The sequence below is a fragment of the Scyliorhinus canicula genome, chromosome 7 (assembly GCF_902713615.1).
Source record: "Scyliorhinus canicula chromosome 7, sScyCan1.1, whole genome shotgun sequence".
Classification (NCBI taxonomy): domain Eukaryota; kingdom Metazoa; phylum Chordata; class Chondrichthyes; order Carcharhiniformes; family Scyliorhinidae; genus Scyliorhinus; species Scyliorhinus canicula.
Window position 1 is genome coordinate 127447098 of NC_052152.1, and position 72089 is coordinate 127519186.

The 72089-nt window shown below is 46.5% G+C and overlaps 1 protein-coding gene across 1 annotated transcript; it reads left to right on the forward strand.

Moving 5' to 3' along the window:
• Positions 1 to 12625: 12625 nt before the first annotated feature.
• On the forward strand, positions 12626 to 59360 carry tpx2 (TPX2 microtubule nucleation factor). The gene is made up of 16 exons (XM_038802903.1): positions 12626 to 13009; positions 16806 to 16949; positions 29063 to 29159; positions 29958 to 30071; positions 31219 to 31308; positions 33197 to 33333; positions 36381 to 36538; positions 38174 to 38333; positions 41150 to 41285; positions 41970 to 42189; positions 42529 to 42633; positions 45765 to 45941; positions 46375 to 46521; positions 46839 to 46950; positions 51766 to 51944; positions 59071 to 59360. Exons 1-16 carry the CDS (start codon positions 12910 to 12912, stop codon positions 59179 to 59181), a joined length of 2187 nt encoding a protein of 728 aa, XP_038658831.1. The 5' UTR covers positions 12626 to 12909; the 3' UTR covers positions 59182 to 59360.
• The last annotated feature ends 12729 nt before the right edge of the window (positions 59361 to 72089 follow it).

Below are 72089 nucleotides of genomic sequence, written 5' to 3' on the forward strand. Positions count from 1 at the left end.
TCATCCCCCTCCAGCTCTGCTTCCTCTAATACCACCCTATTTCGGGCCCATACAAGATGGCCCCCTCTTCGGCCATGACCATGCTTAATCTCCAACTCCGCCATTTCGCCCGCCCCCCCCCTTTCCCACCCTCCCCATTTGGCCCCCTCTCGGCCTCCTGACCCACCTGACCTTTGTTCATCAGCATTACCAGCCAGCCTGGCAGTTCCCGCTTGAAGGACACCCTGCACCCAACATCCCCCCGCACCCCGCCTGCAGTTGTCATACCGTCAATTCACTGTGAGACCGTGAGAACGAGTGAACATTAGGTTTTATTATCCATGAACTCGCCTGCCAGAGTCGGCTGTACAAATGAGTGCCACCCACAGGTGGCCGGTCTATATATGGCCACGGTGAGGGCGGAACCAGAGGCGGAGCCCACCGGGGTTCCAGTACAGTACCTGGAAGTAGCCCGTATCATCACTTCCAGGTCATAGGTTACATTGTTATACAGACAGCTCATGCATTAGGTGAATACATTCACCGCACAATTCTTAGACCTCCACTCCCCTCTATCGTCCATCACCATCCCCCTCCGGCTCTGCTTCCTCTAATACCACCCTATTTCGGGCCCATACAAGATGGCCCCCTCTTCGGCCATGACCATGCTTAATCTCCAACTCCGCCATATCGCCCCCCCCCCCCCCCCCCCCCCCCTTTCCCACCCTCCCCATTTGGCCACCTCTCTCGGCCTCCTGACCCACCTGACCTTTGTTCACCAGCATTACCAGCCAACCTGGCAGTTCCCGCTTGAAGGACACCCTGCACCCAACATCCCCCCACACCCCGCCTGCAGTGAAAAAAAACAACCAATGTCGCACTCCACCCCCTCCAAAAATGACACCACGGATGACAGAAGGGCGGCAACTACCCGCATACAAACTTATAAACTTGTAACTCTGAAAAGTACAATATACAGTAACAACAACCAACAAACAAGACAAAAAAAGCCCCCCCCCCCACCCTCCGGCAACATACATAAATTATATCCTCCAACCTTTACAGATGCAGATCCTCTACCTCCCACCAATTCTCAGTTCTCCCCCAGATTTTTTAAAATAAATTTAGAGTATCCAATTCATTTTTTCCAATTAAGGGGCAATTTAACGTGGCCAATCCACCTATCCTGCACATCTTTGGGTTGTGAGGGAGAATGTGCAAACTCCACACAGACAGTGACCCAGAGGCGGGATCGAACCTGGGACCTCGGCACCGTGAGACAGCAGTGCTAACCACTGTGTTGCTGTGCTGCCCGTTGTTCTCCCCCAGTTAATGTTCTCTTATAAAGTCATTTGCCTCTTCTGGCATTTTGAAATAATACTCCCGGCCTTCAAATGTGACACACAGTTTCACTGGTACAGTACTCCAAACAGAATTTTCCTTTGGTACAACACTGCCTTGTCCCTGTTGAATCCTGCATGCATCTTCGCCAACTCCACACCGTTATCACCCATTCGCAGTCTCGCTTCTCCCTGGCCCTTCGCAAGATATTTTCCTTTTCCAAGAATTTGTGCATCCGCACAATCACCGCCCGCAGCGGCTCCCCCGCTCTCGGCCCCTGCCATAAAGACCTATGGGCCCTGTCCATCTCTGGGGCCTTGCCCAGCACATCTTGCTCCACCAGCCCGGTTTACATCCGTGACACATATTTTGTGGCGCTCGTCCCTTCCACACTTCTGGCAGCCTCAGAATCCGCAGGTTATGCCAGTGGGACCTGTTTTCCTGGTCATCTTAGTGCCTTCTGAGTCGTCACCAACTTTGCCACCTGTGCTTTGAGCGAGGCAATCCGCTACCCCTGGTCTGTGGCTGCCTTTTTCATGTCCCGCACCATTGCTTCTTGGGTCTCCAGTCTCCGCTCTGTCCTTTGCCTCCTTTGTGGTGGGCAGTGCGACCTCTTCACTGCCTCTCTGTGCTTCTGGAGTTCTGTTGTGATGAACTCCATCAGCTTCTCCATCATCGACTGGGCCAACGTTGGCGATTCTGTTGCGTCCGTCATGCTCAATCCTAGGCTGCCACACGGGTCTCTTTGTTCTGGGATCTCTGCTTTTGCTGGTCTTCAGGCCGGATTGTTGGCTTGTCAGCATCCTAGTTGGTTAAGTAATAGTTGGGGGTTAAGTTGGTGCATGTTTGACGGGATTAAAAGGTCAAACCAGAAGGTTCAAGGAGAGAGCTACCTTTCGTGCGACTGCTTAGCTCATGGCCACCACCGAGGTCGTCCTGCATTTACTCTTGTATGTTCTCATTTCATGACTCGCTAGAAAAAGATCTTAGCTTTGGTCAGTGTTGACCTGCAAATACGCTCATTCTGTCCACTGAGGAACAACAGCGATGTGAGGCAAGGCTTGCACTTTCAAAGCTATCGAATGATGCAAACACTGCTGTCAATGGGATGCGGACCAGCCTCGGGCTCTCCTTCTAAAGCGCATGTCCTGGGTTCGTACACGAACACTGCGGAAACCCAGATGATACCAGAGTATCATTGCTTTTTTAAAATAAACTTAGAGTACCCAATTCATTTTTTCTAATTAAGGGGCAATTTAGCGTCATCAATCCACCTAGCCTGCACATGTTTGGGTTGTGGGGTCGAAACCCACGCAAACACGGGGAGAATGTGCAAACTCCACATGGACAGTGACCCAGAGCCGGGATCGAACCTGGGACCTCAGTGCCGTGAGGCAGCAGTGCTACTCACTGCGCCACCGTGCTGCCCACAGAGTATCATTGCGGATGCGCTGCCCTCAACTATTGAAGTCATTGAGAATAATAGTACAAAACTTTCCCATCATACACTTCGAATAAAGAATTAAACACGTTGTCCTGAAAACACACAAGTTCCAGAGATTATTGCACTGAAGTTGCCACTACATGAATATTCATCTCAGAAAGCGACACTGCCACATGAGTGGAAGGATGACTAAACCTCGAGATAAGAAGATTCCAAAGTATAGAATCATAACTCCTTCAGTTGACCACATAACCATCCAAAGAATTTCAACAAGTACAATTTCTTTACCGTGATAGCACACCCGTGAACCAGAATGACAAATGTTTAAACTTTCCTTCCATTTGGCCTTGGTGCAGCTCTGACATTTGCAGCAGAGGTGGAGGCAGCCTGCTGACTGCCTCATTCTGATGCCTGTGATGACTTTGGGAGACATCCTCTGGTGGTCCGTGCCCTGCAGGTCTCATGCTTTACTCCTGTAGGAGATGGGGCACCTGGAGGAAGGTCAAGGTGCATCGTCCCAATATTGCGTATATCCTGATGGTTCCCATCAGGGTGTGTGGCCATGGAGTGCAGGGCCGAGTGCAAATCTGGCAAGATCTACTGATCCAAGTTCTCCATGGCGGTCGCCGACCTTCTTAATTCGTATGTTTGTATGTTCCCATGGTGGCCTTGAGGCTCTCGCTTGCTGGATCCATGACATCAGACAGAACGTAGACGGACTCCTCCATCATATGTTCTAACCCGCTGAGTGACTCACAAACCTCTGCCTGATGTTCCACTGCCTCACTTTGCATCTCCACCAGTGAGTTGGCAGCCACTTCCAAAAGCTCATCATCTGACTGAATCTGGTCTCCAGCAGCCCTTCAAGTGCCAAGATACCTGGGCTGTCCGATTGTGGTGGGGATGTGCCTGTGAGGTGTTCTGCACAAAGTGATCCCAAATCAAATCTAGAGCTACGCTCCATCGAGATTTGTCTCTGTGCTGGTGGAGAGCCATTTGGCTGATGGCATAGAACCACCTTGCTCGAAGAGCAAACCAGCTCTGGGTCACCACTCCACAGTCTTTGCTGTACTCACAGCCTCTCGCTCCTATTGGAAGCAGAAGACAAAGGCTGTGGGTGGGGACGAGAGAAGGGGTGCTGGTGCCTGCTGTTCCAGGATCCAGCCATGGCCTTAGGATTGAGCTCCACCCAGTGATGCTTCGATCCCTCTCCAGATATTCATTCTTTCTCTGAATGTATCAGTTTCTGTCGTTGTGTTTGGCTTCAAAAGAGCACCCCACCCAAGCCCACAAGCCCACTCCATCCCCTAAGCCCCACCTGTACCCAACTTTACCCAACACATCTATGTCCATGTTGTAATATTTGATGCACTGTATTCTCACTCGCCATGATCAGGGCGGGACACTCCCAACATCTGATAGGCTGCGGACTCTCCACCCGATTGTCCTCTGATGAGAACATAGCAGCATTATACCCGAGCATGTGTTGGATTACAACTCTGCCCCCAGAAGTGAGAAAGGGAGAGACCTCGCTCCGCCAGGTGGCCAGGCTGTTTACCACAACCAAAAGCCCAGGGATGGGGAGAACAGAATATTAAATCGACTGCCTCAGCGAGCAGGTTGGAGGCTGAGCAGAACTTGGCAGCCTTTGAACTCTGAAGCACAGAAACGGTTTGCAGCAGGATTATTTCTCCAGCAAAATTCAATAAGTAAATAATAGCAACAAGTTAGATGCACAAAATCAAACCTAGTTATTTACAGAATTGTTCGACTCCAGGTGTGATCTTCCATTCTGACTAGATTATGCCGCCAGTTGCCACTGGAGTCTTTAATATTGTCTGTGAGGGTGTGTCTGTAGAGGTACAATAAAGGCATCTTCACTTGCTGGTTGGAAATCAAAGAAGAATTCTGATGGGCAAAAGTTCCTCGACGCACCGGGGAAGGATTCAGAGAAGAGATCCCAGAGAAGAGGGCAAGGGCACTGGGCAACAGAAGAGACATCATGGTAACTTGGATTGGACTTGGGGTCAATTTTGGACAACTCGAGAGAAGAGGTTAGGAGGAGAAGGGTCTTTGGGGTCGCGAAAGGTGAAGGGGAGTTGGGGAAGGTACAGTAAATGTAGATGCACTTACCTTGTGCTCAAACCAGGGAAAAAAGCGAGTCCAACAACACACAAACAGAAGTTACAAGGAGGTAGACAGCACGGTAGCACAGTGGTTAGCACAGTTGCTTCACAACGCCAGGGTCACAGGTTTAATTCCCGGCTTGGGTCACTGTCTTTGCAGAGTCTGCACGTTCGGCCCATGTCTGCATGGGTTTCCTCCAGGTGTTCCGGTTTCCTCCCACAGTCCAAAGATGTGCAGGTTAGGTGGATTGGTCATGCAAAATTGCCCTATGTGTCCAAAAAGGTTAGGTGGGGTTACTGGGTTACGGGGATAGGGTGGGGGTGTGGGGCTTAAGTGGGGTGCTCTTTCCAAGGGCTGATGCAGACTCGATAGGCCGAATGGCCTCCTTCTGCACTGTAAATTCTATGTTCTATGTAAAAGGAGAGATGGGGATTTTGGTGCTCCTTACTGGGTCAATGATTGCATCTGTGAAGAACCATAGCAATCATTGGCTGAGTATCAAAAGGACCATTGGTTGGTCCTTTTGATAGAATTTACAGAATTTACAGTGCAGAAGGAGGCCATTCGGCCCATCGAGTCTGCACCAGCTCTTGGAAAGAGCACCCTACCCAAGGTCAACACTTCCACCCTATCCCTATAACCCAGTAACCCCACCCAACACTAAGGGCAATTTTGGACACTAAGGGCAATTTATCATGGCCAATCCACCTAACCTGCACATCTTTGGACTGTAGGAGGAAACCGGAGCACCCGGAGGAAACCCACGCACACACGGGGAGGATGTGCAGACTCCACACAGACAGTGACCCAAGCCGGAATCGAACGTGGGACCCTGGAGCTGTGAAGCAATTGTGCTATCCACAATGCTACCGTGCTGCCCTTTACACTGCTTTGACACTGACCATCCAAAATGACAGGTCAAAAGGCATAGAAGAATGAGGGGGGATCTTATAGAAACATATAAAATTATGAAGGGAATCTATAGGATAGATGCGGGCAGGTTGTTTCCACTGGTGGGTAAAAGCAGAACTAGGGGACATAGACTCAAAATAAGGGGAAGTAGATTTAGGACTGAGTTTAGGAGGAACTTCTTCACCCAAAGGGTTGTGAATCTATGGAATTCCTTGCCCAGTGCAGCAGTTGAGGCTCCTTCATTAAATGTTTTTAAGATAAAGATAGATAGTTTTTTGAAGAATAAAGTAATGAAGGGTTATGGTGTTCGGGCCGGAAAGTGGAGCTGAGTCCACAACAGATCAGCCATGATCTCATTGAATGGCGGAGCAGGCTCGAGGGGCCAGTTGGCCTACTCCTGCTCCTAGTTCTTATGTTCTTATGTTCTGTACCAGAACCCTAAAGCACAGGCCATGGTGATTGACACCATCTGCACCCACCTTTCCCAGGCCCTTATGGACAGATGCATCTGTGACAGTTGGATTAGTGAGGGTGAGGTTTGTTCCAATGTAAACCCCCCACTTCCCCCATCTGTCACTTGTTTTCATAGCATTTACAGTGCAGAAGGAGGCCATTTGGCCCATCGAGTCTGCACCGGCTCTTGGAAAGAGCACCCTACCCAAGCTCAACACCTCCACCCTATCCCCATAACCCAGTCACCCCACCCAACACTAAGGGCAATTTTGGACACTGAGGGCAATTTATCATGGCCAATCCACCTAACTTGCACATCTTTGGACTGTGGGAGGAAACCGGAGCACCCGGAGGAAACCCACGCACACACGGGGAGGATGTGCAGACTCCACACAGACAGTGACCCAAGCCTGAATCGAACCTGGGACCCTGGAGCTGTGAAGCAATTGTGCTATCCACAGTGCTACCATGCTGCCCTGTTCTTTAGTTTTGCTTTCACTGAGCGCTGACCTTTGTTCTTCCATTAACACATTCCAACATCTTACCTTTATTCCACTACCAGCACCTTCTTTGCTACCATTAACACTCCCTTTGTCTTGTGTCCACGGCATCTCTGTCAATCTATCCTGCGCTCCAACCTATCCCTGATCTTCTAATATGCTCCACTTCCACCGCCGCCCTGCAAATATATAATCCATCACATTTTTACCCTTCTTTAGCTTTGAAGAATCATCATATGACACATTACAGATACTGCCAGACCTCCTGTGTTTATCCAACACTTTCTGTTTTTATTTCAGATTTCTAGCATCCACAGACCTGGTGACCATACTTTACCAATGACTATCAACATTTTTGCCTCAGAATTCTTCCACTTAGAGATCCGTCAAAGAACTGAAAGATCCTTGATCTGGACAGTCAATTATGTCAACTTTGCCTTTGATGTCACCAGTCCAAATGGCTGACTTCCCACAGGTGCAGGCTATCATTGACTGCACACATATGACAATTAAGGAACCCATAGTTCACCCAGAGGTGTTTATTAACCATGGGGCTTCCACTGTATCAATGTGTAACCACAAAAAGATCTTTATGCAGTGTACACAAGGCACCCATGCAGCTACCACCATGCTTTAATTCTGCAGTGGTCCACCCTTCCTTATATCTTTGCACCTCAGGCAGAGTTTCTGGCTGTTAGTCAAGACAAACAATACCCCAACGATAACGGAGAGGTCCGAGTGGGGACGGTCTGGGAGGCATTGAAGGCGGTGATTAGAGGGGAGTTGATTTCCATCCGAACCCATAAGGAGAGGGGAGTGCAGAGAGAGAGGGAGAGATTGGTGGGGGAGATGGTGAGGGTGGACAGGAGATATGCGGAGGCTCCGGAGGAGCGATTGCTGGGGGAGCGGCGTAGCCTTCAGACCAGGTTCGATCTACTGACCAACAGAAAGGCGGAAGCTCAGTGGAGGAAAGCACAGGGAGCGATGTATGAATACGGGGAGAAGGCAAGTAGGATGCTGGCACACCAGCTCCAAAAGCGAGACGCGGCCAGGGAGATTGAGGGAGTGAAGGATAGAGATGGGAAGGTGGTGCAGAGGGGGGTAGACGTTAATGGGGTCTTTAGGGACTTTTATGGGGAATTGTACCGGTCTGAACCCCCGGTGGAGGGGGGGAATGGAGCGCTTCTTGGACAAGCTGCGATTTCCGAAGGTGGAGGCGGGGCAGGTGGAGGGACTGGGGGCGCCGATTGAGCTGGAGGAGCTGGTCACTGGGATTGGCAGCACGCAGTCGGGGAAGGCGCCAGGGCCGGATGGGTTTCCGGCCGAATTTTATAAAATTTATGCGGACCTGTTGGGCCCCCTGTTGGTTCGGACCTTTAACGAGGCAAGGGAGGGGGGGGGGCTTTGCCCCCAACTATGTCACGGGCGCTGATTTCCTTGATCCTTAAGCGGGACAAGGACCACCTGCAGTGTGGGTCATATAGGCCGATCTCGCTGCTAAATGTAGACGCCAAGCTGTTGGCGAAGATCTTAGCTACAAGGATAGAGGATTGTGTGCCGGGGATCATTCACGAGGACCAGACGGGTTTGTAAAGGGAAGGCAGTTGAATACCAACATACAAAGGCTTCTGAATGTCATTATGGTGCCGGCTGTGGAAGGGGAGGCGGAGATAGTGGTGGCATTAGATGTGGAGAAGGCCTTTGATAGGGTTGAGTGGGGGTATCTGTGGGGGGTGTTGGAAAGGTTTGGGTTTGGGGAGGGGTTTGTCCGTTGGGTGAGGCTGCTCTATGAGGCACCGATGGCGAGTGTAGCCATGAATAGGAGGAGGTCGGAATACTTTCGGCTGCACCGGGGGACGAGACAGGGGTGTCCCCTGTCCCCCTTGCTCTTTGCGTTGGCAATTGAGCTCCTGGCCATGGTGCTGAGGGAGTCGGGGAACTGGAGGGGCCTGGTGCAGGGTGGGGAGGAGCACGAGTGTCGCTTTATGCGGACGACCTGTTGCTGTATGTGGCGGACCCAGTGGGGGGGAATGCCGGAGGTGATGAGGATTCTCAGCGAATTTGGGGGCTTTTCTGGGTATAAGCTCAACCTGGGTAAGAGCGAGCTGTTCGTTGTGCACCCGGGGGATCAGGAGGAGGGGATTGGTAGGCTCCCACTGAAGCAGGCAGGGAGGAGCTTTAGGTACCTGGGAGTCCAGGTGGCTAGGAGCTGGGGGGCCCTGCACAAGCTTAACCTCACAAGGCTGGTGGAGCAAATGGAGGAGGAGTTTAAAAGGTGGGATATGTTACCGCTGTCGCTGGCGGGTAGGGTGCAGTCCGTCAAGATGACGGTGCTCCCGAGGTTTTTGTTCCTGTTCCAGTGCCTCCCCATCCTTATCCCGAAGACCTTTTTTAGGAGGGTCAACAGGAGCATCACGGGGTTTGTATGGGCACACGGGACCCCGAGGGTGAGAAGGGTGTTTTTGGAGTGGGGCAGGGATAGGGGGGGCTGGCGCTGCCCAACCTGTGTGGGTATTACTGGACTGCCAACGCAGCAATGATGCGTAAGTGGGTAATGGACGGGGAGGGGGCAGCATGGAAGAGGATGGAGATGGCGTCCTGTGTGAATACGAGCCTGGAGGCGCTGGTAACGGCGCCGTTGCCGCTCCCTCCAACGAGGTATACCACGAGCCCGGTGGTGGCGGCTACCATCAAAATTTGGGGGCAATGGAGATGGCATAGGGTGGAGGTGGGTGGCTCGATGTGCTCGGTTTGTTCCAGGGAGCATCGATGGTGGGGTTCTTGGCTGGCATAGGGTAGGTATTAGGAGGTTGAGGGACCTGTTTGTGGATGGGAGGTTTGCGAGCCTGGGTGAGTTAGAGGGGAAGTTTGGGCTCCCCCCGGGGAACATGTTTAGGTACATGCAGGTTAGGGCATTTGCCAGGCGGCAGGTGGAAGGGTTCCCTCTGCTGCCCCCACGTGGGGTACGGGACAGGGTGCTCTCGGGGGTGTGGGTTGGAGGGGGGAGGATTTTGGACGTGTACCACGTCATGCAGGAGGTGGATGAGGCCTCGGTGGAGGAGCTGAAGGGTAAATGGGAAGAGGAGCTGGGTGAGGAGATTGAGGAGGGGATGTGGGCGGATGCCCTGGAAAGGGTGAACTCCTCCTCTTCTTGTGCGAGGCTTAGCCTCATACAGTTCAAAGTGCTGCATAGGGCTCATATGACTGGGACGAGGATGAGCAGGTTCTTTGGGGGCGAGGATAGGTGTACTAGGTGCTCGGGGAGCCCAGCGAACCATGCCCATGTGTTCTGGGCATGCCCAGCATTGGGGGACTTTTGGAAGGGGGGTAGCAAGCACGGTGTCAAGGGTGGTAGGGTCCAGGGTTGAGCCAGGCTGGGGACTCGCGATATTTGGGGTAGCAGCGGAGCCGGGAGTGCAGGAGGTGAAAGAGGCCTGTGTTCTGGCCTCTGCGTCCCTAGTAGCCCGGCGTAGGATTTTGCTTCAGTGGAAGGATGCGAGGCCCCCCAAGTGTGGAGGCCTGGATCAATGACATGGCGGGGTTCATCAAGTTGGAGAGGGTGAAATTCGCCCTGAGAGGGTCGGTGCAAGGATTCTTTAGGCGGTGGCAGCCCTTCCTGGACTTCCTGGCGGAACGGTAGGGAAATAGGCCGGCAGCAGCAGCAACCCAGGGGGAGGGGGGTTTGGTTCGGTGGGAGGGAGAATTGTGTTTGTTGGATGTGGCGGGTGTTATCTCTTTCCTTTTTGTTGTTTACTTTTTTTGTTTTTGTAGTTGCTGGGGGGGGGGGGGGGGGGGGTTGGTTTTTGTTCTTTGGTTTTTACTATGGTTGTTTTGTTAATATTGTTTTGTTATTTATATTTTGTGAAAATCTTAATAAATTTTTTTTTAAAAAGACAAACAATACCCACTTCAAACATGGCTGACAATACTTCCGAGAAACCCAAGGATTGAGGTCCAGGAGCGAAACAATGAATGAGTGATGACCAGATGTGTCACCGAGAAAGCCATTAGCATGCTGAAGATGCACTTCAGGTGCTTAAGCACATCAGGAAATCTCCTTCACATCTCTAGGGTCATCATCTGGGGTCTCTAGAAAGGCTGTCCTGTGCTGCACTCTGCACAATATTATACATCAGCAGGAGACCTGTGGGAGGAAAAAGCAAGCAGATGCACTTCAGACAATTCCAATGAGGGATGAAGAGAGAGAAGACTGATGGAAGGTGATGTGGCAACCAATTCTCCAACAATAGCACAAGTTACTGACAGGGTTCCCTCATTATTGCAAGGTTAATTTTGGTTCAGATTAATCTCTTCCCATTTGCCGCCATACAACCTGAAGAAACCACTTATCATTCAGCAACCAGAAGGGCAATTTGAAAAAAACAGTACAAAAGAATAGTATTTATGTGACTTAAACTATAAACAGAGATTAACATTCAAACAATAAGTAACCAAGCGTAACTAGAAATCTTTACTCTACTGGTGCAAGCCCTCTGGCTTCAGCAGAGGTAGGCTACTCAGATCCATGTTTTGACTGCTCAGTTGTGTGGTGATATGCATCACTGTAAATACACAATGGGTTAATGTAAATACACGTAGACTAGATAGACACTAGAGGGAGCACCAGAAACATGACACACAGACATTCAACCAATAGGCCAGTAAGATAGGCCACGACCAATGGGCATTCACGACACACACACAGAGGTGACACTACCACAGGGGGGCATTACACCAACCCATATATAAAAGGACACAACACACATGATCTTCCTCTTTCCAGTGGAGACACTTAGTGAGTAGACAGGGTTGATTTGAAACACATCACATCCACCACGTGGATTGTAGCAGACTGGTTCGTCAGTCTGAGTAGCAGGATTAACAGGAGAGTCGAATCCAAGTAGGAGAATTGTTAATAGTTTAATAAATGTGTTAAAGCTGTCTCCAAGTCTGAACCTTCCTTTGTCGGAGTGCACATCAAGGAAGTAGCAGTTGCTCTTGGCCAATCACTGTTGGATTTTGGAGCCAAAGGAGGATATTGCCAAAGACTGCTCCATCTGCACTGTGCCGGGGTTTACTTGGTTGTGGGGTTGTGGAGTGGATGGGAAGGTAGCATGGGCAGTGGGTGGGAAGTAGAAATGTTTTGAGCAGAGTTCCCACTTTCACCATCATATCATTCTTATAAGGGACATGCTGGAGAACACTTTGCTGAGCATCAGTGGGACAATGAACAATAAAGGCTAGGGTTTTATGAATCCTATTTGTTTAGCATGAGAATATGATCAGGGGCTACGTGCACTTGAAACTTTCGATGCAACATGCATGTGGCATTCTTCCCAATGAATGAAGAAATCGTGAAAAAGGCCACATCATGCTAGAGACAAATTCCTACAATTGTGCATAATGTGATTGGAATGCCGGTCAGTACATTGCCATTATCCGCTCCTACTGCAGGAACATCCTGTTCTCTGATGGTCTCTAAGATTCTGTATCCAGCTGAACAGAGCCTGGAGCCTATGAGTCCAATGTGGACTCTCCCCGCCTTCCCAATGCCCATTGATGGAATTAAACTTAAACTGGTCTCTCTCTGATTGGCCAACCGCCGATTACCCGACGCGCAAAGCGTTGTGGTTGCTGATTGGTGAATACAAGGCGGCTGTTGTTGTGAAGAATTGGACCGGCACATGCTCAGTCCGCACAGACTCAGCTCCCAACAGGCATCCCGCCCGCCCCAGCGCATGCTCAGTCCGAACAGAGTGAGCGCACCACAAACCTCCATCCCGCCCCGGCAAATGCTCAGTCCACACAGACTCGGCGAACTTCCCCCGGCCCCGCCCCAACCGCCCTGGCAGCCAGCACTCCAAGGGCCGGAACGTCACCTGGCGGCATCGCCAATCAGCTGCTGTCTCTCTGAGACGCGGGACGGGATTGGTCAGAGGACAAATTCAAAATCTTGAACGGTTGAACCGCTGGATTCAAACGGATAGAGGTCTGGAGGAGGTCTGGGAGAGACAGGGAAAATATATATAAGCAGAGGAGAGAATATATATATATATATATATATAATCGAGAGAACAGGAGACAAATATCTAATAGTGAGTCGGGGAGAGAGTTAAGGAGGAGAGGAGCTGTCTGAAGCAGAGACCCGGAGTCATGGCGGACTCGCACATCAACTGGACTTACGATGCTCCGACTCACCTCGATTTCAACAACCTGGAGGAACAGTACGACCTCGAGGCCGACTGCTGGTTTGGTAAGTGGTGGCGGGATAGCCATCGGGAGAGGGGGGCTGACAGGGGTACTCCCCCGTGGCGGTAAATGTGCATCTCGCCCCCCCCCCCCCCCCCCCCCCCCCATGATTCGCTCCCTCCTGCTGCAGATTTGTTCCTCGGGGTGTTTTTGGGCAGCAGACATTTCTGGTTGCAGGATCCAATGATGTGTATTTTCCCCTCGCACAACAGCCGTGTTTACCCCCGCCTCGTGCCTGTCCCATTGTTCGGCTCAGCGAAGTTTCCAGTGATCCAGGCGTTACACTTATTTCTTACTTTTTAATGTAGCCAGATGTTCCCGCCCCAAAGGGGTTTACTAGAGCATTAGAAAATAAAAATCTAACCTCGAGCCTCATAATATGGGGAACCTAAGCTTTCGGTTTCTCTTGGACCATGTCACTTGGCAAGGCCAGCTGTTTTGCCCATCCTTAATTGCCCTTCGAAGGTGGTGGAGAGCTGTCTCGTGGAACCAGAGCAATCTGCATTTGGTGAATGAGGGATTGTTTGGAGTTGGACGAAAACAGGGAGTTAGGTGAAACTGAAAAGGCTGAATGCGGAGCTCAGTCTGGGCAGGAGTGGAGCACTACTGAGTTTCATAAACACCAAGGTCGGATTCCTCTTCTCATTGACTTCGCAGTCAGTAGCAGTGAAACGACCGTTAAGTATAAAAGTGTTCTTTTTTTTCGTGGAGGGTATTAACAGCACAGGCAGTGCTGAGTCAGGATCGGTATAATATAATTAAACAAAGTAGATTAAGGGAGGCAAGTATTCTTTATATACCATAATATTTTGTTAAGAGGGAGTAAATTTTGTTTAAAGAGCAGCACTGTAGCGTAGTGGTCAGCACTAGGGTTTCTGAGCGCCAGGGCCCCGGGTTCGTTTCCTGCCTTGGGTCACTGTCTGTGGAGTCTGCACCTTCTCCCTGTGTCTGCCTGCGTTTCCTCAGGGTGCTCCAGTTTTCTCCCACAAGTTCCTAAAGACGTGCTATTTGGTGATTTGGACATTCTGAATTCTCCCTCTGTGTACCTGAAAGGTGTTGAAATGTGGCGAGTAGAGGCTTCTCACAGCAACTTCATTGCAGTATTAATGTAAGCCTAGTTGTGACAATAAAGATTATTATATAGATAAGGGACTTGATAGTAGTTGTGGCAGGAGAGCTTGCATCCATGGTATGCTCCTTCTGTACTATGTGGCAAGTCATGGAAGTTTTAGTTAGTTGTAGTTGTCTCTAGTGACCATGTATGTGGGAAGGGTCCAACTGCAGCTACTGGCTCACCATATTTCTGAGATGGAGCGAAGAGCAGATTTGATGTGGAGCATCTGTGATGCTGTGCAGGTTGTGGATAGCATGTTCAGTGAGGTGGTCACACCGCAGGTGAGGATTGAACAGGCAGAAAAGGAATGGGTGACCACTCAGCAGGGTAGAAGAAAGCAAGTGGTGCAGGAGTCCCCTATGGCCATACGCCTTTTTAACAGATATGCTGTTGGGGAGATGGCAGTGTAGGGGAAAGTGGTGGCAGCCAACTTCATGGTACCATGGGTGGGTCTACTGCACAGGAGTGGAGGAGGAGGAAGAATGTCAGGGCTACAGTGGTAGGGATTCAATTGTAAAGGGAGCAGACAAGTGTTTCTGTGGCCATAAAATCTCTGGATTATTTCTGGTGCCATGTGCTAGTGGGTTTGGAACAAGAGCCCCTACCCATATGGCAATGTGTTATGAGTTAGAACGATTCGCTTCCCTGTGTCTAAATGGACCAAAAGACTTGAAGTCCAAGACTCCCTTGCTTGGAAGACTTAAATGTTGTTCTTCCAGTGCCAATGCTGGTGTTTTCTCTGAGCAAGTTTAGTGGCACCCATTTCATCGCTAGGTTGGGTATCAATCCACCATAATGGTTCACCATTCCTAGGAAAGACGTTCTGGGTGGCATGGCTTCTTATATGGCTCATTATCTTCAAGTGGTTTGAGTAAAAAAACTGTCGAGTCATGCTACAGTTGTATAGAACTTTGGTAAGGATGTTCTAGGAATATTGCGCACAATTCTGGTCACCATACTACCAGAAGAATGTGGAGGCTTTGGAGAGCGTGCAGAGGAAGTTTTTAGCAGGATTTTGCCTGGTCTGGAGGGTGTTAGCTATGTGGAGAGACTGAATAGACTGACTGTTTTCTTTATAAAGACAGAGTTTGCGGGGTGACCTGATATAGGTCTACAAAACTATGAGAGGCATAGACAGACTGGATAGTCAGACTTTTTCCCAGGGTAGAGGGGACAATTACTCAGGGACATAGGTTTAAGGTGCGAGGGGCAAGTTTTTGAGATGTACGAGGCAAGTTTTTTTACACAGGGTAGTGGGTGCCTGGAACTTGGCGTTCAAAAGGCATCTTGACAGACACATGGGTCTTGAGGGATACGGCACAAGAAAGTGCTGAGGGTTTTGGCAAAGGTTGGTATCATGACCAGTACAGGCTTGGAGGTCCGAAGGGTATTGCTGTGCTGTATTATTTGACTTATCACTTAATGGCATGAGTTGTATTCATGAATCTTGTTGGGTGCAGGTCTGCGATGTCCACTCTGAACCCCAAATTACCTCTGGCCTAGAAGGTGCATTTTTTCACATTTTTAGATTAACTTCTAGGTTCCTAAGCCTCTTCACCTCTTCCAGTGTGCTGTTCCTGTTACTAGGACATTTTTCTAGATAAACTGTTATCTTTGGGATATCTTGAAGTAGGTTCTCCCAGGAATGCTGGAATATCGCACAGGCTGAGGAAATGCTGAAAAGTAGCCTAGTGTTTTGGACTAAGACGTTTTGATTGTTGATTGTGACAAACCTTCGGGATTCTCAATCCATTTCTAGTTGCAGACAGGCATGGCTGTGTCCAGTTTGGAGTATGTTTGAACCCCAGTCCTCGCGCATTGTAACCAAACAGTTTGGTTTCAGTACAGGCTGATGGAGGCTGTCCACTTGAAAATGGGAATGGTTTGATGTTCCCAGTTCTTCCAGGCATTTAAGTTCATATTCCACATTTGATGTGGGGTGTAAGGGACTGATCTCCCTGTAAAATGTCAGCATTTACTCTAGACCAGCATAAATCGTGGCCTTTGTTCTCTTTATTCGCCCCAATTTGTTCTGAACAATGTTGTTTCTACAGAGACGTCCTGGAAAACGTTGCTTGAAATTTTGAAGATCTCCAGCTAATTTAACTTGGTTTCCTGCAGTCAGTCCCTTCCTGTGATCTATACCCCGCTACATTGAGCGAAGGCAGCTCGGTTTCTTGTTCCTTGCAAGGCAACACCATTTTCAGGGCTTCCCTTCTATAGGTCAACAACTTGGGCCCCCTTGTTGCTCAAATTAAAGGATTGAACCCCATCTCAAATATCGTTGCAAATCTGCTCACCCACCACTGTGGCTGCCCACCGTTCGATTTTTCTATTCGCCTGCAGGACGATCTGTTGGGGCTGTTTTATGCACTTGGGAGGATGTTGTGATCCTCATCAGCCCTCTCCACTTAGTTCACCAGTGCCATGATCTGCTACTGCTGGGTTCTGAGCCCATCATGTGGTCCCTTTTCGATAAAGGGTTGCAGTATCACAGAGGGTATGATTGTGCTGAGTGACTTGTCTAACTGTAGTCAGGCTGAAATCCACTTGCCATGCACATCTAGATTGAAGGCCTTGGTCCAATGTAGGTAATGTAAAAAGTGATGTGCTTCCACAACAGAGTCTGTAGACTAATTGTTGCGCTTTGATTCGTATATGGTCTCTTTTTTTTTTTTAATGCTAGATCAACAAAATAAGCAAGCGGCAGCAATTGGTCCTAGCCATGTGGAAGCACCTGCCACCCCAACTGGGGCTTCGCATTGCTGTGAAACAACAGGAGAAGCAAACCCAGTATCAAGCCAGCTGAACAAAGATGTTGCACCTACAAGTAAGAATTTGATTTTCCTTCTATATTGCAGCATGATGAGTAATACAGGACTTGGTGAGACCACATCTGGAGTACTTTGGGTGGCACAGTGGTTGGCACTGCTGTCTCCATGGATTCAATTCTGACCTTGTGTGACTGTGGAATTTGCACGTTTTTTGCCATATCTGCCTGGGTTTCCTCTGCTCCAGTTTCCTCCCACAGCCCAAAGATGTGCAGGTTTGGTGGATTGGCCATGCTAAATTGCCCCTTAGTGTCCAATTGGTTGGGTCGGGTTGCTGGGTTATGGGGAAGGATGTGGACTCGATGTGTCGAATGACCTCCTTGATTCTCTGATTCTGTGAACTGTATTGGCCTTTTATTTGAACATAAGAACTAGGAGCAGGAGTAGGCCATCTGGCCCCTCGAGTCTGCTCCGCCGTTCAATGAGATCATGGCTGATCTTTTGTGGACTCAGCTCCACTTTCCGGCCCGAACACCATAACCCTTAATCCCTTTATTCTTCAAAAAACTATCTATCTTTACCTTAAAAACATGTAATGAAGGAGCCTCAACTGCTTCACTGGGCAAGGAATTCCATAGATTCATAGAACGATACAGCGCAGTACAGGCCCTTCGGCCCTCGATGTTGCACCGACATGGAAAAAAAAAAAAAAAAAAACTAAAGGCCATCTAACCTACACTATGCCCTTATCATCCATATGCTTATCCAATAAATTTTTAAATGCCCTCAATGTTGGCGAGTTCACTACTGTTGCAGGTAGGGCATTCCACGGCCTCACCACTCTTTGCGTAAAAAACCCACCTCTGACCTCTGTCCTATATCTATTACCCCTCAATTTAAGGCTATGTCCCCTCGTGCTAGCCACCTCCATCCGCGGGAGAAGGCTCTCGCTGTCCACCCTATCTAACCCTCTGATCATTTTGTATGCCTCTATTAGTCACCTCTTAACCTTCTTCTCTCTAACGAAAACAACCTCAAGTCCATCAGCCTTTCCTCATAAGATTTTCCCTCCATACCAGGCAACATCCTGGTAAATCTCCTCTGCACCCGTTCCAAAGCTTCCACGTCCTTCCTATAATGAGGCGACCAGAACTGTACGCAATACTCCAAATGCGGCCGTACCAGAGTTTGGTACAGCTGCATCATGACCTCATGGCTCCGGAACTCAATCCCTCTACCAATAAAGGCCAACACACCATAGGCCTTCTTCACAACCCTATCAACCTGGGTGGCAACTTTCAGGGATCTATGTACATGGACACCGAGATCCCTCTGCTCATCCACACTACCAAGAATTTTACCATTAGCCAAATATTCTGCATTCCTGTTATTCTTTCCAAAGTGAATCACCTCACACTTCTCCACATTAAACTCCATTTGCCACCTCTCAGCCCAGCTCTGCAGCTTATCTATGTCCCTCTGTAACCTGCAACATCCTTCCGCACTGTCTACAACTCCACCGACTTTAGTGTCGTCTGCAAATTTACTCACCCATCCTTCTGCGCCCTCCTCTAGGTCATTTATAAAAATGACAAACAGCAACGGCCCCAGAACAGATCCTTGTGGTACGCCACTCGTAACTGATATTCACAACCCTTTGGGTGAAGAAGTTCCTCCGAAACTCAGTCCTAAGTCTACTTCCCCTTATTTTGAGGCTATGCCCCCTAGTTCTGCTTTCACCCACCAGTGGAAACAACCTGCCCGCATCTATCCTATCTATTCCCTTCATAATTTTAAATGTTTCTATAAGATCTCCTCTCATCCTTCTAAATTCCAACGAGTACAGTCCCAGTCTACTCAACCTCTCCTCGTAATCCAACCCCTTCAGCTCTGGGATTAACCTAGTGAATCTCCTCTGCACACCCTCCAGTGCCAGTACGTCCTTTCTCAAGTAAGGAGACCAAAACTGAACACAATACTCCAGGTGTGGCCTCACTAACACCGTATACAATTGCAGCATTGCCTCCCTACTCTTAAACTCCATCCCTCTAGCAATGAAGGACAAAATTCCATTTGCCTTCTTAATCACCTGTAAACCAACTTTCTGTGACTCATGCACTAGCACACCCAGGTCTCTGCACAGCAGCATGCTTTAATATTTTATTGTTTAAATAATAATCCCGTTTGCTGTTATTCCTACCAAAATGGATAACCTCACATTTGTCAACATTGTATTCCATTTGCCAGACCCTAGCCCATTCACTTAACCTATCCAAATCCCTCTGCAGACTTCCAGTATCCTCTGCACTTTTCGCTTTACCACTCATCTTAGTGTCATCTGCAAACTTGGACACATTGCCCTTGGTCCCCAACTCCAAATCATCTATGTAGATTGTGAACAATTGTGGGCCCAACACGGATCCCTGAGGGACACCACTAGCTACTGATCGCCAACCAGAGAAGCACCCATTAATCCCCACTCTTTGCTTTCTATTAATTAACCAATCCTCTATCCATGCTACTATTTTACCCTTAATGCCATGCATCTTTATCTTATGCAGCAACCTTTTGTGTGGCACCTTGTCAAAAGCTTTCTGGAAATCCAGATATACCACATCCATTGGCTCCCCGTTATCTACTGCACTGGTAATGTCCTCAAAAACCTCCACTAAATTAGTTAGGCACGACCTGCCCCATATGAACCCATGCTGCGTCTGCCCAATAGAACAATTTCTATCCAGATGCCTCGCTATTTCTTCCTTGATGATAGATTCCAGCATCTTCCCTACTACCGACGTTAAGCTCACTGGCCTATAATTTCCTGCTCTCTGCCTACCTCCTTTTTTACACAGTGCTGTCACGTTTGCTAATTTCCAATCCACCGGGACCACCCCAGAGTCTAGTGAATTTTGGTAAATCATCACTAGTGTATCTGCAATTTCCCTAGCCATCTCTTTTAGCACTCTGGGATGCATTCCATCAGGGCCAGGAGACTTGTCTACCTTTAGCCCCATTAGCTTGCCCATCACTACCTCCTTCGTGATAACAATCCTCTCAAGGTCATCACCTGTCATAACCTCATTTCTATCAGTCGCTGGCATGTTATTTGTGTCTTCCACTGTGAAGACCGACCCAAAAAACCTGTTCAGTTCCTCAGCCATTTCCTCATCTCCATTATTAAAACTCCCTTCTCATCCTCTGAAGGATCAATATTTACCGTAGCCACTCTATTTTTGCTTTATATATTTGTGAAAACCTTTGAATGTTTTTATATTCTGAGCAAGTTTACTCTCATACTCTATCTTCCTCTTCTTTATAGCTTTTTTAGTAGCTTTCTGTTGCCCCTTAAATATTTCCCAGTCCTCTAGTCTCCCACCAATCTTTGCCACTTTGTATGCTCTTTCCTTCAATTTGATACTCTCCCTTATTTCCTTAGATATCCACGGTCGATTTTCCCTCTTTATACCGTCCTTCCTTTTTGTGGGTATAAACCTTTGCTGAGCACTGTGAAAAATCGCTTGGAAGGTTCTCCACTGTTCCTCAACTGTTCCACCATGAAGTCTTAGCTCCCAGTCTACCTTAGCTAGTTCTTCTCTCGTCCCCTTGTAATCGCCTTTGTTTAAACACAAAACACTAGTATTTGATTTTACCGTCTCGCCCTCCATCTGTATTTTAAATTCCACCATATTGTGATCATTCCTTCCGAGAGGATCCCTAACTATGAGATCATGAATCAATCCTGTTTCATTACACAGGACAAGATCTAGGACCGCTTGTTCCCTCGTAGATTCCATTACGTACTGTTCTAGGAAACTATTGCGGATACATTCTATAAACCCCTCCTCAAGGTTGCCTTGACCGACCTGGTTAAACCAATCGACATGTAGATTAAAATCCCCCATGATAACTGCTGTACCATTTCTACATGCATCAGTTATCTCTTTGTTTATTGCCTGCCCCACCATAACGTTACTATTTGGTGGCCAATAGACTACTCCTATCAGTGACTTTTTCGCCCAAATGGATTCAACCTTATCCTCCATAGCCCCGATATCATCCCTAACTATTGCCCGGATGTCATCCTTAAATAACAGAGCTACACCACCTCCCTTACCATCCACTCCGTCCTTCCGAATAGTTTGATACCCTCGGATATTTAACTCCCAGTCATGACCATCCTTTAACTGTGTTTCAGTAATGGCCACTAAATCATAGTCATTCACGATGATTTGCGCCATCAACTCATTTACTTTATTCCGAATACTACGAGCATTCAGGTAAAGTACACTTATGTTGGTTTTTTTTACCTCTGTTTTGAATCTTAACATCTCCAGTTTTACTCCTTTTAGTATTACTGGGCCTATTCACTGAGCTCCCCATAGTCACTGTACCTTGTACTGTCGCCCTTTTTGATTTTTGACTATGTCTTCTCTGTCTTGCACTTTCCCCCTTCCTTTTGCTTCTGTCCCTGTTTTACTACCTTCCAACTTCCTGCATCGGTTCCCATCCCCCTGCCACATTAGTTTAAACCCTCCCCAACAGCTTTAGCAACCCCCCCCCCCCCCCAAGGACATCGGTTCCAGTCCTGCCCAGGTGCAGACCGTCCGGTTTGTACTGGTCCCACCTCCCCCAGAACCGGTCCCAATGCCCCAGGAATTTGAATCCCTCCCTCTTGCACCATCTCCCGGGCCACGCATTCATCCTATCTATCCTGACAGTCCTACTCTGACTAGCTCGTGGCACTGGTAGCAATCCTGAGATTACTACCGTTTGAGGTCCTACTTTTTAGTTTAACTCCTAACTCCCTGAATTCAGCTTGTAGGACCTCATCCCGTTTTTTACCTATATCGTTGGTGCCTATGTGCACCACGACAGCTGGCTGTTCACCCCCCCCCCCCCCCCCCCCCCCCCCCCCCCCCCCCCCCCCCCCAGAATGTCCTGCAGCCGCTCCAAGACATCCTTGACCCTTGCACCAGGGAGGCAACATACCATCCTGGAGTCTCGATTGCGTCCACAGAACCGCCTGTCTATTCCCCTTACGATCGAGTCCCCTATCACTATAGCCCTGCCATTTTTCTTCCTGCCCTGCTGCGCAGCAGAGCCAGCCACGGTGCCATGAACCTGGCTGCTGCTGCCTTCCCCTGGTGAGCCATCTCCCTCAACAGTATCCAAAGCGGTATATCTGTTTTGCAGGGAGATGACCGCAGGGGACACCTGCACTGCCTTCCTACTCTTGCTCTTTCTTTTGGTCATCCATTTTCTATCTCCCTCATTAACTTTCACCTGCGGTGTGACCAACTCGCTAACGTGCTATCCACGACCTCCTCAGCATCGTGGATGCTCCAAAGTGAGTCCATCCGCAGCTCCAGAGCTGTCAAGCGGTCTAACAGGATCTGCAACTGAGCACACGTCTTGCACGTGAAAGAGCCAGGGACAGTGGACGTGTCCCTGAGCTCCCACATCGCACACGAGGAGCATGACACGGGTCTGGGATCTCCTGTAATGTCTTAAACCTTAGGTAAACTTATACAACTACGATTTCAAAATAATAAATAAATTAGACAATGAAAGAAAAATTACTTACCAGTCACTTACCTGGGTTAAAAACCACCCCCTCTCACTCTGCACCGAATTACCTCACTGCACCAAATTACCATGTTGCAATCCCCACTCTGGATGTGCTTACTCCGGCTGTGTCTCTTTGACCTACGCAAGCTTCTTACCTGATATTCCCTAGAGGACGTGGAAGGGCGGGGGACACTGCAAGTGTAGTGTCTCAGGTTTAGCAACCGCCCGACCTGTTGCAGGCACTCACCTTCCCGACAGGCCCCTGCTCCCGCCGAAAATCCGGAGGCCGCTCCCGCTGGAAGGTAAGCAAATTTAAAAGTACTCACTCACCTTCACGACAAGCCCCTGCTCCCGCTTCCCAACGACCGTGGTTGTTTTTTTTTTGGTTAGAGGAGGGGGTAGGGAGGGAAACACTGAGGAAGTGTTTCGGGTTTAACTGTCACTTGACAACAGCCCCTCCACAAACCACCTTCAAATTAGGCTGACCGCACTGCACGTATGCAAATCTCCCCGGAACAGCCAATCAGTAGCTCTGCTCTGCTGCCCTCTGCTGGATAAAGAAATATGTAAATGTAATGGAAGCTGTTCAGAGAAGGTTTAGAACACAGTGCCTTTCGCCCCATCGAGTCTGCACTGACCCACTTAAGCCCTCACCTTCTTCTACCCTAACCCTGTAACCCAATAACTCCTCCTAACCTTTTTTTTTGGCCACTAAGGGCAATTGTGCATGGCCAATCTACCTAACCTGCACGTCTTTGGACTGTGGGAGGAAACCGGAGCACCCGGAGGAAACCCACGCAGACACTGGGAGAACATGCATACTCTGCACAGACAGTGACCCAGTGGGGAATTGAACCTGGGACCCTGGCGCTGTGAAGCCACAGTGCTATCCACTTGTGCTACTGTGCTGCCCTTTACTGGACTAAAGTCTGCAGTCAGAGGATTGCCTTTTTGAGGAAAGGTTGGACTCATTAGGCTTGTATCTGCTGGAGTTTAGAGTAAGGAGGCTTGATTGAAACATGCAAGGTCTTGAGACTGTGACAAGTTGGAGAGGATATTGTCGTCTTGTGGGAGAATCTAATACCAAGGGCCACCGTCTAAATATTACGCATCACCAACTTTTAGGATTAGAATTTAGGTGAAACTATTTGAGGGTCTTGAGTCTTTGGAACCCTCCCCCTTTGGAAGCAGTGTCCTTGAATATTGTTAAAGGAGATAGAATCTTGATAAGCAAAGAGGATGAAAGGTTATTGGGGATGGATCAGCCATGACTTGGGTTTTGGTGTACACAAAATAATTTCAAAATTTGCACATGGCAAAAATGTAGAAGTCTTGTGAGGAGTATAATAGATTTCATGGCCATAGACTTGGCTGGTAAAACATTACATTTAGTCAAGTGCTGCATTTTAGTCTGAGGTGAGGAAATAATTTTTTAATAATAGTGGTCACGTGATGTGAACTCTGGAACGGCTACGTTTTCATGAGCTCAGGCTCCAATTCAGCTCATGCTGCTGGCCTTGCTCTGCACCATTTTATCCTAACGCGCATCCCAAAATGACTTATTTTAGGGGTATATGTCTTGTACTATGTCCCCAGAAGATCCTGGCTAGATTTTAGTGATGCGGAGCGAGTTACATTAAACCATCATCATGTGATAGAAGAGGTCTGAGGCAGCCTGACACATTTTTCAGTTGGTTGCCATGCTTTCAAAATCTTTTCAAATGTTTTTGAAGGCTGGGTGTTTCAGGTTTGATGGAGTGCGCATTGTGTCCTGGGGTCGGTTGGAGGTCCCTACCACTGGTTTTGTGTTGTCCCATCACTGATGTTCGTCGTGAGGGATTGGGGGTTGGAGGTGACTGGACATTACTGCAATACCCCTGCCTCAGTCATGGTAGAGGGAAAGGCGTTTTGTTTGATGGAACTTTGGAGCAATCCTGCCTTGGCTTTGGCCTTTTCAAGCACCATGAATGGTGTTTAGCTCCGGTGGCTAGACGGCTGGTCCATGGTGCAGAGCAAGGCCAGCAGCATGAGCTGAATTCCTGTATTGGCTGAGGTTATCCATGAAGGCCTGCCAACTCAACCTTGCCTGCCATGTGGTGATCCTCCGGTTAAATCACAACCAGTCTGCTCTTCCCCCTCCAAGGGGAAAGCAGCCTATGGTCATCTGCCGCAACAATTACTTTACCTTTCAATAATCCTGGATTTTATTCCTTGTGATTACGCTGATTAGACTGCGCAATATAGGAGCATGAAGGCATGGATTGTCTCTTATCCTGTTGGCAAAAAACAAAAACAAATGTGACCTGTGAGGGACTGCATTTTAGACATCGCTTACCTCATTTCTAAAGATGAGTAGAGCCATGGTAGAGAAGTGGGTGGTAGGTTTAGATAAGTCCTCACTTGGATTGAGGGAAGTGCCAGTCAATCAATTTTTTATTTTGCTTTTCCATTACTTTGAATCTTGAGAATCCATGCTTATCTCCTGTGAAGGTCTGGACATATGTATCTTAGAGGGGACTGGGACTTCTTAGTGATTAGTGTCACTGTAGTTGGAGTAGGGGAAAAGTTTGATGGCATGCACCTGGGTGTGGTCGGTTAATCCTTGCTCAATTTGATGGCTTGAGTCTGCTGTTGCAGCACTGAGTAGGCTTCCTGAGCGCCACCCTCATTGTAGGCCTTACGTGGGGGGTGCAATGTTTTTTGTCTCTGAGGCAGCGCTGCTCTGCCCCCAAGTAGCCATTATTTTTTGTAATGGCGTACATTGCTGGTCTGTGTCTGTCATTTTGATTTAATATGGCCATTCCTCCCCTTCTGGGGTTTCTTTGTTTCTTCTCCTATCTGGGTTGGCATGCTGTTGCAGGTCCTGAATTGGTCTGGGCGGTTGGTGGGGGGAGGAGGAGGAGGTAAGAGAATTGTCTCCATTTATTTGAAGGGAGAGAGAGAACACCCCTGCCCCCAGCCCCATCAAAATGCCCAGTTGATGGGTGTCTTGACTATTCTTCTCCTTGGTGGTGGAGTCTCCTCTGAGGATGGTGTCCATGGGACTGGTGGGCTGCCCTCGATGTATTTGGTGAGGTGTTGAGGCTGGCTGGGTCGTGAGTCTTGGGCATGGGCTAGGTATCCTGGGGGTATGGGATGGGTATCCTGGGGGTACTGAATCCTATCTGTGTAGTTTGTGCAGAACTGGGGGGGGGGGGGGGGGGGGGATACGGGCTCATATATGTGTAGTGTGTGCAGGACTGGACTTGGCCAGTATCATGTGCCTGTTCAGGACATTCCTTAGCCAGGCTGTTCTGCGAGGCGGAGTGAGGTTTGAACGAGCAGCCTTATCTTTTCTCTTATCCTGTGGTGAGGGGTGGATGCCAGAGGGTCATGCGTGTATGGCTGTGTCCTGGTCCTTTTATCTTGAGACCCTCTACTCCTGGTAGTTTTGCCTTTTATCCTGTCGCTGAGAGGTGCTGATCGCAATCACGGTATTTGGGCCTCACGGTAGCATGGTGGTTAGCATCAATGCTTCACAGCTCCAGGGTCCCAGGTTCGATTCCTGGCTGGGTCACTGTCTGTGTGGAGTCTGCACGTCCTCCCCGTGTGTGCGTGGGTTTCCTCCGGGTGCTCCGGTTTCCTCCCACAGTCCAAAGATGTGCGGGTTAGGTGGATTGGCCGTGCTAAAATTGCCCGTAGTGTAAGGTTAATGGGGGGGATTGTTGGGTTACGGGTATATGGGTTACGTGGGTTTAAGTAGGGTGATCATTGCTCGGCACAACATCGAGGGCCGAAGGGCCTGTTCTGTGCTGTACTGTTCTATTCTATTCTATTCAATGACAATATTCCAGATCTATTGTGTGCATTGTTTCTGATCCTCCATGTGAAATGATGATGATTATTCAGTACCATGCTGGAGATTGGGGGTTTTGTTGCCTCTATCCTTCTACAACTGCGATTCTCGCTACTTTTGCAGGGTTAAAGAATCTATGATTGACTCCTGCAAATGTACGTACAGTGTGTGCCCAAAGATGACGCAAAGATCTTCACCTGAATTCTTCTTGTGAGCAATTGCCATGTGGGAAAGTGTGCACCATTTCATCATATTTTCATGGCATTCTCTTTCTCTCCCTTATTCGCTGGCATTGTGGATGGCGGCACAAGGTTGTATCTAATGATTTTGTTGGGCCCCTAACTATATTCTTCTGTCCTCTTTATCTGTATGTTGCTACTGTACTATTCCTGTGGTTTTGTTGCAATGTTTGTTCTTCAAAAAAAACTTGGACTCGTGTGCACAAACCATTGAAGTTGCCAGGGCAGATTGATAAAGCACATGGGATTTCTGAATAGGGGGCATAGAGTGCAAAAGTTATCATGGACCTCTGTAAAATACTGTTCAGCTTCAACTAGAGTATCCTGTCCAATTCTGGGTGCCACACCGTTGGATGTGAAGGCATCTAATGTGGAGTACAGGAAAATTTGAGAGCGGTTCCAGGAATGCAAAGCTTCCATTTGCAGGATTGATTAGAGAAGATGGGACTGTGTCCTCTGATTTGATGGAAGGTGCTCAAAATCCTGAGCCTCGAGAGGGAGGATTGTTGAGTTGGTGAAAGTGTTGAGAACTGACCATTTGTTTAGAAACAACAGCGACATGAGGAACATCCTTACTATGCAGTGAGTGGCTGATCTGGAATGCACTGTGAGTATCATGGAAGAAGGCTCAATCGTGCCCTTCTTTAGGGAATTGGATAGTTATCTGAAAGAGGAATGGCAGGTAAGTCAGATGATCAAGAGTTGCTCTTGCCAAGAGTAGGTTTAGATAAAAAAGTACCCAGTTCATTTTTGTGTAAACTCCACATGGACTGGGATCAAACCCAAGTCCTCGGTGCCATGAGGCAGGCAGTTCTAATAACTGCTCCATTGTGCCGTGGAAGTTCCAATGATTTTTAGGAACATGGGAATAGAAGGACCTTTTAAAGGTGTTAATCTCATTTATTCCCAGTGTCACTCTAAAGGTAAGGTAAAGTCACCATAGTTGCAGCTGACCATGGGCTGCTTTTCCCTTTTTGAAGGGGAGAGCTGACTGGTGGTTTAACCTGAGGATCACCTCGGGTGACAGGTAAGGTTGCAAAGGTGGCGCATTCATGAATTACCTCAGCCGGTACAGGAATTGAACCTGTGATGCTGGCCTTGTTCTGTATAACAACCAGCTGTCTAGCCCACTGCTAAACTGACCCCTGAATAACTTGTAGCAAAGTCTTTTTGCAGAGAGCTATGATGGTTTCTATTGTGTTTTCTTCACGTTCACTGTGATGTGTTGGGTACTCTGGATCCGTGGAGACTGCGTTTACCTCAGCAGTAACACATACAGGCTACCAACACTTGAAATAGTACAACACTATTTTATTAAGCTAGAATAGTACAACACTATGTTAGATTATCTGACGACCTATGCCTATCCTAACCAGTCTATGCACTCAGCACATGGTGAAGATCTGTGCTGTGAGCTCTGTCCTTCTGAGAGGTGACATCCCGAATGAGCGGGAAAACTGATGCCCTCTGAGTGTGATCTAACTGGTGATTGGCTGCGGTGTTGATTGATTGATCGTGCTGTGTGTCAATCAGTGTATGTGTGTCTGCGTGTCTGCACCATGATACACTGGTGTATATTATGACACACTGGACATTTCCAGGTACTTTATGACTATCTTTAAACTGCTCTCGCCCTAATGCAGCAGCTAATTGTGCACAGCAAGCTTCCATAAATTGCATTGTGATGTTGTCCAGATTATATGCATTTTTGTGATGTTGATTGAGGGATAAATATTGTACAGGGCATGGAGGGTTGCTCCCTAGTTCTTATTATTTTGTGGGGTCTTTCACATCCAACCAAGAGGATAATCTTTCACATCCAACCAAGAGGATAAATGGTCCCTTGTTTGAATGTCTAATCTGACAATGCAGCACTCAGTCCTGCATTAAGTATGTGCTTAATTTTGGACAATGCGTGACCCGACAACTATCCGCTAGTGCTATCAGTGAGCCACAACTGAATATATCTTATTGATTCTATATCATATATTTGGATTGAAATCTAACAGTAAGTGTGTTCTTCAATAAAACCATAAGACATAGGAGCAGAATTAGGCCACTTGGCCCATCGAGTCTGCTCCCCTATCAATCATGGCTGATTATTTTTCTCACCCCCACTCTCCTGCCTTCTCCCCATAACCTCTCATCCCCTTTTTAATCAAGAACCTATCTATCTAGCACTTAAAGACACTCACTGATTTGGCTGCATAGCCTTATGCGGCAAAAAGTTCCACAGATTCACCACCTACTGGCTGAAGAAATTCCTCCTCATCTGAGGTGGTGTCCTCTGGTTCTAGTTTTTCCTACAAGTGGAAGCATCCTCTCCATGTCCACTCTATCCACAGACCTCACAGTATCCTGTAAATTTCAATAAGATTCTCCCCCACCTCATCCTTCTAAACTCCAACGAGTACAGACCCAGAGTCCTCATAATAGGTGCAACTGCAGTTTCATGTGGAGAAGCAACTATTCAAATGTATTTGTTCAGTTTCTTGTTCTATTCAGAGTTTGTTTACTTTTCCCCCACCAGAAGATACTGCTGATAAACCACCACAAAACATTGTACTCTCTGTGGAAGCATCCAGAGACAACTCCAAGACTGCTCCTAAAACAATGTCACTGAGGAGGCAAGTAGTAAAATGTGGCATCAAGTAGATTGCTGCTCTTAATTTATTGTAGCTGGCCCAAGGTTGGTTGCTGGGATGACCATGATAATAGGCTGGGAGTGAAGCGCGACAGTCCAGTGAAATTTTAACCTCTTTCTGTTGACTCGTACAGGAATCAAATATGAGCTTGTTAAATTTACCCTAAAATGGAATGGTAGACACATACCACGCATGGTTAACATGTGGGTGTACCTACACTACATGGACTGCAATGGTTCAAGAAGTTAGCTCATCAATTTCTGGGTGGGTAGTAAATGCTGGCCTAACCAGTGATGCTTAAACATTTAAAAAGGACCTGACATTGGGTGACCTGAGAAGTGAATTGTAACATGAATTATATTTGTTTTTAAAAAATAAATTTTAGAATACCCAATTACTTTTGTCCAACTAAGGGGCAATTTAGCATGGTCAGTCAACCTACCCTGAACATCTTTGGGTTGTGGGGGTGTGACCCATGCAGGCACGGGGAGAATGCGCAAACTCCACACGGACAGGGGGCTGGGATTGAACCCGGGTCGTCAGCGCTGTGAGAGTGCTAACCACAGCATGACTGTGCTGTCATGAATTGTATTTGTGTCTGATAAGTAAACAATGTATGGGATTGAATGGAGATAGAGATTTAGAAAGAAATCTGAAAGGAATAACATTTATTCAATTCGGAACAATGTGTTGAAGTGAGTGAATGTTGTCAGGGCAAAGTTTTTTATTTTGACTGTAGCATGCTAACTCCTATCTGGTCTAAATTTTAATTTTCACTAGATCGACTAGGAAATCATCTGAACAATTGAGACAAGAATTGGGCAAAATCCGAGCTGTAAGAAGAACTCAGGGTCTTGAATCTATGGAGCCTCCAGTGAGCAAAAAAGCTAAATTGTAAGCTGCTTGTTTAACTTTCTCGAGAGATTGTGCATGCTGGTTTTGGGGGGAGGGGGTCTTTTCATGACTTTCTACCCCGATGCCTGAAAGTACAGTAGTCTGGATGTTCAGAATTATCTTGGGACAACAGCAAGTTTCCCACAGTGGAACCCTTCCATTCTGACCAATGTTTGGAAAATGCTGTAATTGTTAGCTCTTGTTTTCTTCAAGAATTGCCTGTCTTGTTTTTTTAAAATTTTAAATGTTTCCAATTAAGGGACAATTTAGCGTGCCCAATCCACTGAGCCTGCACATCTTTGGGTTGTGGAGGTGAGACCTACGCAGACACTGGGAGAATGTGGAAACTCTGCATGGTCAATGATCCAGGGCCGTGATCAAACCCAGGTCCTCAGTGCTGAGGCAGCTGTGCCAGCCACTGCTGCCCAGCCTTGTCTTCACGCTGGTGTTACTCCTTGGGCTGGTTTACCACAGCTGGCTTGTAATGCAGAACAAGGCCAGAAGCGTGGATTCAATTCCAATACCGGGCTGCCCGAACAGGTGCCGGAATGTGGCGATTAGGGGCTTTTCACTAACTTAATTGAAGCCTACTTGTGACAATAAGCTATTATTATTATGTTGTTGTACTTCATTGGGTTTCTGATAAATATTGCACTGAGGGATGCATAGTTTGCCAATCCTGCAATCAAAAGCCTTCCATCATAAAATGGGTGTGGCTTTTTTGAACCCACACCATCAATTGCTTTGCGGAGATGTCAAGTAGACAAATTATTCTAGGTGTACTTTGTGTGGTGGTAACTAAGCTGCTTGTATTGGTCTAACACAGGCATTTTCAAGTCGGGCATGACCTGCAGGCGGGTTGCGGGAGGGTCGCGGTGCTCGGCATTGTTAAAAGCCAGCTGCAAAAAGTTTGGGGGGAGTGATGTGATTGGTTGCTTTCTGAACTTTGATGCTGATGACGTGGAAATCTCTTACTTCGAGAATGGTCTGGATTTGTTGGCTGGGTTGGGTCCCGAAGGTAAGTTCGTTGGTAAAAATAGGTCCCTGGGGAAAAAAATTTGAAACATGTTGGTCTAACATAGTTGTGGTTTGAACTGCATTTCTGGAGATGGCTAACATAAATAAAAAATATTCTTGTTAAATCTAGAGTTCTGACTGGGAGGCGCTCTGGGAGTAGAACAGGAAGTCTGAGCCGTAACTCCAAATTGACCTTGCCGGCCACACCAACCGTTCTCAAGTAAGTCTTACTACTTCTGAAATAGGAATATGCATCCTTTCTTTAAGTTGTCTTGCTACTTTTATTTTGTGATGCAGCTATTAATGCAAGTTGTGGCAAGTCTTTATTGAGTTTGACAGTTTGTTCATTCTCAACTTAATACAATCCTTAGCATCTCATCTCCATTTTGTATTTAATGTGAAAGAAGGCCATTTGGCCTGTCATGTCTGTGCTGACAAGAAATTCACGTATGCCACACTCCTGCTTGAAGGGCCGAATGGCCTACTTCTAGTTTCTTATGTTTTTCCCATAGAACTGCAAATAGTTCTCTTCAGATAATGATCCAATTCCCATTGATCAAATCTGCCTCGCCCATGGTTTTTAGTCATGCATTCCAACTCTTAACCAGTTGCTGTGGATATCCTGTGTCTGGATCCTTTCACTAATGGGAACAGTTTCCCCCTTTTCTACTCTGTTTAGACCTTTTTATGATTTTGAAAACCTCTATCCAATCTCTCTTAATTGTTTCTGCACCAGAAACAGTCTCCACTATCGTGGAACTAAATTGCCTCATCCCTGGAGCTATTTTCATGAATCTCATCCTGCACTCTTCCTAATGCCTGACCAAGGCACAGACTTGAGACTTTGTTCCTTTTTATGGCTCACTTCATCATTCCAAATGCATTACAGAATTCAAAAATAACTTTCTCCTCAGCTGCAGATTATCTTCTGTAGTTCTTCATTTGTCTCAACATCTAGTAGCAGTTTATTAAAATTGTCTACAATTTGCCAATAACTGGAAGTCATAGATTCAACTGTTTTTGAAGGGTACAGGGGGTCAGAATGTTTCCACTCGGTTGTCGGATTTGAAACACCACTCAGTTGCCTGAATTTGAAATTGTGTTGGAAGCTTTCCATGCGTTAAAAGGAGTTGGGTAATATTTGAGGATGGTAACTTGTAGGGTTCTTGATTTGATTGTCACGTGTACTGAGGTACAGTGAAAAGTATTGTGTACAGCCCAGACAGATTGTTCCATACATGAAAAAACATAGGCCATGCATAAAATAACAATGTAAATACATAGACACAGGGCATAGACCAAAATATGACAGCTCTTTGAATGAGTCACCACAACAAAATGGGCAGAACGGCCGCCTGATTTCTGTTCTCTCTTGCTCTGAATTCTAATGAAATCACTTTTTTCGCCTTGATTTGAATGACCTGGGTGCAGAGGTCAGACAAGAACTTTGGTGTTACGAACCTTTATACGGTTCCCCATCTGCCCCTTTTGGAGTACAGGTGATATCTCTTTTTTTTTTTTCCCCTGCCCCAAATTGGGAGGAGCCTCACTGGATATAAACCCCAGCCTGAGAGCATGGCGGAGCAGGTGACCCTGCATGATGAGTAGTGTATTTGTGAATAGAGTAAATTAGCCTAGTACATAGCAGAGGGAGGAAACTGAGCACAGGTATTTCAATGTACAATGCCCCTGGAGGTTTATTACCCTTCTGGTCAGCATTTGGTTGTCAGCAAGGTGAGTACATGAATGAGAAAGTGGGTGTCCAGCATAATTCACTGAGTGGCCTGTGTGCTCCAAATTCCATGTAGCTTCTCTTCATCACCCCACATTATGTCAGTCACCTCATGCCAGACTTGAACTTTATTTCATTAAGTTAGAAGATCTGTCTCTGGAATACTGGGATGAGAACATGTTATCCTGCTTTGTAATGAAGACTTTTTCTTGTGGAAAGGAAGGGCTGGTCAAATTGTAGCAAGTCTTTTAAGACTTGTTAAAGCTGCAGGGTTTGATTCCTTTGGAAAATATGGTTCTAAAACAATTTTCTCAGTTGTAGTTGAGAATTTGTTAAAGATTATTTATTCTGACTTCTCTACTTTGCTTCCCTATAGGAGGAAGCAACATATGGGTTCAAAGGGAAAAAGCACAGAAGAGTTGGAAATTGAAAAGATGGCGCAATTTCAGAAGGAAATGGCAGAGCAGAGGAAAGCTAACGAGGAATCACTGAAGCTGGCCATATCTGGTGCAGGTACCATATGCCAACAGAATGAAGGTTGGAAAGAGAATTATGTTGTTCCTCCTGGCGGTTGAGGTAAAGTTCCACACATATCCAAGTTGGCCACTAAATATCTGGAGCTGAAAGACGGCTAATCAGTACAGCTGACCACACCGCTCCCTTTGTGCAGTCTGTTAATAGCAGGTTCATGTCGCAGTGATCTGGAATAAACCTCTTTCCCTCTTGCGACCAAGAAAATGTTAACTAGCTATCCTGCTGAGATTAGATAACTTGGCACAGACCATATTTGCAACATTCTGGCTTTGGTCAGCACACTGGCTTGATCAACAGAATCACCTGGGGAAGGTTAAAGTAATTATACCTGCACAGAAGATCTTGCACTTGATTTGCTATTACCAAGCCAATGTTCTAGCATTGTAGATTCTTCTCATTCATAAGCGCTTTCTTTTTTAAACTTGCAGTACCCAATTTGTTCCCCCAATTAAAGGGCAATTTTTACCCTGCACATCTTTTTGGGTTGTGGGGGTGAGACCCATGCAGACAAGAGATGTGCAAACTCCACGTGGGCAGTGACCCGGGACTGGGATCGAACCTGGGTCCTTGGTGGATGATATACATAAGAATTAATGAACATGGTATCCAGTGAACCATGGGGTCCCTTTCCTTCCTAGTTCAAGATTCTCTTTTAAGGTTGAGTTTTCTGCACAGAAGGTGCTGTATGCCTGGAACCCGCTGCCAGAGGAGGTGGCGGAAGCATGTACGATAGTGACATTTAAGGGGCATCTTGACAAATAGATGAATAAGCTGGGAATAGAGGGATACAGACCCCTGGAAGTGTAGGAGGATTTGGGTTAGAAAAACAGTATGGTCGGCGCAGACTTGGAGGGCTGAAGGGCCTGTCTCTGAGTTGTACTTTTCTTCCTTTGTTAACCTGCTCAATCGCCAGTTCAGAAGGCAACTGCACTGTTAGCATTTTGTCGTTAGGGCTAGAATACAAGAGCAGGGTTGTAGTTCTGGGGTTGGAGAAGGATTTGGTCAGGCCCTATTTGGAGTATTGTGGGACCCGTATTTAAGGAAGGATGTGCTGGCCTTGGAAAGAGCCCAGAGATGGTTCACGAGAATTATTCTGGGGAATGAAGACCTTGTCATATGAGCTGTTGAGGACTGTGGGTCTGTACTCAGGAGTTTAGAAGGATGAGGGGGATCTTAGTGAAACGGTAGGATACTGAGCGGCCTGGTTAGAGTGGACGTGGAGAGGATGTTTCCACTAGTAGGAAAAACTAGAACCCAAGTGCACAGCCTCCGACTGAAGGTATCATCCTTTAAGACGGAGATGAGGAGGAATTTCTTCAGCCAGAGGGTGGTGAATGTGTGGAACTCTTTGCCGTAGAAGGCTATGGAGTCCAAATCACTGAGTGTCTTTAACACAGAGATATGTTCTTGATTGATAAGGCGATTGGAGGGTGGCATGTGGCGCAAATGGTTAGCACTGGGACTACAGCACTGAAGACCTGGGTTTGAATCCCAGCCCTGGGTCACTGTTGATGTGTTATTTGCACATTCTCCCCATGTCTGTGTGGGTTTCACCCCCACAGCCCAAAGATGTGCAGGTTAGGTGGATTGGCCATGCTAAATTGCCCCTTAATTGGGAAAAAAAATGATTGGGTATTCTAAATTTGTATTTTTTTTAAATAAGGGGATCGGGGTTAATGGGGATGGGAAACATATCAGCCATGATTGAATGGCTTAATTCTGCTCCTTCTATGGTCATTGGGTTTACACCCGTTGCTTAATTCAAATAGTACGAAAAGTCCAACAGGTTTTATTGGAACCACTAGCTGCTAGATTCCAAAGAAACCTGTTTGACTTCACGGTAAAACAATGTTGCTTCACAGCTCCAGGGTCCCAGGTTCAATTCCTGGCTTGGGTCACTGTCTGTGTGGAGTCTGCACGTTCTCCACATGTTTCCTCCGGATGCTGCGGTTTCCTCCCACAAGTCCCGAAAGACATGCTTGTTAGGTGAATTGGACATTCTGAATTCTCCCTCTGTGTACACAAACGGGTGCTAGAATGTGGCGACTAGGGGCTTTTCAAGTAACTTCATTACAGTGTTAATGTAAGCCTATTTGTGACAATAAAGATGATTAAAACATGGTGTGGTAAGATGTCTTACTGTGCCCACCCCAGTCCAACGCTAGCATCTCCACATTAATTCAAATATTCAAAGCAGTTTTTTTTTGTTGTAACATTGTAGGGTGATTGGCGTGATTGTTCAGCTACATTAAGGAGTAGATTGCAGTGTGCCCTTTAAATTTTTTTGCTAGGTAAAGTGCCTGGTCCCTTTAAATTATTTTGCGTGGCTACAAGGGCATCTTTTTAAGATTCACCTGAAGAAGGAGCCGTGCTCCGAAAGCTCGTGTTTGAAACAAACCTGTTGGACTTTAACCTGGTGTTGTAAGACTTCTTACTGATCTTTTTAAAGGGCATCTTTTTAAAGACCAACTTGCGCAGAAACCTTTCGGGCTGTTTTGGAGTTTGGAGGTGAAGTGAAATTTGAAGGAAAAAAAATTGAGTACCCAATTAATATTTTCCAATTGAGAAGCAATTTAGCGTGGCGAATCCACCTAACCTGCACATCTTTGGGTTGGGGATGTGAAATCCACGCAGACACAGGAAGAATGTGCAAACTCCACACACTGACATGGGGCTGGGATTGAACCCGTGTCCTCAGTGCCGTAAGCAGCAGTGCTTAACCACTGTGCCACCCGAGATGAAGTATCCTTCTTGTATAGGCTGATGGAACGGGACATTAGCAACCAGCTAAAACTGAGACTATTTGGGCTAACCTTTTTGCTTTCTTCTGTAAATACAGCCTTTTTAATGTCAGCTTCTTCAGTTAGCCCTATGGTAAAACTGCTTTCTGTGCTTTTTAACAGTGTTTCTCTTTACAGGACTTTAAATGGCAAATTCCCAAATTATATCTGTTGTTTAACTGCAGTGCCCAGTTTCCTAAAGGAGGGTTAATTCAACAGTTTTTAACTTTGACCTGTGAATTTCAGGTCAGAATATGAAAAGAACACACATCCCACCCACAAAACCAATGGATATCAAGTTCCACACAGATGAGCGTATTAAAGCACATGGTGAAACTCAAGTGGACAAAGTGTACAAAGAAGTAAACTTCACCAATGAACTCCGTAAACCTCAGCAGTTTCCCGTGAGTAAATCTGTTAATCCAGCAGAGTATTGCGGAGAATGCACAGGGGAACGGAAATATTAGACTGATTTATTTTTCAACACCATACCCACTTGTTACCGCTAATGTTTCCATATTTAAAAATTTTAAAAAACGCTTGCACTTGATCAACCAATAAATCCTTCTCCATGAGCTCTTGTTTTTCTCTCTTGCCCTGTTAGATTTTAGAATCCGAGAACTTCTACAGGCAGAAGCAAGGCCATTTGGCCCATCGGGTCTGCACCGACCCTCTGAAAGAATACCCTACCTAGGCCCACTCCTTGCCCTATCCCCATAACCCAACCTAACCTACAGATCTTTGGACACAAAGGGGCAATTTAGCGTGGCCAATCCACCTAGTCTGCGCATCTTTGGACTGTGGGAGGAAACTGAAGCACCCGGAGGCAACCGTGGCAGACATGGAGAAAGTGTAAACTCCACAGGCTGGGATTCAACTTGGGTCCCTTGTGCTGTGAGGCAGCAGTGCTAACCACTGTACCACCGTGCTGCCCGTGTCCAGAACTCATCATTGCTAATTGTTTTGTTGGCCTTCCTTTTTTTAATATAAATTTATTCCAATTAAGGGGCAATTTAGTGTGGCCAACCCACCTACCCTGCACATCTTTGGGTTGTGGGGATGAAACCCACGCAAACACGGGGAATGTGCAAACTCCACACGGACAGTGTCCCAGAGCCAGGATCGAACCTGGGACCTCGGCCCTGTGAGGCAACATTGCTAACCACTGTGCCACAGTGCTGCCCTTGTTGGCCTTCCTATTCCCAGAACCAACATCTTTACTCATGTACTCTAATCCCCTGGTGATGAAGGCTATTGTCTTCCTAAACTAGCCTCCAGTGACTCATGAAACTGGATATCCAGGTTTCTTTGGCCATACTCACTTCCCTGCTGCTTTGTTTTCTCTATCAAAGTGCACTTTGCACCTAACATTATATTCCATCTGCCATGCTCTAGCCCATTCGCTTTGAAGCTTGGATTCCTCGGGAAACTTTGCAAGAATTCGACTGTAAGGGGACAACAGGAATTTATGCTGAATGAGTATCGGGTGAAAAGCTTTGATATGTCTCAGCAATACTCAGTCCTGTACTACTAAACTATTTGCGTTCAGTATGCCTAATCACTGGTGGCTGATGTGGCTCAGTTTGAGCACTCTTGCCTCGGAGTCAGAATTGAGTGTTTAAAAAAAAAAATTAAGCTTCATATTCCAGGACCGTACTGGGGAGCGCTGTGCTGTCTTTGATCCAGTGCGCCATCTATCCCATCGGTAGTTCTAAAAATATCATGGTACTATTTCAAGCAGAGTGGATGAGTGTCCTGGCCAATACTTATCCCTTGATCAACATCACAAAAGTATGTATTTGCCAATAATCACATGAGTGCAAATTGGCTGCAGTTCCCTATGTTATAACCGTGACTAGACTTCAAAAGTGGCTTAGGATGTCCTCTGGTTGTGAAAAATGCTATTTAAATGCAAGTCAGTCTTTTTCATTTTGATCATGAATCGAGCCAGTTTGAAGAAAAAATTGATGTAATTTAATTTTCTACATTTATAATATTTCATGATCTGCTTTCAATAATACTGACTGCTTGCTACACAGACACGTGGACACAAAGGAACTACAGTACCGAAGCCTTTCAAACTCTCTCATGGGAACAAAAGGAAGCATGAGGCTACGGGTACCCAAGGATATGTTTCTCTGGCACAGCAAGTGGAGGCATTTCATTGTCGCATGCCATCGCGTTATCAGGTTGAGGAAGGTAATCTGGTATTTACTAATGTCTTCCCCTAGATATTTAGATGAATATTGTCATCGTTTGAGATGAAATAATCTGGGTGGACGAAAGGAACGTTGGGTGGATCATCCAGTTTAGAATTAGATTTTCTGCAAGATCAGCTTCTGTGGTGAGAAATTATACTAAAAGCACATCAATCTCTTGGAACAGGTAGTTGTACATCAGACAATGGTATTTCAGGAGATGTAATTATTGCTATTTTGAAAAGGCCTTTGATAAACTGCCCCATAACAGATTAATGAACAAGGTCCCCTGATTCTGCATCCTCTGACAAATGGCAGAATGGATTTCTAACTGGTTCCAAGACCAAGCAGAGTGGGAGTAAAGGGTAGTAATTCTGTGTCAGAAGGTGAAAAGTGATTTTCTACTGGCATCCGTGTTGGGACCACTGCTGTTCACAATTGCTTTAAAACACAATTTATACATTTTTGAATGGCACTGACTGGTCAGGGAAATGGGGTGATGGCTAATACTGAGGAGGACTGTATCAAATTACAGGAGGACAATCCTAAACTTGGCAGAATTGGCAAATAATAGGCGAATGAAATGTACAGATAAATGTGAGACAGTAAAATTGCCATAGTCCCAGATGACCATAGGCTGCTTTCCCATTGAGGGGAAGAACTGACTGCTGGTGATTTTAACCTGAGGATCACCACACCACTGTCAAGGGGTAAGGTTGATAGAATATCAACCTCAGTTGGCATGGGAAGTCTCACTTCTGCATTACAAACCATATTTTAAAAGGCTAGAGAGGAACTGGGAAAGGATGCAGAGAAGATGTATGTGAAATTCATGTCTTGTACATATCGAGAAAGCTTTGACGGGGAGGGTGGGGAAGAGAAGACCCAAGAGCTGACCAGATTGTGGCCGTCTAAAATTATGAAGGATTTAGATTTTAGAGTGCAAAGAGCATTTTCTTGTGTGGAAGAGCATAATGAGTGGCTGTCTATGAGTCGCCAAGGAAGTTGATGGGGTATTCGTAAGAAACTTTTTGATCCTAAGATTGAGGATATGGATCTTGCCACAAGGAGTGATTGAAGCAAATATATAAATGTTTTGTCATTATCGGTCCATCCAATCAAACTGCTAATTGTGAAGACCACTGCTATCCTTCAATACCAATTATGCAACCAAATTTCTCCTGCACCTTTCATGCCTCTCCTATTCCAAATCATTAGTATAAACTAATAAGACTCGATGGGCTGAGTAGCCTCCTTCTGCATTGTAAATTCTATGATGATCTATGATTAATCTAGGACAAAGTTTTGGCACAACATCATGGGCCGAAGGGCCTGTTCTGTGCTGTATTTTTCTATGTTCTATGTAAACAACGCTAAGTACTGTAGAATGCATTCACAAAACATCCATCAACCCATTCCCTAGAACTGAGCAATTTTGGATCCAACCGTACTAAATTCATCCACTGCTCTATGCTTATCAAACTTCCTTGTTACTTCCTCATAATTTGATAAATTAGTAAGACATGATCTTCTCCTAATCAATCCATGCTGACGATCACTGATTGATCTAAGCAATATATCACCACTAATTATTGATTTACCACTACCTTTTTTTTTGAGCCTCTATTTCCAGGTTAAGCAGCGTTTCACTTGCATCTTTTCCAATTTGGTCTATTGCATTCGCTGCTCCCACTGTGGTCTCGCTATATCAGAGAGACCAAACACAGACTGGATGATCGCTTTGCTGAGCATCTTCGGTCAGTAAGCATTCAGAACCCTGACCTTCCTGTTGCTTGCCATTTTAACAAAGGACTATGCCCACATGTCTGTCCTTGGCCTGCTGCAATGTTCCAGTTGAAGCTCAACACAAACTGAAGGAACAACATCTCGTATTGGCAGCACGGTAGCATTGTGGATAGCACAATCGCTTCACAGCTCCAGGGTCCCAGGTTCGATTCCAGCTTGGGTCACTGTCTGTGTGGAGTCTGCACATCCTCCCTGTGTGTGCGTGGGTTTCCTCCGGTTTCCTCCCACAGTCCAAAGATGTGCAGGTTAGGTGGATTGGCCCTGATAAATTGCCCTTAGTGTTGGGTGGGGTTACTGGGTTATGGGGATAGGGTGGAGGTGTTAACCTTGGGTAGAGTGCTCTTTCCAGGAGCCGGTGCAGACTCGAATGGCCGCCTCCTGCGCTAAATTCCATGTCTAAATTCTATGTATTACGGGTAGGCACGTTACAGCCTTCCAGTCTCGACATAGCATTCAACAATTTCAGATGATTAGCTCTACCCCACCACGACCCATTAGTTTTCATCCTATTTGATTTTAACTGTCTTTTACCATTTCTTTCTTTCTTAATATATTTAATTTCTCTCCCCCCCCCCCCCCAACGTTATCCACCTGTCTCCTCTTTGCTTCCCCCTTCCCCTCCCCCACATCTACAGTTCACCCTCTGATAGTTTCTCTGCTGTTTGGCCTTTCGCATCTTTTGTTCTCTCTGGGGACTGCCATTAGCACTCTTTTCCCTTGGTTTCTGTGGCCATTAACACCTGGTTTCCCTGGGTTCCTATGGCTATGACTCATCTTTCATCCTCATTCCACAGTACAAATATTTCCCACTTTCTCTTTCTGTTAGCTTTGACCAAGAGTCATTGGACTCAAAACGTTAGCTCTTTTCTCTCCCTACAGGTGCTGCCAGACCTGCTGAGATTTTCCAGCATTGTGTCTCTCGTTGCTTTTACAATAGCTTCCCTGTCCTGAAGTTCATAGTTGTTGGAAACATATAATGGAAGATGAAAGCTTACTCTCCCTCCTTCCTAGGTGTTTGCAAGGTGCCTGAAAAGATTAAGCTAACAAGACCTCATACTCCCATGCTGACAACTAAGACCCGTGCTCGACCAACCACCTGCAAGAGTGCAGCTGAATTAGAAGCTGAAGAAGTGGAGAAAATGCAGTCGTAAGTGCAATGTTCCAAAAGCCCAAGCGTGTTTATTTCCGAGCTGATGCACAAAGTTTCTTCCCGACTACTACTTGTCAGTTTTGCATCCAGTCCCAGTAGGATTTTCAGGATTCCTTTTGTGTGGCTGTATTCTATAATGTGACGTGAAGATTCTGTTTTAAATTGCAACAGAGAGCAGATTATGGACTGCCACAGCCTGAGATTTTCTCTTGTTTACACACCACATGCAAAGAAGAGCTTTAATATAGGGTGGGAGTGTTTGTTTCCTCAACCGCTTGTGACTTTTTTTTTCTGGTTTAGCGTGGATCCAAGAAAGGATCCGTGAAGCTACAGCCCAAGCTTGCATGAGGATTGCCCTGACTGGAGCTACAAAAGGGCTGTTCAGACCATAGAGGCTATAAAATACTGCATCAGTGAAGTTAACCTTTTTGTGAACTAAAATTTGAGGCATGTTTCCAGTGCTCTTGGTGTGATTCTCGCTGATCATTTTAAGCAGATCCCCAGTCTTTTTTTTGTTGGTGAGGTTTTGAGTAGACTGTTAGAGGGACTGTGGGCAACACTACCCCGATAGGACTTTCCTTCCAGTCAAGTGACCAATTACAACTTCATCCTGGGGCTCCAATCCAGTGGTTTGTGACAAAAGCTGGGCCAGAAGCTCATTTGTGATTTCTACTTTTGCAGATACAAATTTAAAGCCCAGGAAGTAAATCCCAGACTGCTGGAGGGTGGTCCAATTCTTCCAAAGAAGCCACTTGTTAAGGAACCAACAAAACCTATTGGTTTTGATTTGGAAATAGAGAAGCGTATCCGTGAGCGAGAGGAAAACAGAAAGCCAGAAGAAATAGAAGACCACAGTTTCCACTCACGACCTTGTCCTACTAGGATACTAGAAGATGTGGTGGTAAGCATTCTTCTCTCTATTTTCCCCTGCAAGATAAAGTGAATTTCTTAATAAATTATAGATTTTATACAGCCATGAAAGTCTGATTCTGTAATACCCATGGTTGTACTTCTCAACGATATCTTTATTAGTTTATAAGTAATTGCTTTGTGCATTGAATAGCATTGGTTATTGGTCCAAAGGCTCCTGTGTGAACGTTGGCCATCAAACTTAATAAAGGACACCCAACTTCTTAAGGTTAATGTGGTGTTTGAGCTGAAGCAATATTCAGTTCTTGATCAGTTGATCCTTTTTGGAGTTATTGCCTGTGCCTGTTTCACATTTTCCACTTTCTTGCAGGGAGTTCCAGAGAAAAGACTGCTACCCATAACTATGCCTAAATCGCCAGCTTTCACTATGAAGAACCGTGTGAAAATTCCACACAGGGAAGAGAAGATAATGAAGGTTACACTTGCTGATCACCATCATTAACCACATCAGTTAAAACAGAAGATCTGCTCTGACCATTGCCAATGCAAACCAAATTATTAATTCCTATTACAGTCGATTTAAAAGAGAGCAGTCAGCAATTTATAGAATTGTACAGCATGGAAGGATGCCATTGGCCCAGTTGTGTCCATGTCAGCTGATAACATTGTCCAGTACTTTGACAATGAAACATCGCTGGGTGTTTCTCAGGAGCATTATAAAATTAAATTTGAAGCTGAGCCCTGTAATGAGATATTGTGTAGACTCGATGGGCCGAATGGCCTCCTTCTGCACTGTAAATTCTATGATTCTATATGGACGATAAGGGAATAGTGTAGATGGGCTTTAGAGTGGTTTCACAGGTCGGCGCAATATCGAGGGCCAAAGGACCTGTACTGTGCTGTAATGTTCTATGATCTGGATAAATAAATCCCCAAATATCTCTCTCCCTGCCTGCTGCCATCTCCTGAAGTCCCCATCCAGCCTCCTTGGGATAAACCGGTGATTGTTACAGATCGAAGACCACAGCAACGCCCCCTCCAATCTCTATGTTGGCCACCCAGTAATTAATAAAGCTCTGGAGAGTTGGGCCCCCCTCTACGTGACCTTGCTCCAAAAGTGCTCTCTTTACTCTCGGGTTTTCCCCGCCCATGCAAAACCTGTAATCGCCACATTTATTTTTCTTTAAAAAAAAAGCCTTTGATTTGATTTATCATTGTATTAGTATACAGTGAAAAGTATTGTTTCTTGCATGCTGTACAAACAATGCATTCCATACATAAGGAAGGAAGGAGAGCCTGTGGAATATAATGTAACGGTTATAGCAAGGTGTAGAGAAAAGATCAACTTAATACGAGGTAGGTCCATTCAAAAGTCTGATGGCAGTAGGGAAGAAGCTGTTCTTGAGTCGGTTGATACGTGACCTCAAACTTTGGTATCTTTTCCTGACGGAAGGCGGTGGAAGAAAGTATGTCTGGGGTGCGTGGGGTCGTTAATTATGCTGGCAATTAATTTGGGACAAAAGTCGGAAGGCATTGAAACAAGAAAAGCAGTCTTGGGAGGACCGTCATCTTCGCTGTCTGGACCCTTCCCGCTGGCGTCAGCGGGAGTATGTCCCATCTGTGGAAATTCCTTTTCATTTGGTCGACCGCTTTGCCCAGATTTAACTTGTGGAGCTGCCCCCACTCTTTAGCCACTTGAACCCGTAAATATCTAAAACTCCCCTCCACCACTTTAAAAGGTAACTCCCTCAGTCTCCTTTCCTGTTCCCGCGCTTGGATCACAAACATCTCGCTCTTTCCCATATACAGCTTGTAGCCTGGGAATCGGCTACAAATTCTCCAGTATCTCCATGATTTCTGTCATTCCCCCCACTGGGTCTGTAACATAAAGCAGCAAGTCATCCATATAAAGAGAAACAGTGTTCCACCACGCACTCGATGCTCTTAAGGGCCATTGCTAGAGGCTCTATGGCCAGGGCAAATAGTAATGGGGAGAGTGGGCATCCCTGCCTTGTCCCTCTCCTGAGATTGAAATATTCTGACCGTGTTTGGTTGGTTCTTGCATTTGCCACTGGGGCCTCGTATAACAGCCGGACCCAATCCACAAATCCCTGCCCGAACCCAAACCTGCCTAAAATATCCCATAGATACTTCCACTCCACCCGGTCGAAAGTCTTCTCCGCGACCATGGCTGCTACCATCCCAGCCTCCTGTCCCTCAGCTGGCATCATTATAACATTGAGAAGCCGTCTAATATTAGACGTCAGGTGCCTGCCCTTCAATAAACCAGTCTGATCCTTGCCTATTACCTCGGGGACACAAACCTCTATTCTGGTGGCAAAGATCTTTGCCAGTAATTTAGCATCTACATTTAAAAGGGAAATTGGTCTGTACAATCCACAGCTCTCTGGGGTCTTTGCCTTGCTTCAGGATGAGAGAGATTGATGCCTGTGATAGCGTTGGGGGAAACACTCCTTGGATTCATTGAAAGTCTTGTCTAACAGCTGTCCCATTAGCCCTGAAAACGTTTTGTAGAATTCCACTGGGAATCCGTCGGGTCCTGGGGCCTTACCCGATTGCATCGCCCCAATCTGTGTATAACTTCACCAAGCCCAATTGGGCCACCCAAGACTTCCACCAGCTCCTCATCTACCTTTGGGAACTCTAGCCTCTCCAGGAATTGGTTCATTCCCTCCTTCCCCGCAGGGGATTCAGACTCGTAAAACGGCTATAAAATTCACGGAACACATCATTAACCGCCTCCTGGTCCTTCGCTACTTTCCCCCTCACATCGTTAATTTTCCCTATCTCGCTGCTTCCTGCTTCCTCAGCTGATGTGCCAACATCCTGCTAGCTTTCTCCCTATATTGCCCCTTAGCCTCCTCAGCTGTCCCTCCGCCTTGCCTGTGGAAAGGAGCCCAAAATCCATTTGAAGTCTCTGGCGCTCCTTCAGGAGCTCCTCATTCAGAGACTCCGCATATCTGCTTTCACATTGAAGATTTCTCCGACTAGCCTATCGAGCACTGCCCGTTCAGCCCCCTCCCTATGGGCCCAAATTGAAATATATTCCCCTCTAATGACCACCAAGAGCAGGAGCTGCTAAATGTGCGACTGTTCACAGCATAGTCGCCACAGGAAGTTCTCCAAGTTCTGACAGCACAAGAACGTGGCCCATCAGAGGCGGTGGGTGGGCCCACTAATATTGTGCAAACTGTGTCTAAAGTATGCATGCCATGCATCGCATTCATGCTGCTTTTGAGGTAAAGGAGCATAGTGATTTGGCATCAAGCCGGTACCTACCGTGATTTTGGCATCTGAAGCTATTCTCCACCAGACCGCACGCCCTGATTTTTGGCGTTTGCTAACTGAGACTCCTGCTCCCAGTGTCTTGGGAAGTAGTTAAAGAACTACGATGCTTCATTAGTTATTTTAAAGAGCTTTGTTTTGTTTCAGAATGGTACAATGTAACTAGTCATGGGTGTCTTTACTTGGGTCTAGATTCTAAAATGGTGCAACTGTTGCTAAAATTATGCATATATGTCCAGTGGTATTCTTCTTTAGTCTGAATGCAGAGCTCAAGCTTTTCTCACCTATTGAAACTTGCAGGAGGAAAAGCATGTGATTAAAGCAAATCCCATGCCACACTCTGGTGTCCCATTCAAGCCAAAATGCTCGGAAGAGAAGCTTGTAGAAATTCAGCCATTCTCATTTGATTCCCGGGACAAACAGAGGGAAACATTAAAAGAGAAGAAAATACAAGAATTGCGCAAGGAGCTGACAGAGGTAATCAATTATAAAATGTCAATTCTTTAACTGAATCCAGTTCAAGGGAATGCATATTCACAGATCTTTGAAGGTGATGGAGCACGTTGAGAAGGTTTGTAAATGGGCACATTGAATACATAAAATAGTTATAGATCATTGATTGAGCTTCAGCTGGAGTACTGTGCACAATTGTAGGTAGCACAGGCATCATCAATTTTTAGATAATTCACTAAAGAGATTAGTTTTGAAGTTTAAGATCAGGAGTAGCCAGTCTGTACAACTAAATTTTGATGGTGCTTTTGAAGTGCAAGGGTCATAACATGTAAGATTCTATGCCATAGTTAATTGAATGTTTTTCCGTTTATATAATGTTGTTCTGTTTCTTTAGTTCAGGTTGTCTTTGTATTTTAACTTGTTGCTTATAGGAGTGTCCACGTTGTCTGTTTTTCAGTTCCCTGCCTTTAAAGCACAGCTGCTTCCTGACTTTGATTCTGACCAGTTACCAGAGAAGGTGGTGAAGTCCCCGACTAAAGTACAACCATTCCATCTGCGTTTAGAAGAACGTGGTGCTTTACGAGACCAGCGTTGGACACAGATGGCAAGTTGCTCTGATCATATGTGGCTTCTTTTTCTTCTGAATTGAATGTTTCTGAACTTAATCTTGTCCTGGACCCATGAGTGGTCGGCCCACTTGAGTCTAGTAAATGGATCATAGCCAAAAGAGGTCTGCGTCAATTTTGGCATCCATGCAAGCAATTGGGAAGATAAATTTGTCCAGACTTCCTGGAATTCAATTATTTCTGCTGGGAAATTATGGATATGAGAAGGATGGGGCAAGGTGGCTGTGATTTATTGTGCAACCCAAATTTTCTTTGTGGAGACTTGGATATTTAACAACTTAATTTATTCATACAGATGAAAGAAGAACTGAAACAACAGAAGGAAGCTACATGTTTTAAAGCCAATCCAAATTCTGTTATTTACCGTGAACCATTCCTACCAAAAAAGGCAAATCGGTCATCACAAGGTGATAATTTGTTACCTTTTTGTCATTTGATATGCCGTTTGGGGGGGGGGGGGTGTTAATTGGTCACGAGTGAAAAATAGTGGGTGAAGAGGAGAGAATCCTGAGGAACATCGTGGGTACCTGTTCATAAGTCTTGAACAATTTGCGTCTCAACTAGGGTCTAAAAGTGAATAGTAGGGCAGCACTGTGGCGCAATGGTTAGCATTGCTGCCTCATGCCGCCAAGGTCCCAGGTTCGATCCCGGCTCTGGGTCACTGTCCTTGTGGAGTTTGCATGTTCTCTCCGAGTTTGTGTTGGGTTTCACCCCGACAACCCAAAAGATGTGCAGGTTAGGTGGATTGACCATGTTAAATTGCCCCTTTTGGGGGGGGGGGATAATTGGGCACTCTAAATTTAAAAAAGAAAATTATTAAAGTGTTAGAATATGTAGTACACCCGAAATTACAGAATACCAAAGGTCACAAGCTTGGGGGTCTTGAGGGTTGAGGATGGGAGCGCCTGCTTTATTGAGCTGAAAATTGTTCTCCGTCTGAGATCTTCATTTACTGAATGCTGTCATTCTGGAGGTGGCTATGGTCGATCGTGGATTCTCTACTTTTAAAACTAGACAATGTGGGGTGGTGTTAAAGTAGGCAGGATCAATGAAGGGGGTAATTCATGCCAAGATTGTTTTTAAAAGGATTGAGCAATTGAGGCACATGTTGAGGTCCTGGAAAAATGCTGAGTATTGACCTTTCACTGAGAAACTGGTAATATTGGTGACTATATATTTGAAAGATAGAGGGGAATGAGCTATGTTCATAGGGGTATTGGGTATGAGGTTGGAGGCTAGAGTGAAGGTTCACAGTTGAAGTTGCGCTTTTTGTGCTTCTCTTGGTCAAGAGCAGATGACGTAAAGGAGCTTCCCTAGATTTGGAAATAGCATTTGAGTTTTGGACAGACAAAATTAAATTGAAGGACTAAGTATTTGAGATTTTAAAAAGTGAGCGTCCAAGCAGCTTTAGCAATGAGACACAGGAGTTTGTTTTTAAGATCTGAGGGGATGGAAGCAAGAACACTCTGGAATACCAACCCTGTTGTTCAATAGAAAAATGAGTGGGTAGGAGTGAAATCCAGAGGAGATATTGGCCTGCATTTAAAAAATGTAGCTTGAGGTGGATAAGCTACTATAAGAGGAAGGTCCTATTTGTATATTTTTAAAAATGTTTTTGTTTTTGTTTGTTCAGTTCTTGTATTTTTTGGATAATTTCCTTTTTAATGTTTCTTTGTCACAGCATAGAACAGAACAGGCCCTTCGGCCCTCGATGTTGTGCCGAGCTTTGTCTGAAACCAAGATCAAGCTATCCCACTCCGTGTCATTCTGTGTGCTCCATGTGCCTATCCAATAACCGCTTGAAAGTTCCTAAAGTGTCCGACTCCACTATCACAGCAGGCAGTCCATTCCACACCCAAATCACTGACTAAAGAACCTACCTCAAACATCCCTCCTATATCTCTCACCCCGAACCTTATAGTTATGTCCCCTTGGAAATAGTCTCTGAACGTCCACTCTTTATCTATCCCCCTCATCATCTTATAAACCTCTATTAAGTCGCCTCTCATCCTCCTCCGCTCCAAAGAGAAAAGCCCCAGCTCCCTCAACCTTTCCTCATAAGACCAACCCTCCAAACCAGGCAGCATCCTGGTAAATCTCCTTTGCATCTTTCCAATGCTTCCACATCCCTCCTATAGTGAGGTGACCAGAACTGCGCACAATACTCCAAATGTGGTCTCACCAGGGTCCTGTACAGTTGCAGCACAACCACACGGCTCTTAAACTCAAGCCCCCTGTTAATAAATGCTAACACACTATAAGCCTTCTTCACGGCTCTATCCACTTGAGTGGCAACCTTCCGAGATCTGTGGACATGAACCCCAAGATCTCTCTGTTCCTCCACATTCCTCAGGACCCTGCTGTTGACCCTGTAATCCACATTCGAATTTGTCCTAGCAAAATGAATCACCTCGCACTTATCAGGGTTAAACTCCGTCTGCCATTTTTCTGCCCAGCTCTGCATTCTATCAATGTCTCTTTGCAGCCAACAACAGCCCTCCACCTCATCCACTACTCCACTAATCTTGGTGTCATCAGAAAATTTACTGACCCACCCTTCAGCCCCCTCCAAATCATTTATAAAAATCACAAATTGCAGAGGACCCAGCGCTGATCCCTGTGGTCCACCGCTGGTAACTGGTCTCCAGTCTGAAAATTTTCCATCCGCCACCACCACTCTGTCTTCTGTGGTAGCTAGTTACTAATCCAATTGGGCAAATTTCCCTCTATCCCACACCACCTTGCTTTCTGCATGAGCCGATCATGGGGAACCTTACCAAATGCCTTACTGAAATCAATGTATACGACATCAACTGCTCTACCTTCATCTACACACTGAATTCTTTGAGGAGGTAACTTAATCAAATTTGTGAGGCAAGACTTACCCTTCTCGAATCTGTGTTGAGTATCCCGGATTAAGATGCATCTTTCCAAATGGTCATTAATCCTATCCCTCAGGACCCTTTCCATTAACTTGCCGACCACCGAAGTAAGACTAACCAGCCTATAATTACCAGGGTCATTCCTATTCCCTTTCTTGAACAGAGGAACAACATTTGCCACTAAAGTATTCATTCAACGCCTCTCCTATCTCTTCTGACTCAGTGCACAAGTTCCCACTACTGTCCATGACCGGCCCTAACCTCACCTTGGTCATTCTTTTATTTCTCACAAGAGTAAAAAGCCTTGGGGTTTTCCTTGATCCGACCCGCCAAGGACTTCTCGTGCCCCCTCCGAACTCTCTTTAGCCCTTTTTTAGCTCATTCCTTGGTACCTTGTAACCCTCAAGCGACCCAACTGAATCTTGTTTTCTCATCCTTGCATACACTTCCTTTTTCCTCTTGACAAGACATTCAACCTCCTTTATGAACCATGGTTCCCTCACATGGCCATTTCCTCCCTGCCTGACGGGGACATACCTATCAAGGATACATAATATTTGTCCCTTGAACAAGCTCCACTTTTCATTTGTGCCTTTCCCTGACAGTTTCTGTTCCCGTCTTATGCTCCCTAATTCTTGCCTAATCGCATCATAATTACCCCATCCCAATTGTAAACCTTTCACTGTTGTATGGCCCTATCCCTCTCCATTGCAATAATGAAAGACACCAAATTGTGGTCACTATCTCAAGTGCTCTCCCACAAACAAATCTAACACTTGGCCAGATTCATTACCCAGTGCCAAATCCAATGTGGCCCCACCTCTTGTCAGCCTTTCCACATATTAGTGTCAGGAAACCCTCCTGCACACACTGTACAAAACTGCCCCATCCGAACTGTTTGACCTATAGAGATTCCAATCAATATTTGGAAAGGTAGAGTCACCAATGGCAACTACCTGGAGATCTCCACACCTATCCATAATCTGTTTTGCAATTTCTTCCTCCACATCTCTATTACTATTTGGGGGGCCTATAGAAACTCCTAACAATGTGACCGCGCCTTTCCTAATCCTAACTTCAGCCCATATTACCTCAGTAGGTAGATCCCCCTCGAACTGCCTTTCTGCAGCCGTTAAACTATCCTTAATTAATAATGCTACTCCTCCACCTCTTTTACCACCTTCCCTACTCTTACTGAAACATCTATACCCTGGAACTTCCAACAACCATTCCTGTCCCTGTTCGAACCATGTCTCTGTAATGGCCACAACATCGTAGTCCCACGCTCCAAGTTCACCTACCTTATTCCGGATGCTCCTTGCATTAAAGTAGACACACTTCAACCCACCTTCCTGCCTGCCGGTACACTCGGACGACCTTGATACCCTCCTCAGTACCTCACTACTCTCAACACTGGCTTCTGGACTACAGATCGTTTTCCCATCCCCCTGACAAATAAGTTTAAACCCCACCCCCTGAGGAGCTGTAGCAAATTTCCCTCCCAGGATATTGGTGGCCCTCTGGTTCAGGTGCAATCTGTCCTGTCTGTACAGGTCCCACCTTCCCCAAAATGTGCTCCCAATTATCCATGTAACTGAAACCCTCGCTCCTATACCATCCCTGCAGCCACGTGTTTATCTGCACTCTCTTCCTGTTCCTCAACTCGCTAGCACATGGCACCGGCAACAAACCAGAGATGACAACATGATTTGTCCTAGCTCTCAGCTTCCACCCTAGCTCCCTAAATTCCTGTTTTGAATCCCCATTCTTCTCTTACCTATGTCGTTGGTACCGAGTGTACCACGACTTCTGACTGCTCCCCCTCCCCTTAAGGATTCTGAAAACGGTTCAAGATGTCACGGACCGTGGCACCCGGATGGCAACATACCATCCGTGAGTCTCTTTTGTTGTCACAGAACCGTCTATCTGTCTCTCTATCGAGTCCCCAATAACTATTTTCTCCTCTTTCTCCCCCCACCACCCCCTTCCCTTCTGAACCACGGGACGGACTCGGTGCTGGAGATCGTGGCTTACCCCATGTAAATCGTCCATCCCATCAAAACGGTATAATTGTTACTGAGGGGAACGACCACAGGGAATCCCTGTACTGACAGCGTCCTCCCAGCCCCTCTCACCGTCACCCATCTATCTTGATTCACTCGCCCCCTTAGGTTAGAGGAGGTGGAAGGGTGGGGGACACTGTCTCGGGTTTAGCAACTGCACAACTTAAATATAGGTTTTTTTTTAAAAAAATGTCCTGACTGTCTCTCCTCTCGCGCTGTTTTCACTCTCCCATCTGTCTCTTCTTTTGTTACTATCCTATTTGAACCCTTTACTTAGGTGATCACACAGTTCAGGAGACGTTCGAATTGGCAACAGAGAAGCGTGCAAAAGTACGTGCAGAATTTGAAATGCGTAAAGTAGAGAAGGAATACATGCGGGAGAAGATTGAAGATGAAAAACAAAAAGAAATTGAAGAAGTCGAAAGACAAGAAATAGCCCGACTTCGGCAGGAGCTAGTGAGTAGCTGATAATCTATCTGGTAACTCCGACAGGGAGTATGTGCAATTGTTCTGAACAGTTACCTTGCAGCTGGAGAAGTGCAGTGAGACGGTGCTCAACAGTTGGTAAGTGGCCCAAGGTAGGTAGTTGGAAACGGCGAGATTGGAAATCTGACTGGCTGGAGATCTGAGGAAGTACGTATTGTTGGAGTTCGAGGTTCGAGGGGCAGCAGGGTAGCATGGTGGTTAGCATAAATGCTTCACAGCTCCAGGGTCCCAGGTTTGATTCCCGGCTGGGTCACTGTCTGTGTGGAGTCTGCACGTCCTCCCCCTGTGTGCGTGGGTTTCCTCCGGGTGCTCCGGTTTCCTCCCACAGTCCAAAGATGTGCGGGTTAGGTGGATTGGCCATGCTAAATTGCCCGTAGTGTCCTAATAAAAGTAGGGTTAAGGGGGAGGTTGTTGGGTTACGGGTATAGGGTGGATACGTGGGTTTGAGTAGGGTGATCTGGCTCGGCACAACATTGAGGGCCGAAGGGCCTGTTCTGTGCTGTACTGTTCTATGTTCTATGTTCTTTATTCCCCATATAACCTGGGCAGTAGCTTAAACTACTGCTAGTTATAACTTAACTAATTAATTCTCTAATAAAGCTACCAATAATTTGAGTGATAATATGCATGTGAAATCTTTTTAGTTAATATAAATAGGGCAGATAAGAATGCAGCTGGAAAATGTGTAAGCTATTGGACTCCTGCGTGATCCAAAGCATCACATCTGCAATTTGAGGAACTTAATCTGGGTGATTAGCTGAAATCTGGGCTTTGGACATTGCAATGCCTTGAGAGCTAGAAACTGGACACCTGTTTTCAGAGTCACTCGCACTCCTTGGCTACATACTTCAGATTTGGTTGATGGTCACCTAACAGGAAAGATGAGCTGTGAGAAAGGCAGATATGTGGGATCCAAACAGTAGTAACGGAGGCCTTGCAATTCTCCAACAGTTCCAATATTCCTGTAGATTGTGTAGATGAGATAAAGGACTACAGGGAGGATGAACAAGCGCCATGGTGCAGGAGCCATTCAAGTGGGGGAACAAAAAGAATGCAATTGTAGTAGGTGACAATTTAGTTAGTGCGATATACATTGCTCTGTAGCAAGAGCATGGAAGGCTGCATTACCTGCCTGGTGCCAGGTTTAAGTATGTCTGTCTCCTTGGGAAATCGGGAGAGGAACCCGCAAGTAGTAATCTTTTTGGATTATTACTTTAACTGTGAGCAAATTGACAAGGGACGGATAAGATCCGAGTTGAATGTGTGGTTCAAAGATGGGAGAAATTAGTTTCAATTCATGCGGCACTGGGACTCGTACTGGAGAATAAAGTGTCAGTGTGACCGGAAAGGAAGGGACACAATGTGTATAAATGGTCAAGAGTATGGGGAAACAATAGTCAAAGACTATTTAATTAGATGCAAACATAGGATTTGTAGCAAAATGGATGACTTGATCGCACAAAGAGAAAAGAGTATGGTATGGTGGCTTCTGTAAAGTGACCAATTGAATAGTCATGTTACAACTGTACGGTGCATTGGTGACGCTACACCTCGACTATTGCGTAAGGTTTTCATCTGTTTACTTCAGTGATATACCGCATTGGAGGCAATAATAGGCTGATTACGGGATGAAGAGGTCTTATGGGCAGGTTGAGCTTATACTTGCTGGAATTTTGAATGTGAGGGGATCTTATTGAAACATTTTTGAGGAACTCTTGACACGGTAAATGTTCAGAGGATGTTTCCTCTTGTGGAGGAATCCAGAACAGTTTTAAAATAAGGGGTATCTCATTAAGACTAATTCGGAGGAATTTCTTGCAGGGTCATTGTGGAATTTTCTCTTTCTCCCCCCCCCCCCCCCCCCAGTTTTCATTTTGAGGGAATGTTATGGGAAAACAGTAAGAAGTGCAGTTCGGCCATAATCAGATCAGCCATGATCTTATTGAATGGCAGAGCAAGTTGATGGGCCAAATGTCCTGATCCTAGTTCTTATTATCTTTGTCTTTCATCTGATCAGCCTTTTACAAATCTGTGGCTTTCCTGAATTAATTCAAACCTTTTGTTTTTCTCTCCCCCCCCCCCCCCCCCCCCCCCCCCCCCCATGTAATACTGTTGTGTTTGATAAGGTTCCCCATGGTCGGCTCATGAAGAAAGTAAGGAGGTATGGGATGGAGGGAAATTTGGCCAATTGGAGAAGTAACTGGCTATCATATAGAAGACAGAGGGTGGTGGTGGATGAAAAATTTTCAGACTGGAGACCAGTTACCAGCGGTGTACCACAGGGATCAGTGCTGGGCCCTCTGCTATTTGTGATTTTTATCAAAGACTTGGAGGAGGGGGCTGAAGGGTGGGTCAGTAGAATTTCTGATGACACCAAGATTGGTGGAGTAGTGGATGAGGTGGAGGGCTGTTGTAGGCTGCAAAGAGACATTGATGGGACGCAGAGCTGGTCAGAAAAATGGCAGATGGAGTTTAACCCTGATAAGTGTGACGTGATTCATTTTGGGAGAAAAAAGTTGAATGTGGATTACAGGGTCAACGGCAGGGTTCTGAGGAATGTGGAGGAACAGAGAGATCTTGGGGTTCATGTCCACAGATCTCTGAAGGTTGCCACTCAAGTGGATAGAGCCGTGAAGAAGGCCTATAGTGAGTTAGCATTTGTTAACAGGAGGCTTGAGTTTAAGAGCCTGGGGGCTATGCTGCAATTATATATGACCCTGGTGAGACCACATTTGGAGCATTGTGTGCAGTTCTGGTCACCTCATTTATAGGAGGGATGTGGAAGGAGATTTACCAGGATGCTGCCTAGATTGGAGGGTAGGTCTTATGAGGAAAGGTTGAGGGAGCTAGGGCTTTTCTCTTTGGAGCGGAGGAGGATGAGAGGCGACTTAATAGAGGTTTATAAGATGATGAGGGGGATAGATAAAGTGGATGTTCAGAGACTATTTCCTCGGGTGGATGTAGCTGTTAAAAGGGGGCATAACTATAAGGTTCGGGGTGAGAGATATAAGAGGGATGTTTGAGGTAGGTTCTTTAGTCCGTGTTTTGGGTGTGGAATGGACTGCCTTCTGTGATAGTGGAGTCGGACACTTTAGGAACTTTCAAGCGGTTATTGGATAGGCACATGGAGCACACCAGAATGACACGGAGTGGGATAGCTTGATCTTTGTTTCGGACAATGCTCGGCACAACATTGAGGGCCGAAGGGCCTGTTCTGTACTGTTCTATGTTGCTCAATCCTTGCCTACTATTTATGATTAGCTAACTGGCCTTTAGTTGTCAGGACGGTCCTGGCATCCCTTCTTGAATAAAAGTGGCATATTTGCCACTCTCCAACTCTGTTGCACCTCTCCCATATCTCATATATATCTAAGAAAGATTGAAGCAAACCCTTTCACTATCTCCACCCCAACTTTCTTCAACCTGGGATGCAAGCCATCCAAATAGATGACTTATCTGCTCCTGAGAGTCTACCAGTACCATCTCCTTATCAATTCCACCTCCACTTTCGGCATTTTTATGAGCATCCTTTAGTTCTCGTTGTGTATTCTAGCCTTGTCCTCTACCTGTAAGCAAATGCCCTCCTGTTACTACCTGCTAACTATTTACAGGCCTGTAAAATACTTTTGTGTTCCTTTTGTTACTGCCATTCTATCCTTTCTCTTGCCAGTCGCCCTCCCAAACTATTATTTGGGGTATTGGAAAATGTCTAGTATGCCTGGGGCAACAGATGGCAAACCTTTTCCAAAAGCAGGGAAGATTCAGTAACCGTAGTGACTACAAAATTGGCAGAGCATTTACATCAGGCTGAATTTCAGATTTTAATTTGTTCAATAGTTCCTGCATTACTCGCCATGAATGAAATGTCACAATCTCGGATCTGTAGGTAATTGAAGGTATAACATTATTAGGTTCAAAGATGCTTGACGGCTATACGCAAAGAACAAAACACAGGAACAGTCCCTCCGGCCCATATACTGGTCATGATGCCAACCTTGCCTAAAACCCTCAGCACGTCCTTTTACCGTATCCCTCCTATACCGATCCTATCCCATTTATTTGTCAAGATGCCTTTTGAAGGCCGTTAATGTATTTGCTTCCACAATCTCCTCGGGCAGTGCGTTCCAGGCACTCTACGCCACCTGCGTTTATATATTTTTTTTAAAAACCTGCCTCGCACATCTTTTCTAAACGTTGTCTCGTGGACTTTAAACCAATGTCCCCTGGTGACTGACCCCTCCACCCTGCCCATCCACTCTATCTATGCCCCTCATAATCTTGTAGATCTCTCATCAGGTCACCCTCGACCTCCATCTTTCTAATGAAAACAATCTGAGTCTATTCAGCCTCTCCACCTAGCTAAAAACCCTCCCGACCAGGCAACATCCTCGTAAACCTCCTCTGCACCCTCTCCAAAGCCTCCACATTTTCTGGTAGTGTGGCGACCAGAATTGTGCTCAATATTCCAAGTGCGGCCGTACCAAGGTTCTATACTACTGCAGCATGACTTGCCAGTTTTTATTCTCGATGCTCTGTCCAATGAAGGCAAGCATTCCGTATGCTTTCTTGACTACCGTGTCCACTTGTGTTGCCACCTTCAAAGATCTGTGGGCCTGCAGGCCCGGATCTCTCTGACTTTGTATCTTCCTAAAGTTTTTGCCATTTACGGTATATTTCCCTTCTATTAGACCTACCAAAATGAATTACCGCACCTTTATCTGGATTACACTCCATTTGCCATTTCTCCACCCAAGTCTCCAACTTATCTGTCTTGCTGTATCCTCTGACAATCCTCAACAATCTTGCCACTCCACCAACCTTGGTGTCCGTGAACTTGCTAAACAGACCAGCCACAATTTCTTCCAAATTGTTTATGTGTACCAACACAGACTCGGCTCCACTCCGCTGACTTTGTTAAATATAGCACTGTTTCAATTTGTGTAACTGTCATAGATTGATTTGCAAACAAAAGGTTTTACAACAGTAACCCAACCCCATGTCTAGGTGGATCTGACCAAATGGTGAATATTTGTGGAAATCAGGAAACTGGGTGTATGTAAAAATAACTGCTCAGTGGTTTGAACATAGAACATTACAGCGCAGTACAGGCCCTTCGGCCCACGATGTTGCACCATGTCCCCTCGTGCTGGACGTCACCATCCGAGGAAAAAGGCTCTTGATGTCCACCCTATCTAATCCTCTGATCATCTTGTATGCCTCAATTAAGTCCCCTCTTAACCTTCTCTCTAACGAAAACAGCCTCAAGTCCTTCAGCCTTTCCTCATATCTTCCCTCCATACTAGGCAACATTCTTGTAAATCTCCTCTGTACCCTTTCCAATGCTTCCACATCCTTCATGTGCCTTTTCCAGTTGCATTGCTTCTGATGTTCCCTCAAACCTGGACCCTGAGCTTCCAAGTTTTGTTAATCTGCAAGATCTCTGACCTTGAGAGTAACAGGACTTCTACACTCGTATGTAGAGTGACATGGTAGCATAGTGGTTAGCAATGTGGCTTCACAGCACCAGGGTCCCAGGTTCAATTCCCACTTGGGTCACTGTCCATGCGGAGTCTGCACATCTCTCTGTGTCTGCGTGGGAATCCTCCAGGTGCTCCGGTTTCCTCCCACAAGTCCTAAAGACGTGCCTGTTGGGTGATTGGACATTCTGAATTCTTCCTCTGTGCCCGAACAGGTGCTGGAATGTGGTGAATATTGGCTTTTCACAGTAACGTCATTGCAGTAAGCCAGTTGTGACAATAAAGATTATTATTATCTTGTAACAGGCAAGATTGAGGCAGTTGGAGTATACCACTGCAAGATGTGCCTCGGCAATGTTTCCATCCGATTTTTAGATTTAGACCAGGCTTATCCAACTTGTGGCCGGAGGGCTGAATGCAGACCTCAAAATCCATCTATGTTGCCTCGGGAGCCAGTTTTCAAAATGACGGTCAAAGAGGTGAGCTTGAATGGATAAATCTGCATGAGTGGCTCCCCTAATCACAGACCGTTTCTTTCCTGTGTTTGCTGCTTTCGGCAGCAAATGTGGGCGAAACCATCTGATTGGAGGACCAGTGAATAGAAGTGGCAGTGAGTTTGGGAACTGAGGGTCAGGGAGCCGAACGGTGGGCAAGTGAGTGGAGAGGGTGGGGCAGGTAGACAGTGCAGGGATGTGTGAGAGTGCAAGAGCAGAATATGTCCAAAAGGCGCACACTCATTATCAGGGTTCTCACTCGTGCTCTTGTGTATTCTCATCCACTCTCTCTGTGGGTGAGGGTGACTGAGCACCCTGGGCCTGGGAGGGAGCGAGAAGTGCATGCATTAACCCATTACACTCCAGTACTCATCTCTATTTATTACTCGTTGTTATTTTGCTGAGCAAGTAGTTTTGTTTCATACCTCTGCTTTTATTTTGAAATTCATGTTTAATGTGCCAAACTTCTTCATGAAATTTGCTCATCAGCCCCTTGAGTGAGAAACTAATGTGTCTGAGTTGCATTTCTAGAAATATCCAATTATGATAAACATAGTACATTATAAATTTGTATCTACCTTCCATTTACATGTATTTTTGAATCATTTTACATTATCATTTTATCACTGGACAGGATGGTTAATGGGATGTACTTAGTAATTTAAAAAAAAACCCAGCAAGATTATGGCTAAATGTTCAAAGCAATGGCCAGTTATGATTTTGTCAATTAAAGCAAAAATGAGCCCCAATGGTTAACAGCTCCAGTGACCAATTGTGGCAACCGGGTTTCCTCTGCCTTTGCCAATATCAAGGTCATTTTAAAAACTGGAAGTTAAAGTTTGACATTTATTTATTTATTTTTTTAAATGTGCTAAACTTGAAGTGGCTGTTGAGTCCCAATAACATGCAGGGTTTTATATTCAACGGGGAAAATACGGGCCCAGGAATTTGTAGTGTAGTAGTCCGGTCTTTGTGACATTTGCAGCAGCACATTCTGTACCTGGGACTCCTAGTGTCTAGGTGTTAATCAGTAAAGATCCAGTCTGCAGATTTTGGGCAACAAGATTGTTCAACCACATCTGGGTCGTTTCAACATGGTTTTTTTTTTCTCCCCCTGTTCTGCAGGTGCACAAAGCAAAGCCTGTTCGACATTACAGGAAAGTGGAAATCAAACCCAGTGAGCAGCAACTAACAGTTCCACAGACTCCCAATTTCTCAGATAGATTTAGGCTGTAATGTAATGTAATGTATGCTACTTAAGTTGAGCATTTTCAGAATCTCATTTTGCGGAGTTTGTAGCTGTCTATAATGTCTCTCACTTGATTTCAAGATTATTTCTATTGCTGTGTATTTAGTTTTAGTTTGTAATCAGTAATTTGTAACTTGTTCAATAAAGTCGAACCTTTCAAAAATCATACTCTGTTTTGGCTATAAAATATTTGAAGGCAATATCATTGTTTTGTTTCTCAGGTTATAAGTTTCAGATGTAAATCCAGGATTTGGTTAGACAGGATGAAAACTACCTTCGCCCTGACACCTGGGCTGTTTTGTTCCAATTCCTTGGCTTGCAACCAGACGACCCAACAGTGGCTAGAATACTGGATCAAAACTCCCAATAAGACTGGAAAGAATGATTTGCTTCTGGAGTAATTGCATAAAGTAAAGGTTTGCTTATATTTTTAAAAACAACTTTTTATTATGGGGCACAATATTAAACTGAATTTTAACTCCAAACCCAAAACAAACAGCTATAATTTAATCTTAACCCCATTTCCCATTAAACAAGAAAAAAACATACAGCTCTCAATCCAGCTGAAACAAGCAAAGTGATATTTGCATTGCAAAACTGACCATGGCTCTTGTGAGAACCTCTTCAGATTCTGTCTTCAAATGGCTGCTTTAAACGGAGTTATTTCAGCCTTTTTCCTTGTCTCCAGACAAGGCTGCTTGCTACCAGTGAGAAAGAAAACCGTCCCTCATAATTTCATAAGGATTGCCACATCAGTTATTTTGTCCTTTCAATTTTCTCCCAACACAATCTTTTCATACTTTCAAAATGGCTGTCTGAACTCTGCCCAGCACTGACCTCATCCCCCTCAAGATGAAAAAACAGTATCTCTGCTGGCGGGCTGCAAATTATTAACTCTCTAGGGACTTCCCTAGTCATAGAATTTGAATCATAAAATTTACAGTGCAGAAGGAGGCCATTCGGCCCATCGGGTCTGCACCAGCCCTTCGAAAGAGCAGCCCACACCTCCATCCATCCGTGGCTGGCTCTGCTGCACAGAAGGGCGGGAAAAAGACTGGCAGGGCTATAGTCATAGGGGATTCAATCGTAAGGGGAGTAGACAGGCATTTCTGTGGTCGAAAACGAGATTCCCAAATGATATGTTGCCTCCTGGGTGCACGGGTCAGTGATGTCTCAGATCGGCTGCAGGACATACTGATGGGGGAGGGTGAACAGCCAGTTGCCGTGGTGCATATAGGCACCAATGATATAGGTAAAAAAACAGGATGAGGTCCTACCATCAGAATTTAGGGAGTTAGGAGATAAGTTTAAAAAGTAGGACCTCGAAGGTAGTAACCTCAGGATTGCGACCAGTGCCAGGAGACAGTCAGAGTAGAAATTCAAGAATAGTCAGAATGAATACGTGGCTTGAGAGATGGTGCAGGAGGGAGGGGTTCAGATTTTTGGGACATTGGAACTGGTTCTGGGGGCGGTGGGGCCATTACAAATCGGATGGTCTACACCTGGGCAGGACTGGAACCAATGTCCAAGGGAGTGCTTTTGCTAACATTGTTGGTGAGGTTTTAAACTAATGTGGCAGGGGGGATGGTAACCAGATTAGGAAGTTAGAGGTCGGTAAAGAGGCAGCAACTAAAGCCAGTAAGGTACTAGATAATAAACTCAATGTGACTAAGGGGAAGAGTAGACAGGGAAGAGATGATGAACGCAAAGGGACAGGTGGTCTGAGGTGCATTTGTTTTAATGCGAGAAGTGTAGCAGGCAAGGCAGATGAATTTAGGGCTTGGATTAGTATCTGCGAATATGATATTGGTATTACTGAGACTTGGCTGAGGGAAGGGCAAGACTGGCAACTAAATATCCCAGAGTACAGATGCTTCAGGAGGGATAGAGAGGGAGGTAAAAGGGGTGGAGGAGTTGCATTACTGGTCAGAGATGATATCACAGCTGTGATTAAGGAGGGCACGATGGAGGATTCGAGCACTGAGGCAATATGGGTAGAGCTAAGAAATAGGAAGGGTGCAGTAACATCGTTGGGACTTTACGACAGGCCTGCCAAAAGCGAGCGTGAAGTAGAGGTACAAATATGTAGACAGATTATAGAAAAATGTAGGAACAATAGGGTGGTTGTGATGGGAGATTTTAACTTCCCCAACATTGAATTGGACTCGTGTAGTGTTGGAGGCGTAGATGGAGCAGAATTTGTAAGGAGCATCCAGGAGAGATTTTTTAGAGCAGTATGTAAATAGTCCAACTCTGGAAGGGGCTATACTGGACCTGGTATTGGGGAATGATCCCGGCCAGGTGGTTTAAGATTCAGTGGGTGATTACTTTGGGAATAGCGATCACAATTCCGTAAGTTTTAGAATACTCATGGACAAAGACTGGAGTGGTCCTAAAAGAAGAGTACTAAATTGGGGAAAGGCCAAGTATAGGGGCAGCACAGTAGCATTGTGGATAGCACAATCGCTTCACAGCTCCAGGGTCCCAGGTTCGATTCCGGCTTGGGTCACTGTGCGGAGTCTGCACATCCTCCCCGTGTGTGCGTGGGTTTCCCCCGGGTGCTCCGGTTTCCTCCCGCAGTCCAAAGATGTGTGGGTTAGGTGGATTGGCCATGATAAATTGCCCTTAGTGTCCAAAATTGCCCTTGGTGTTTGGTGGGGTTACTGGGTTATGGGGATAGGGTGGAGGTGTTGACCTTGGGTAGGGTGTAGGGTGCTCTTTCCAAGAGCCGGTGCAGAATCGTTGGGTCGATTGGCCTCCTTCTGCACTGTAAATTCTATGATCTATAACAAAATTCGGCAAGAGCTAGGGAATGTGGATTGGGAGCAGCTGTTTAAGGGTAAATCCACAGTTGAAATGTGGGAGTCTTTTAAGGACATGTCCCTGTGAAAATGAGGGATAGAAATGGCAATATTAGGGAACCATGGATGACGGGTGGAATAGTGAGACTATCTAAGATGAAAAAGGAAGCAGACATAAGATCTAGGTGACTTAAAACTGATGACGCTTTGGAGGAATATCAGGAAAGTAGGACAAATCTCAAACTTGCAATAAAGAGGGCTAAAAGGGGTCATGAAATATCTTTGGCTAACAGGTTAAGGAAAATCCCAAAGCCTTTTATTCGTATATAAGGAGCAAGAGGGTAACTAGAGAAAGGATTGGCCCACTCAAAGACAAAAGAGGGAATTTATGCGTGGAGTCGGAGGAAATGAGTGAGATTCTTAATGAGTACTTTGCATCGTTATTCACCAAGGAGAGGGACATGACAGATGTTGAGGCTAGGGATGGATGTTTAAATACTCTAGGTCAAGTCTGCATAAGGAAGGGGGACGTTTTGGGTATTCTAAAAGGCATTAAGGTGGACAAGTCCCCAGCACCGGATGGGATTTATCCCAGGTTACTATGGGAAGCGAGGGACGAAGTTGCTGGGGCCTTAACAGATATCTTCACAGCATCCTTGAGCACAGGTGAGGTCCCGGAGGACTGGAGAATTTCTAGTGTTGTCCCTTTGTTTCAGAAGGGTAGCAGGGATAATCCAGGGAATTATAGACCTGTAAGCTTGACGTCAGTGGTAGGCAAACTGTTGGAGAAGATACTGAGGGATAGGATCTATTCACATTTGGAAGAAAATAGACTGATCAGTTATAGGCAGCATGGTTTTGTGCAGGGAAGGTCATGTCTTACAAACCTAATAGAATTCTTTGAGGAAGTGACAAAGTTAATTGATGAGGGATGGGCTGTAGATGTCATATACATGGACTTCAGTAAGGCGTTTGATAAAGTTTCCCATGGCAGGTTGATGGAAAAAGTGAAGTCGTATGGGGTTCAGGGTGTACTAGCTAGATGGATAAATAACTGGCTGGGCAACAGGAGACGGAGAGTAGTGGTGGAAGGGAGTGTCTCAAAACGGAGAAAGTTGACTAGTGGTGTTCCACAGGAATCTGTACTCGGACCACTGTTGTTTGTGATATACATAAATGATCTGGACAACGGTATAGGTGGTCTGATTAGCAAGTTTGCAGATGATACTAAGATTGGTGGAGTTGCAGATAGCGAGGAGGACTGTGAGAATACAGCAAAATATAGATGGATTGGAGAGTTGGGCAGAGAAATGGCAGATGGAATTCAATCCAGGCAAATGCGAGGTGATGCATTTTGGAAGAACTAATTGAAGAGCGGATTATATGGTCAATGGAAGAGTGCTGGGGAAAATTGATGTACAGAGAGATCTGGGAGTTCAGGTCCATTGTACCCTGAAGGTGGCAACGCAGGTCGGTAGTGATCAAGAAGGCATACAGCATGCTTGCCTTCATCGGACGGGGTATTGAGTACAAGAGTCGGCAGGTCATGTTACAGTTGTATAGGACTTTGGTTGGGCCACATTTGGAATACAGCGTGCAGTTCTGGTCGCCACATTACCAGAAGGATGTGGATGCTTTAGAGAGGGTGCAGAAGAGGTTCACCAGGATTGTTTCCTGGTATGGAGGGTGCTAGCTATGAAGAAAGGTAGAGTAGATTAGGATTGTTTTTGTTGGAAAGACTGAGGTTGACAAAATTGACAGGTATGGACAGGGTGGATAGCAACAAGCTTTTTCCAAGAGTGGGGGTGTCAATTACAAGGGGTCATGATTTCAAGGTGAGAGGGGGGAAAGTTTAAGGGAGATGTGCGTGAAAAGTTTTTTATGCAGAGGGTGGTGGGTGCCTGGAACGCTTTGCCAGCGGAGGTGGGCATGCATCATTTAAGATGCATCTGGACAGATATATGAACGGGCGGGGAACAGAGGGAAGTAGATCCTTGGAAAATAGGCGACCGGTTTAGATAAAGGATATGGATTGGCGCAGGCTGGGAGTGCTGAAAGGCCTGTTCCTGTGCTGTAATTTTCTTTGTTCTCCTCTATCCTCATAACCCCTCCCAACATTTTCGACACGGCCAATCCACCTAACCTGCACATCTTTGGACTGTGGAAGGAAGCCAGAACACCTGGAGGAAACCCACACAGACACAGGGAAAACGTGCAGACTCTGCACAGACAATGACTCAAGCTGGGAATCGAACCTGGGACCCTGGAGCTGTGAAGCAACTGTGCTACCGTGCGCCCACCCCATAGTCAAATCACACTAACCTCAGGCTTTTGACCTTTAAATTGCCTACTATCCAATTTCCTAAAATGTTTTAATCGTCATAATGGCCCACTGATTTGAAACCACTTATAATGTGCTGACAGTTGGCTGAGATGCATTTAGACTCCCTCCCCTGTTGCAAGTGCTTGATCTTCCTGTTGACTGAAAGATCTGCTCTGAACCATGTTATCATTCTTCTTTGAAGGAAGGCATGCAAAGCAAACCCTGCTTATACAAAAAAGTGAGCAACAATTTAATTTGGTGCAGTCTAAATTATTCTGATTGACCAGAATTGTCACATTTTTTTTAATAAACAATTTTATTGAGGTAGTTTTTGGCTTTATAAACAGTTACAGACATTATCAGAAAGAAAGCAAAAAAGGCAAAAATGTGCAAACATCCACGTACTTTCAATACTTCCATCGTAACATATTGCACAAGCCTGCTCCCCTCCCACCGGTACTACCCGCCATATTTTCCCTCCTACTCCAGAATTGTCACATGTTTGCCAGGTTGTCTTGGAAGGCTGGTGGAAACTACCTCATTGAACAGACGTGCTTTCTGTAATGGATGTTCCTTCACGTGGAAAGATATGGGTGTGGATTCTTAAGTGCTTGGGCGGAATACCAAGAGTTCTACATAAAGTGGTGTCAGTCTTGGAACAACTCGGGACATCCTAATGGGCTTGCAGGTGCCATGTTGAATTTGTGCAATTCCAACCATACCTTGCCCTAGCCAAGAAGATGGCACTGCTTGTGCTGGAATACTCCCTGTTGATGAGTCATCAATGTTGTTGGACACTCTTCATACCCTCCCCACTCTCAGCAGCCATGTCGGTATACCATGACCTGGTATTCACTGTACAATTTGTATAGCCATGCATTCACACCGCTGTCTCGGCACCTGAGCATAGCCTTCCAGCAGGTGCCTGCCACCAGCCTCTATTTTTGGCTGACACACGATACTCCACCCCATCACGTTTTCTGATTCTGGCGTTGCTGGACAGAGAATCCTGCCTCTGGTCTCATTTGTTCCTAGTTGGAACAAGGTCACGTGTTCGATTATGTGACATCATTATCAGCTTGGGCAGGCTAACAATCTGTTTGCTTTTTCTTTTTTGTAAAAGAATAAAGGAAATTACGGCAGCTCCATATATACCAAACAACACAACTTAATCCCAGCACGCAAACAAAATAATTGCTTACATTTATGCAGAAAAGACCAGCAGCCGCATGTTTGGATTATGATCAGGACTTCCCAAAGGAAGGAGAGCTACAGCTACCAGAAGTAAATCACTGGATAATAAAGGATTAAGGCCCAACTATGGCTCTATATTTCCCCAACACAAACTGATAACTAAAGAGAACAAACCATCCGTACAGGCAAGTGTCCCACCACCTGGGGGTTGGGGGGCAATGGGACCTCAGTCAAAGTTCAGGACTCAGCTCAACCCCAGGGCCCCACTATATCCAAGAAGCAGAACCCACCTTCTCAGGATCTCTCGAGTGCCTTTAAGAAGAGACATCCCAAGCTCCAGGGGGGCAACAGGATATCAACCACATCACTGGAGCTGGCTGAGTAACACACTGACACTAATCAACACCCCCAGCACTCCTTCCCTTCCACCTACAAGACCTACATTCTGCCAATTGCACCCAGGGCACTGCACCCATTTACACTTTTAAAAGGGATGATTACGTGAGCCTAGAGACTCCATCACTGGTGGGAGGTTGCAATTCTCTCCTTATGCCCCCCACCGAACCACTGGACAGGACCGGGATTAAAAGCACCCTTCTCACCCAGATGAGGAAAGACCCCCTACAAGAATGGCCAAACCAACCGAAAAATATTGACATTGCCTGCCATCACAAGAAAAAGATTATTAAGAAATACAACAGCGCTGCCTCAGCCTTCCACATGGAAAACCCAACCACAGCAAGAAGGGCACTCAGCCACGAGAAGGAGGGTGTTCAACTCCCCCATCAAACCTACCCACACCCACTGGTACAGACTTGGAAGGCTGAAAGGCCTGTTCCTGTACTGTATTGTTCTTTGTTCAAGGGGAAAGGCTCCAAAACAAAACCACGACAAACACGCTTCCCCTTTTTAACAGACCGGCCAAGGATTAACCAAACCCAGATTGGTGTGCACCACCACTGTGTTCCTCCCATTCTAATAGCTCTCAGGAAAAAGGACCCAACAAATAAACCTCAACCTCAAGTAAGAATCAGATGGAACCCAGTCTTCCGCAGGTTATATTCACTGGTCTCATTACGCTCTAGCTCAAGCAAAATGAGGCTGGTGAGTAGCGGGAGAGGCGCCAAACAGTGTGCGATGCAGGTGAAATCGGTGTAGCGTGGCAAGAAATATATCCATACTATTTTTTTTCTATAAATTTAGAGTATTATTTTTCTTTTCCAATTAAGGGGTAATTTAGTGTGGCCAAACCACCTAACCTGCACATCTTCGGGTTGTGGGGGTGAAACCCACGCAGACATGGGGAAAATGTGCAAACTCCACATGGACAGTGACCCAGACCCGGGATTTGAACCCGGGTCCTCACCCCCGCAGTCCCAGTGCTAACTACTGCACCACATGCCGCCCCCTGTATCCATACAATTAACAGGTGCAAAGTAGTACTTTTTTAAAATGTGAACCTGGCGGAAGAGCTTCTGTTGGGAGCTGAGGAGGTGAGTAGTCATCTTTTCTCACGGAAAGAGCCCGTTGGCGCTGGGCTTGCCACCCAAGTGATCAGAGGGGATGGGGAGGTATGCAGGCGTTGCTGGTCATTCAAACAGACGATGGACAGCGTGTGCCGCAGGAGGCTCCGCATCAACGAGACAGTGCGGCACCTGTGTCATATCCTCACGGACTTGGTACCACATGAAGGAAGAGGGCACCGCAGCCCTAAACCTTTACGCCTTGGCATCATTCCAGGGCTCGAGCAAGGACCTGTGAGGTATCGTGAAGGCCACAGCCCACTGGTGCATCCGCCAGGTCATGGATGCCCTGTATGCCCAGACAGAAAACAACATCATCTTTGACCTGGACCAAGCCCAGCAAGATGTCTGGGCTGCAAGTGTTGCCCTATGCTCCCCAGGATATCTGGGAATGCCCTACGTTATTAGAAAGGAGTTCTACTCCCTCAAAGTACAGCTCCAGTGCGACCATCAGATGAAGATAATGCATGCTTCCCGCGGAATGTCCACGACAGCTACATCCTGGGGCAGTCGGTCATTCCTGGTCTCTTCGAGGAGCACCCCTGTATGGGTGGCTGGCTCTTGGGCCACAATGGGTATCCGCTTAGGACCTGGCTAATGATGCCCGCATGGAGGCCGGAGACCGAAGTGGAAACCTAGTACAATGAGGCCCATGTGGCCACCTGGGCTGTGATAGAGCGGTGCATTGGACTCCTCAAGATGTGGTTTTGATGGACTTACCGTGGCGGCTATGAGGGAGTAAGTCGCATACTTGGTGGCTCCCGTTCTGGTCGGGCTTTTGGACCTTTTTCCACGACTTTTTCGTGGTTTTGAGTCTTGATTTGGGAAGTGCGGACATTTAAGTACTGGATCCACACAGTGGTGCATGGAACAGAGAACCCCAATGGACCATAAGGGGAGAAACAGAAAGATAACCAAGGGCTGGGTAGAAGTGGCTGCGGAAGTTAACATGGCCGAGGTTCGGACCCCTGTTGCAACGGCCCAGCCATCGATGGAGGAGCTGATGCAGATCATTCAAGAGGGCTTCGCCAGACAGAAACGAGATTGTCTCGACCCAAGAAAGGAGTCGATTGATCGGATGGAACGTAGACTGGATGCCCAGGATCGGACGATCCAGAAGTTGGAGAAAGCGTTGGCGGACCAGGAGGAGCACCAAACGGTGGTCGAGCTGGAGGTGGGGATGCTGAAGGATCAGCAGAAGAGGCTGTTAGAAAAAGTGGAAGAGCTGGAGAACAGTGCGCACCGACAGAATTTGAGAATTGTCGGTCTCCCTGAGGGGGCTGATGCGGGTGCTTTTGTGGTAAATATGTTCCAGAAGCTTCTAGGAGAGGCAGCTTTTCCCCGACCGCTGGAGATGGACAGGGGTTACAGGGCAATGGCGAGGAAGCCACAGCCGGGGGACCCCCCCCAAGGGCGATGGTGGTGCGGTTCCACAGATTTCTGGATAAAGAGTGCGTCCTCCAGTGGGCCAAACGTACCAGGAGCTGCAAGTGGGACAATAGTATACTGCGTGTCTATCAGGACCCGAGTGTGAAGGAGGGCAGGATTCAGGCAGCTGAAGGAGATCCTGTTTAAAAGGAAAGTGAAATTTGGATTCCTCTACCCGGCACGCCTCTGGGTCACTCATGAGGATCAGCACCACTACTTTTAATCGCCCGAAGAGGCGATGGACTTTGCCAAGTAGAAGGGTCTGGCGCAGAACTGAAAACTTCTTTGGACTTAAGCGGCAGCGTCTTTCTCTTTTTTCTTTTTTGAACAATGTATATATGGTTTGATTGTTGCCCTTTCTTTTTTGTTTATCTTTGATGTTTGGGTGAAGATGGGGGAGTAAAAGATTTTCAGTTTTGTTGGGTTTTTCAGTGTTTTGATGGGGGTGGTTGGTGGGGGCTATCTATGTTTTATTTCGTATTACTTTAATTTGCACTATTGAGGGGTGTGCTGTGGGGGTCTCTGTCTTGGGTTGCCTCCTATGGTAATTAGGAGATTGTTAGGTCTTGGTTTGATGAGGGAAGTGGTTTCGATGGGCGGGGGGGAAGGGGAGTAGGGAACAATAGGTGGGAGACTTTGTGGCGCCGGAGGCGAGGGTCACCTAGCTGGGTGAGCTAGTCCATGGAAGCACAGTGGGGGGTGTATACTGGTTCAATACAGGGCAGGGGATGGGCTATAGAGTGATATTGCTGGAGGGGGGGAGAGGGGGGAGCTACTCTGCTAACGAGGGAGGGACTTGGATTTGAGGATGGATAGGAGGTTGGGGGTGGGGGCTGCCTAGAGGCGGGCAGTTGGCGGCACGACGCATGGGCGGGGGGCGGGCCCAGAAAGGGGGATCGCTGATCGGTGCGTGGGGTGGGTGGGGGGGGGGGGGGGTCCCCCAACCAGGCTGATCACCTGGAACATTAGAGGGCTGAATGGGCCTGTCAAGAGGGCCCGTGTGTTCGCTCACCTGAGACCTCTGAAGGCGGATGTGGTGATGCTGCAAGAGACACACCCGAAAGTGGCTGATCAAGTTATGCTGAGGAAGGGTTGGGTCAGTCAGGTCTTGCATTCGGGGCTGGATACTATGACGAGAGGTGTGGCGATTTTAATTAATAAGCGGGTGCAATTCCCGGCGGGCAGTATTGTTTCGCAGGTCAGTGAGCAGAGCTTCCAGCGCCCGCAGTAGCGATTGGACGTGGGCCTGTTGGCGGATGTGTGAGAGTAAGGAAGTGTGTGCTGGACTACCTGCAAGCAATGACATGGGGAAGTCTCAGCAGCGGTGATGTGGGAGGCGCTGAAGGCAGTGGTGAGAGGGGAGTTGATTTCAATGCGAGCTCATAGAGACAGAACGGATAGGGCAGAGACGGACTGACTGATCAAGGATCCTGCGGATAGATAGGAGGTATGGGGTGACCCCAGGGGTGGAACTGTTAAGGGTGCGTCGGAGGCTGCAGGTGGAGTTTGGGGTACTGTCCATGGGCAAGGCAGTGGAGCAGCTTAGAAAGGCGAGGTAGACGCTGTATGAATATGGGGAGAAGGCCAGCAGAATGCTGGCACAGCAGTTGAGGAAGAGGGAGCGGCCAGGGGAATTGATAAGGTGGTCGACGGGGATGGGAACCTGGTAGGGGATTCGGCTGGGCTAAATAGGGCATTCAGGGATTTCTATAGAGGACTTTACCACCCGGACCCCCCCTCGGGGGAATGAAACGCTTTCTGGACGGGCTGACTTTCCCACGGGTGGGCAGGGAGATGGTGGGTGAGTTGGGGCTCCGATTAGGGCCAAAGAAATTTCTGAGGGCTTGAAGGCAATGCAGTCAGATAAGGGCCCGGGGCCGGATGGGTTCCCGGTAGAATTTTACAAGAGATTTTCGGGGATATTAGGGCCATTGCTGGTTAAGGTTTTTAACGAGGCGAGGGATAGAGGGGTGCTGCCCCTGACGATGTCACAGGCCACCATTTTGTTAATATTGAAGTGGGACAAAAACCCGGAGCTGTGTGGTTCCTGCAGGCCAATCTCGTTGCTCAAAGTGCTGGCCCCCAGGATTGAAGATTGTGTGCCGGAGGTGATTATGGAGGACCAAACCGGATTTGTCAAGGGTAGGCAGTTGGTGGCCAATATTAGAAGGTTGCTTAACGGGATTATGATGCCCCCGGAGGGTAGGGAAGTAGAGGTAGTTGTGGCCATGGATGCATCCGGGAAGAGTGGGACTATCTATGGGAGGTGTCGGGACAGTTTGGATTTGGTAGGGGATTTATCGACTGGGTCAGGCTGTTGTACCAGGCTCCAGAAGCTAGTGTAAGGACAAACGGCTAACGTTTCGAGTCCGATGACTCTTTGTCAAAGCCCTACAACTTTAGATATCTGGGGATACAAGTGGCGCGCGACTGGGGCCGGTTACACAAGTTGAACTTGTCCCGGCTGGTTGAGCAGATGAGGGGTGAGTTTTGGAGATGGGATGCGCTCCCGCTATCACTGGCGGGGAGGGTGCAGACGGTTAAGATGACGATATTGCCTCCCGATTTTCATACCACGGTCTTTTTTTAAGAGGATCAACAAAATCATTTTAGAACATTACAGCGCAGTACGGGCTCTTAGGCCCTCGATGTTGCGCCGACCTGTGAAACCATCTGAAGCCTATCTGACCTACACTATTCCATTTTCATCCATATGTCTATCCAGTGACCACTTAAATGCCCTTAAAGTTGGCGAGTCTACTACTGTTGCAGGCAGGGCGTTCCACACCCCTACTACTCTCTGAGTAAAGAAACTGCCTCTGACATCTGTCCAATATCTACCACCCCTCAATTTAAAGCTATGTCCCCTCGTGTTGGTCATCACCATCCGAGGAAAGAGACTCTCACTGTCCACCCTATCTAACCCTCTGACTATCTTATATGTCTCTATTAAGTCACCTCGCAGCCTTCTCCTCTCTAACGAAAACAACCTCAAGTCCCTAAGCCTTTCCTCGTAAGACCTTCCCTCCATACCAGGCAACATCCTAGTAAATCGCCTCTGAACCCTTTCCAAAGCTTCCACATCCTTCCTATAATATGGTGACCAGAACTGCACGCAGTACTCCAGGAGCGGCCGCACCAGAGTTATGTACAGCTGCAGCATGACCTTGTGGCTCCGAAACTCAATCCCCCTACTGATAAAGGCTAGCACACCATATGCCTTCTTAACAGCCCTATTAACCTGGGTGGCAACTTTCAGGGATTTATGTACCTGGATGCCGAGATCTCTCTGTTCATCTACACTACCAAGAATCTTGCCATTAGCCCAGTACTCTGCATTCCTGTTACTCCTTCCAAAGTGAACCACCTCACACTTTTCCGCATTAAACTCCATCTGCCACCTCTCAGCCCAGCTCTGCAGCTTATCTATGTCCCTCTGTATCCTATAACATCCTTCAGCACTATCCACAACTCCACCGACCTTTGTGTCATCTGCAAATTTACTAACCCATCCTTCTACACCCTCTTCCAGGTCATTTATAAAAATGACAAACAGCAGTGGCCCCAAAAAAGATCCTTGCGGTACACCACTAGTAACTGAACTCCAGGATGAATATTTGCCATCA

Bases quoted from the DNA above. Each gene is read 5' to 3' on its own strand.
- tpx2 (XM_038802903.1), top strand. From the start codon at position 12,910: ATGGCGGACTCGCACATCAACTGGACTTACGATGCTCCGACTCACCTC. The intron at 16,950-29,062 runs GTAAGAATTTGA...TTCCCCCACCAG, and splicing joins CAAAGATGTTGCACCTACAA to AAGATACTGCTGATAAACCA. The intron at 42,190-42,528 runs GTAAGCATTCTT...ACTTTCTTGCAG, and splicing joins GGATACTAGAAGATGTGGTG to GGAGTTCCAGAGAAAAGACT.